Genomic DNA, 72,089 nt, shown 5'->3' with positions numbered 1-72,089 from the left:
CTGCGTTTGAATTGGCTGTATTTACAAGGAGAGGAAAAGACACACAGAGTGGCTTATCTTCTCCTTGTAAATATGGAGGAGCACCCTGCGCCACTAGTACGTCAAGAAAAGTGACGTAGTGGTGGCGCAGGTGGCTTGTAAATCTGCCCCAGAGATGTTAAGGAAATTAAGGGTAAAACAGACAAACAGAGAGTGACAGATACAGAGACAGAAAGCAAACAACTGAGAAGGAGTAAGGCAGTTAAAAAGACTAAGACATATGGATACAGAGAAAAAAACATGGATGAAAAATTAGTGATGGAGATAGTAAAGGTAGGGGAGTAGTAGAGAAGGAGTGAGGGAGTTACAAAAGAGTAGTAAAGCAGGAAGAGAGAGTGAGAAGAGAAATGAGAAAAGCAGAGTAAGGAGAGGTGAAGAAAAGGAAGCATGAAACGAAAGCAGTGACACATACAGATATGTTAAACTTACCTGACCATCAAAGTAACTTATTTAGAAATAAATGTTTTTTTTTATTTGCAAGGAAACTGAATTATATTTTCTAAATGTTCTTTCTAGTTCTGAAAAAAAGAAAAAAAGTATTAATATTCAACAATACATTTTATTAAACAGTACATGTTTTTTCATATTTAGCAAAGCAATTTTTTGCCCTTTTTTTGCTGTTTTCAGAATGTTTTGATTTTTACTGAAAATAGTGAAATCAATTGTATTCATCATTTAACAGCGGGCAAAAAAAAAAAACCAATCTGAAAGATTGTTTAAAAAAGCCCCAAATGTATCCTCACTAAAACATACCTTAATAGAAATGTCAAAAATACCTTTTAAGTACATTAACAATTTTCAAGAAATAACATCTGTAAACCTTGTTGCAAAAGAACATTTTCCAAAATAATATCTGTCAAAGAAGTCCACAATTGTTTGTTTTACCTTTCCTTGAGGCCAAATGGTAAGTTTAAAATCCTTTTTGAGTGAAATATCCAATTTTAATCCTTTAAAATTTAAATAATGCTTTCTTCCGATGCTGATTTTAGTATTTAAAATTTGGGTTTCAGAAAAATTAAGTAACAATTGGGTAAATCATAAGGCAAACGTTGCTTGAAAATCAATTGAGAATCATTACACAGTGTCCATCCTTTTTCACATTTAAGATAAACTGTGTAATGACCAGAAGTTATAGAAGGACCGTCATGAAAAATTATTGCAACTGCTACAAAAGTTTTTCCAGATATAGATAATTGATTGCCAACAAACTTCTTTAGTAAAGTTTCCAATTTTGTTCCATCAGCTCTACAACGTTGTACCATTAAAATTACATACTGTCCATATTTCCTTAAAAATAACGTTGACAACATTTCAGATTTACATTTAGAACATTCCATGTTGTGATTAGCATCTTTAACTAATTTACTAAAAGTCACTGTTTTACTTTCTGGTAATGGTAAATATATGAACCTTTCAGAATCAACATTACTACTGCTTGTGTTCATACAGTTATCACAACAATGTTCCCATTTATAAGAGACACCAAATAAATGTTCTACTTCTACTCCTTCATCTTCCAGTACCATCAGGATATACATCAAGAATTCCTGTGCATCTTGCTGGACATTTTGTGTAAACTGTGTACATCCAGAACATACATCTAAAAGATTTCTAACATCAGAAGCACTTTCTATTTTATTTTTATCATTACTCAGCTTCTCATAAAGGAGACTCAGCAAAGAACAGAATCTTTTTTCATGATTTAGTATTATCTGCTCTTGCAAACTTTCAAGATAAAATACAACATTCAGCACTACATTTGCGTAGCAGTTGACACCAGAGCTATTTTCAAAATGACAACCAACAACCTCTTCCACACTGTCCTTTTTCTTTTTGCTTGCAGTCACATCACTGTCTTTTTGTTTTCTCTTCTGTACATCCTCATTACAGATATTCTCAAATCTCCTTTTCCGACAAACAACACGTTTTTCAAACACAGGATACTGACCTAAATGAGGAGCATAGCTTCTTCTTAATCTATTATACTCCTTTACACAGTTTGCATCAGCACTTACTTTAGAGTCATCAAAGTCTATCATGAATAAACCAGATAATTTTTTCACGCGTGACAAAGCAACATATGCCATACCTTCTTTGAACACAGTAGATCCAATGTTTACAAAAGCACTATCAACAGTTAATCCTTGAGACTTGTGAATAGTTACAGCATATGCTAGAGAAATCGGAAACTGCTTCCTACGTACATATAAGTCTTTCACTAGCAAAAAACGAACTGAACAACGACTAATGACTTTAACCTCTTCAATCTGATCAAATTTTAGTTTTTAAGAATTCAATTCCATCTTTTTTCTGGTACTTTACAAAACCCACAACATTACCCATAGCTCCATTCACTAAACCTTTTTCTACATCCAAATTACGTCTTAAAATTACTCTACAGTTCATACACACATAAAGATTCTTTTCCAAACCAGCTGTTTTTGAAATGTTTTTCTCCAGAGAATCCAATTTAGTAGCCAATTTGCCTGTCAATATAATAGTTAGTCATTCATGTTGAATTTTATCCACAGCTTCCAGTTTTATGATCTCTTCATTTTCCAATTTCAAAAGTTCTTGATTGAATACAGAGCATTCATGTAGTGTTGGCATTAAGCAGATTACAGTATTTTTTTCAGCAATTTTCTTGTATATTTTCTCTGGAACTATTTCTTCTGTTGTAAACAAATTAGTCAGCAATCGACTCTGTAATACTTTTCTGCCATGTTCTGTGAGTAGTCCAATTCTTATATCTTTCAGAATACTTGCATAGTCCTCATCATTGGCTTGCCTCATATTGGTAATGAGTTCCTAATACTCAAAATATGTCCAAATATTTACATTGCCTATACTTCCTAACGACTTTTTCGTGTCTTCATGTGTAAGTGTATGGAATACCGGATGTCCTTTAACTGGAGTAAGTTGCAAAAGATCCCCAAAAACTATGACGTGTTTTCCTCCAAATAACACGTCATACTCTGTCTTCAGAATTTGCTGCATTCTTAAATGCACAAAGGCAAGCATTAAGTTTGATACCATGCTTACCTCATCAATAATGAGTACTTTCAATTTCTTCAATACTCTTGAAACTTCCAAGCATGCTTCACCTGCTAGTTTGTGGTACTGTATTTTGTTCTCATGCTCTACTGGTAACATTAGCAAACGATGTAAGGTAACTCCTTTTATGTTATACGCAGCTAACCCAGTTGGAGTAGTAACAACACAGGACAAAATGGAATCCATTTTCTTCTGTAGGTAGCTTCTAATTACATTAATTAAGAAACTTTTTCCAGTTCCTGCTTGTCCACTTACATACATTCTCATTGGTTCAAAAGATGTGCATGAGCACTCTTTATTTTCATGTAGTAATCCGTGATCAATTTTTTTCCTGACTTCTTCATAAATTTGTTTTTGTTCTTCATTCAGTTGCTGCTCCAAATATGTTAAGTCTACTAAATCTTCCTGAGCTTGATTCATAGCTGTTTCCACTTCATTCATGGCTATTGCTGCTTCATTTTCTACGTTTGGTTGTCCTAGAGGATCTTGACTGAATGTCCCAGAACTTTGACTGTCTTGAGAACTGTCTCTAGCTACTTCAGCTGCAATTGTTGCTCCTTGTTCAATTTCTTCATTTAACATTTGAACATAAGTTGTGAAAGTACTGCATTCTATGCTGTCTTTGCTAGCATTGAAGGAATCTTCATAACTCTGGAATTCTCCAAGTAGTTCGTCCTCTGAACGCCATGGTTTAAACAGCTGCAAAAGTGCCAAGTAGTAAAATTCTTTTTTGTCAGGAGTGTCGCAACTCAGCTTCCGGTGATTTATCAAACTTCCTTTTGTTTTCTTCACCAAACATCCTTCCTCACCACTGACTTTATATTTTCCATTGTTGATATCTTCTGTGGCATTCCGTTTAAAAATGAAGTTCTGCAGCACTTCATAAAGACACATGTCCTCAAGGTGATGACTTCTTTGTGGGTAATATGTATCCAACATGTTTGTTCTTAAAATGTCTGTACTTTCTGGTTCGAACTCTGCTAAATATTCAATTTCTCGAATAGATTTCAGTACCCGATTTCGCATTCCTGCAAGGCCTAAACTTACCCAAATTATTCTTCTGGATTTGGAGAACAGACTTGCAGATGATAACCTATCTGGGCATTCGTAGTATCCAATTTCTCGATGCGATAACATCTTTAAACTGAAACTGTATAGCTTCTTACTGACAGTCTTCTCGTGAGAAATCTCTTCCCACATTTCCTTCAATTCTGTTTTCTCAGATTTAGTGATGTAAGATGTGACATACCGAGCAACAGCAATAGAATTGTCAGCCACATACTGCATATCCATGTTAGCATTCCACATGGATAAAATGACTGGATTGTAGTCATTTATATATTTTGACTCTTCTTTTCTTCTTAGGTTGTAGGTATTCTTAGGCGATTTTCTTGTAATAGTATGTCGCACAGCTGACATAAAACTGTTTACTCTCACTTTTGAAAGAACAGGTCGTGGAAATCCAAATCGACATTTTGTGTAGAATTTATCTTTACTCTTGTACTTTCGTCGACAGTATTTTCCACATCGATGACTTTGGAAACGTAAAACTTTCTCTTTTAAGTTTTTCTCTTCTGTGCTTTTAGGTATAGCACATGTTGCATATCCTTCAATGAAAGATAAAACTGCTTCATCAGCATCTGTTCCAAATTTTGGGGCATCCTTGATCCACAACAGCATATGAATATGAGGAGCACCTCTTGCTTGGTACTCTTTTCTCCAAAAGAAATCCACAACTTCTTCAAGAGGTGGATTTTTTTTTATTGCAGATGAAGGACATCATAGCCTCAAATCTATGATTAAAATATCTGCAAACATTAACTGGATCCAATGAGCACAATTCTCCTGCTGTCTTGTATTGTATGTTTTTAATGTTTGAATTTGCCTCTCGCAGAAAATCCAGTAAATCATCCCAAGCGTACTCAGCACAGCTCAGGGTAAGGAACCATGTAGGAGTTCCTAAATTCCGTAACATACACTTCAATTCTCCATGGCGTCGGTACCAATATTCATTAGTTCCACGCTGACAAGCCATCAAATTGATCAATTGAGATTCCAAATGATCATCTTGCTGTTGCACTTTGTTGAGAAAGTCCTTTGCTGACACATTATGTAGATGTACTCCAGTTTTCAAAATGTGATTTACTGCATAAGATAGTGCAGACAAGTCACTTTCAAATAAAATATGGAACAAATAAGGAATACTTTGACGAAATCTGGGATTTACTGCATATAATCTTGTAGTCCGATACTCCGAAGCAGGAATCTGTACTGGACGTTCATCATATCGTCCACCTTCTCCTGTAGGAAACAGTTGGGGAAAACAACGATGTTCCAAGCTCTCCTCCCATACACTCACAGGAGTTCCTTTTGCTTTCTTCATCTGAACCAGATCAATAGCGTTTCCCATAACTTCTTTAGAATGAAGAGGATGTATGCTGAAATGTTCATAAATTTCAACTTCTTTTGACTTATCCACTTTTTCAATTTGCCCAGTTGGTATTCCTGTGTCTTCTAGTATTTCTTCTTCATCTTCATCCATATAAATGGCTTCATACCATTTATTATTTTTTTTCAAATACAAATTTTCTCTTTGTACTTTCGTACATCCACCAGCTCCTGCCAAATGTTCTTATTCTTTGTAGGTACACCATTAACCAGAATAACTAATGGTTCAGTTTCCAAAGTATCTGCATCAATTGTTTCCATATTTTTTTTCAAATCCAATGGCAAATAGACAACTCTTCCTTTTAAACCTCTTTGTAAATCCGAAGGAGGTAATTTACCTGTTTTTGGCTCCATACGCACTATGGTCTGAAACGGATGGACACATTGAATGAGTATAGACTCATATGTATTTAAATCAGAAAGTTCTGGAGGAATATCAGCCAATTCTAATTTATTATGTACAGCTCTTGCTGGCATTCTATTTTCTTCTAACTTGTTATAACAGTATTTACAAATACGCTGATCTTCACCCAATTCAAAACAATTTTCCAGAAATATATATGTTGCAAAATCTTTCCACTTATAATTATCTTCATTTTCACTTTTTTTATAGAGATCGACATTCCTTGTTTGACTTTTATAATGGCTTCTCCAGCAACAAATACAAGTAATATTTGGTCTTTCATTAGTGATGATAGTAAATTTTGTCATGTCATCTTCAAAATTTTTACTAACAGTAAGTTCTACATTCTCTTCCACATTTTCATCAATAACTGTGTCATTTTCTGCACTTTCTTGTTCTGGACCAAAGTAACAAAACTGAATCTCATCAGTAACCTTCACTACATCTGATACAGATCCATGGAACAGAGCATTATTCAACTCATTTAACTTTAATGCTGGACTTTTAGCAAAATACAATGTTCTCACAAACTTTCTCATTTCAGTATGATGAACAGCCAGCATCCTAAAATGGTGAAAAACACTTTGACACACTTTCCTAGATAGACAAGCCAGAGAATGTCCTTGCAAACCAGTATTCTCTCTCACTCTGCATGGATCTAGTCTTTGAAGCACCTTAAATTTCTGTTTAACACTCTTTTTACTATATTCTCTTAGAAAGTCACGTAATTTATCAATAGATTCCTGAGGCACAGTACAAATACTACTACAATTCCAAGTGTACACTGGGGCTTTAGGACGTCTCCCCATAACCTCATCAGCCATCACTTCTTCCTCATTTCTTGGAACCATTTTCTCCTTTTCCATTACACAACCATCCTTAACTTCATATGCTCTACCATTGGTGTCAACTGCATGCAACAAACTATTACTTTGAAGATAACTCTCTTCATTAAAAAATGGTTCAGTACTTGAACTATGCTTCCATTCTCCTAAGAACACTTTACAAAAGTTATTTTTTTTTACTTCTCTTTTCCTTTTGCTTTGTGACTTCATTGCATTGACTAATTTATCTAATCTACGCATCCTGTTCAAAATTAAAATGAATAGCTTTTTTTTATTTCTAATGCCTTGGTAACAATACTTTCAATTCATTTCTTTTTCTTATAAAATGTGGTTTTCTTCTTATATTTTTTCACATCCTTTAGCAAATTTAACATCACTCTTCTCTGAAACATTTTTCGACGAATGTTTTTAAAATCTATTTTCTGTGTTAAGTCACTCTTTCTTACTTCTGAGTCTACATTAGCATTTTGTTTTTGCTGCCAACTCTGTTGTTGTTTTGTACTTGAAACACTGTTTGAATTTATCTTTCGATCATTTTTTTTTTTGAAGATATTTTTTAAAAATTCTTTAGTCTGCTTACCAGAAGACTTTTTCTGTTTTCCAACACGAGCTTCTCCTCCAATTTTTTTTTTACCAGTTGTCTTCAAATATAGTTGTTGTTGCTTTTCTTTTCTCTTTCTTGACGTTATAGGCATCTTTAAATTGTTTCACTGTTGCTCAGCAATACCTGCAAAAAACTAAAAAAAAATACCTTTATGTAATTTTAATTCATTACAATTTTTTTTCAGCTTTTCAAATCCTATCACATGAGCTGATCCTTTCCTACGAGTCCAAGTCTTACAAAACAAGAGAAACATTAATTAAATCTCTGACAACAATTCCTGTGTGAACACAGACTCATGGTGTGATTCTAGGCAGAAAACGATATTTGATTGGCAATTTGAAAGCACATTTACTACTGTTGAGGAGCAAATGATAATTACTGTGACAGCCTGACACATTTTTCTTATATTTTAGAGAAGCAGAAAAGAGCACATGTCCTTACACCTATTTGAGACCATGACCAGACATGTTACAGGGTGAGTGATTAGACTAGAGCAAAGGAAATGAGCCTTAGTGACATTGAATCTGTTTGCATTACACACTGCTATCTGAAACACCACATACAGCTGAGTAGTACGCACGGGAGTGTTCGAGAAGCTGCTGCGTGTGTGCAAAAAGTGTTTTTCTGGAGACTGTGTATTGTCAGTTGCAAGAGAGATCTGCATGGAAACTTGCACAACTGCATGAAGAGTGCAGACATGCGTATAAGAGTAGATGTGTGGTAAGGGTTAATTTGAGTTTTGAACATGTAGGAACTACCTCCGCCATTGCAAGATTTGATGGTAAATCTACCTTGTTGATTTGAAATGTGTTAGCATTTACCTCCTATTTTTGAGATAGTGATTTCTGCTCAGTGCTAACCAACACATTTCAAGAAAACAAGCTGGCACTTTCCTGAAAGTGCAAGTTTTACAGAACAACAGCAACACAAATTAAATCTCTGACAACAATTCCTGTGTCCACACAGACTCATGCTGTGATTCTAGGCAGAAAACGATATTTCCTTTGGCAATTTGAAAGCACATTTAGTACTGTGGATGGAGCAAGTGATAATTACTGAGACAGCCTCACACATTTCCCTTATATTTTAGAGAGGCAAAAAAGAGCACATGTCCTAACAGCTACTTGAGACCATCAGCATGTGTTACAGGGTGAGTGATTAGAGTAGATCAAAGGAAATGAGCCTTGGTGACGTTGAATGTGTTTGCATTATACACTGCTATCTGAAACACAACACAGAGCTGAGTATTATGCATGGGAGTGTAGGAGAAGCTGCTGCATGTGTGCAAAGAGTGTGTTTCTGGAGACTGTGTATTGTCAGTTGCAAGAGAGATCTGCATGGAGACTTTTTCAACTGCATGCAGACTGTAGATATGTGTGTAAGAGTACATGTTTGGTAACGGTTAATTGGAGTTTTGTACATGTAGGAACTACCTCACCCATTACAAGATTTGATGGAAAATCTACCTAGTTAATTTGAAATGTGTTACCATTTGCCTCTCATTTTCCTGATAGTGATTTCTGCTGAGTGCTAACCAACACATTGGAAGAAAACAAGCTGGCCCTTTCCTGAAAGTGCAAGTTTTACAGAACAACAACAACACAAATTAAATCTCTGACAACATTTCCTGTATGCACACAGACTCATGGTGTGATTCTAGGCAGAAAACAATATTTCCTTTGGCAATTTGAAAGCACATTTAGTACAGTGGATGGAGCAAGTGATAATTACTGTGACAGCCTCACACATTTCCCTTATATTTTAGAGAGGCAAAAAAGAGCACATGTCCTAACAGCTACTTGAGACCATCAGCATGTGTTACAGGGTGAGTGATTAGAGTAGAGCAAAGGAAATGAGCCTTGGTGACGTTGAATGTGTTTGCATTATACACTGCTATCTGAAACACAACACAGAGCTGAATATTATGCATGGGAGTGTAGGAGAAGCTGATGCATGTGTGCAAAGAGTGTGTTTCTGGAGACTGTGTGTTGTCAGTTGCAAGAGAGATCTGCATGGAGACTTTTACAAGTGCATAAAGACTGCAGATATGTGTGTAAGAGTACATGTTTGGTAAAGGTTAATTGGAGTTTTGTACATGTAGGAACTACCTCACCCATTACACGATTGAAAGGAAAATCTACCCTGTTGATTGAAATGTGTTACCATTTGCCTCTAATTTGTGAGATAGTGATTTCTGCTGAGTGCTAACCATCACAGTTGAAGAAAACAAGCTGCCCTTTTCCTGCGAGTGCAAGTTTTACAGAACAACAGCAACACAAATTAAATCTCTGACAACAATTCCTGTGTGCACACTGTCTCATGGTGTGATTCTAGGCACAAAACAGTATTCCTGGGTGATACCAGGCCCTTTCCTGAAAGTGCAAGTTTTACAGAACAACAGGAACACAAATTAAATCTCTGACAACAATTCCTGTGTCCACACAGACTCATGCTGTGATTCTAGGCAGAAAACGATATTTCCTTTGGCAATTTGAAAGCACATTTAGTACTGTGGATGGAGCAAGTGATAATTACTGAGACAGCCTCACACATTTCCCTTATATTTTAGAGAGGCAAAAAAGAGCACATGTCCTAACAGCTACTTGAGACCATTAGCATGTGTTACAGGGTGAGTGATTAGAGTAGAGCAAAGGAAATGAGCCTTGGTGACGTTGAATGTGTTTGCATTATACACTGCTATCTGAAACACAACACAGAGCTGAGTATTATGCATGGGAGTGTAGGAGAAGCTGCTGCATGTGTGAAAAGAGTGTGTTTCTGGAGACTGTGTATTGTCAGTTGCAAGAGAGATCTGCATGGAGACTTTTTCAACTGCATGAAGACTGCAGATATGTGTGTAAGAGTACATGTTTGGTAAAGGTTAATTGGAGTTTTGAACATGTAGGAACTACCTCACCCATTGCAGGAGTGGAAGGAAAATCTACCCTGTGGTTTTCAAATGTGTTAGCATTTGCCTCTCATTTGTGAGATAGTGATTTCTGCTGAGTGCTAACCATCACAGTTGAAGAAAACAAGCTGCCCTTTTCCTGCGAGTGCAAGTTTTACAGAACAACAGCAACACAAAATAAATCTCTGACAACAATTCCTGTGTGCACACTGTCTCGTGGTTTGATTCTAGGCACAAAACAGTATTCCTGGGTGATACCAGGCCCTTTCCTGAAAGTGCAAGTTTTACAGAACAACAGGAACACAAATTAAATCTCTGACAACAATTCCTGTGTGCATGTTGTCTCATGGTGTGATTCTAGGCAGAAAACAGTATTCCTGGGTCATACCAGTACACCTTAACTTATGGTGAAGACATACTCCATAATATCTTTCAAGTTCAAGGCACTTAAATATCTTCCTTAACATAAAATGTAAAACACAACTTTTAAAGTGGTAAGAAAATGTACCATGCTATTTTCAAATGTGTTTGCATTTGCCTCTCATTTTTGAGATAGTGATTTCTGATGAGTGCTAACCAACACAGTTGAAGAAAAGAAACTGCCCTTTCTTAAAAGTGCAAGTTTTACAAAACAACAGCAACATAAATTAAATCTCTGACAACAATTCCTGTGTGCACACAGACTCATGGTGTGATTCTAACCACAAAGCGATATTTTGTTTGGCAATTTGAAAGCACATTTAGTACTGTGGTGGAGTAATTCATAATTACTGTGACAGCCTGACACTTTTTTCTTATATTTTAGACAAGCAGAAAAGAGCACATGTCCTAACAGCTTCTTGACACCATGACCATGTGTTACAAAAAACAAGCTGCCCCTTTCCTGCGAGTGCAAGGGTAATAGAGCAAGACCAACACAAATTAAATCTCTGATAACAATTCCTGTGTGTACACTGTCTCATGGTGTGATTCTAGGCAGAAAACAGTATTCCTGGGTGATACCAGTACACCTTAACTTATAGTGAAGACATACTCCATAATATCTAACATGTTCAAGGCACTTAAATATCTTCCTTAACATAAATGTAAAACACAACTTTTAAAGTGGTAGGAAAATGTACCATGCTATTTTCAAATGTGTTTGCATTTGCCTCTCATTTGTGAGTAACTGATTTCTGCTGAATGCTAACCATCACACTTTAAGAAAACAAACTGCCCCTTTTCTGCGAGTGCAAGGCTAACAGAACAAGAGCAACACAAATTAAATCTCTGACAACAAATCCTGTGTGCAGACAGACTCATGATGTGATTCTAGACACAAAACAGTATTCCTCAGTGATACCACTACACCTTAACTTACAGTGAAGACATACTCCATAATATCTTACAAGTTCAACACAGTTAAATATCTCCTAAAACACAAAATGTAAAACACAACTTTAAAAGAAGAATGACAATTCTAATATTTATATCAAAAATCACCACATACGTCCCCTCTCAAACTCATAACTCACCTTTAAAATTAGTTAGTTGAGAAAGAAATGTGGCACTCAAACAGCAGATTATCAGAGCCAGAATCTCAGAGCTGTACACCTCTCTCCTCTCACCACAACCAGTAAATGGCAATGTTTCCCTCTCTTTTTTCACACATATACATGTTAATGTAAAATCACAGTCCTTCCCACATTTTTTCAAATGGAATCACACATTTCTCTTGGTTGCAACTTTCAACCCCTTTCCAAATCATCCCTTTCCCCAACATGACTTCTGCCTGCTACCATAGCAACAGGTCATGGAACACTGGTGTGAGCAGAGAGGTCAGAAGTTCAGCACACAATGTTTCAAATCCAAAGAGCAAGAGTGCTTGACTTTTCAAACCTAACAGCAAATCCAAAGTAATGTTCAGTGGGAACACATTTTTCTGTACCAATCCAAAACATGCTTTTAAAAATGTAAACATACAGCCTAGTTTTAACTGTAAAATGGTTTGAATCAGCCAATGAGTTCTTTTTATTAAAAAAAGTATGTATGCCTCCATTTTTCAACTGTCTTTCTTTTCATATTGCCATTCTACTGAAAGACACCTCCTGAGTGCATCCTGTTCTCCTTGAAAGATGTTCACAGTGTGGATTGTAGGTCATAGCTATGTCTTCTGGAGTGAACAATTTGCAGAAAAACGAGGTATTGTAAAAGACCTTGCTTTGCCAAATGTAGACATTAAATGGATTGGTCAGAGAGGATTAAAGTGGCACCAATTAATGCCTTTGGTGAAAACCTTTCTACATCTCCCACAGCCTGACCTTATAATTGTGCACTGTGGTGGAAATGACCTAGGCACTTTAACTGGGGTGGGTCTGGAAATGCTTATTAAGGACACCTTTCTGCAATTGATGTCACTTTTTCCACAAACTGCCTTTGTATATTCTAATATATGCCAAAGGCAAAAGTGGAACAGGTCCAACCAATTTTGTCCGCAGATTGACAAAGCAAGAAAGCACGTCAATAAGTCTGTTTCTGCTTTCCTCAGAGACTATGGTATGGGTTCTATATACCACAACAACTTGCGTTACAACATGCAAGACATTTATAGAGGAGACGGTGTACATTTCAATGATGAAGGGAACAGAGTCTTCCTCTTGAACTTTAGACTCTGCATCGGTACTTACTTGTAGGTACCGAAAAACACTCAATGAACACAAGGGCTCTTTTTAGAGCCACCTAATGACTAAACACTTAAACTTGATTTTTATTTGTATTTTTTTTAATGTTTTTTTTCGGGTGCGCGCAGAGTGCCCGCACCTCGCGATGTTTTTAAAAAAAATTAAAATCATTTTTTTTGCCCTTCGTGGTCCTACTGTGACCCCCTGACAATGGCTTGGGGGTCAAGAACTCCCTACTATGCCCCCTATTCACGTTCTCCACCTTTCCTTTTCACTGCTACAGACAAAATGGCGACAGACACTTCCTGATTTCGACCGATTCGAATGTTTACTGACATCTAACAACCAATCAGAATTACGCTCGCGCACGGCAGGGTGCCCAGGGTTTGCACAGTGCGCGCACCCTGCGCGCGTATAGATATTGATATGCTTTTAAATGCTATTTTCTCAGGAAATACTGAACAGATTTACACCAGACCTGCAAAAGGCACTTCCTTGACCTTATGGCTACCTCTCTGCCAAATTTCAAGTAATTCTGTTCAGCCATTCGGGCTGTAGCTGCGACTAAAGGTCCTATGGAAAAATGCATGGGGAAAACGTGTTTTGGGACCCCCTTTTTTCTCGGCCCCCACTTGAGAAATCACCCCGAGACTTTTAGGGTAGGAGCTGAGCGGAGCGCCCCATTAATTCTGAAAATTTCGCGAGGATTCGTCAACCGGCACCAAAGTTATTCAAAATAGAATTTTGAGATTTCCTATGGAAACACGGTCCTAACTATAACTATCTACTGGCGTCCGCCAGTAGATAATATATCTATATATATCTATATATATCTATATATATATATATATATATATATATATATATATATATATCACGCTCCAGTTTCCGTCTTTTCCCCTTCACTCACGGTCAGGTGCTTTCATACGCGGTGACGGACACCGCGTATAACAAACAGGCTCGCGGTAACTTAAAGATACCAGCACTCACGGGAACAGTTGTCCTTGGTCTTTATTAGGACAAACACACGACAAAACGCGTTTCGGCTGCCGTCTTTTTCAATTGTGGTCGGCACCGACTTGAGGTAAACATAAATACAATACAAGCAACATCAACATAGGACTTACTCCAGTCCTTCAATGGCAGCCATTACTAAACATGCAATTTTCTCCTCGATTTGCTATTTACATTTTGTATGCCAGATATTCATATCACGCCCTGAATGGGCAATCTTCCCACAATAATTATATCTTAACATAATACATATTACTTGATATCTGTATTATCAGAATTGCAAGTAGGGCGCTGTTGCTAAATATCTGAATATATATATATAAAACCGCCAAAGGAAAAAGGATAAGATGGAAACAAAGCAAAAGAAAAATCCGGAGGGGTGGAGGAGGAAAAGGAAACAGAGAAGCCGTGTTGGCAAGAAGTTCAGCAGAGCAAGAGAAACAAGTAATTGGTGAGGAAACTTTTTCAGTTATCAACCTATCCCCTCATATTCTTGCTCCTGATGAACAATCTTTTTCGGAACTAAGCCTCTCTTTCTGCCCTACTAGTAACCTTGATTTGTCATGCACCCGCATACACATGTTTCTTTTTTCCAGGAAACATAAACTCTTGAAAGTTCACACACTGAAAGGGGTCAGAGGGACACCTGAGGTGGAGGGGGTGGATCATAACCCCACACAATCTGACATGCCCTCTAATCTCCTGTCCATAGGAGACATTGCCTGGTTTGGCTTCCCTGAGGGAATTGGAACTTGGCAATAGGGATTGGACTTCTGTTCGGGAACTCCTATGCAATCTGGATCTTGCAATTAATAGAAGGAATCACAGTGATTTTAATCCCAATTCCCGGTTTAATCCTACTACCCCCCATGATAACATTGATTCCTTCCATGAGGCGTTTGTAAGTGACATATTTTATAACTAGGAGCCAGTAAAATTAATTGTAATGTGGGAAATCTTACTAAAGGCCAACAAGGAGCACTGGAATCCCTGGAAGATGCGACATCCTTTGTTATTAAGCCTTCTGATAAATGGGGAAATGTGGTGTTGTGGGATGTCAAGAAATACATGGCTGAAGCTAAGAGACAACTGGACTTTTCAGGCAGCTATGGCAAAATCAATGCTGGCCAATATGGTTTAACAATTGACTGTTTTCACAATATGCTTTCTAAATGGCACACACAGGGGCTTTTGAGTCAGGATGAATTATTGTTTTTACCAGTTATGAAAACTGTGACCCCCTGCTTCTATGCATTGCCTAATGTCCATAAGCACAGCACCAACTCGCTAGGCAGACCCATCATATAAGCCAATGACAGTCTCCTAGAGAATGCTTCAGTCTATTTCAACCATTTTCTATTCCCATATGTGTGTAACATACCATCTTACTGCCATGACAGTATGGATTTCATTTCCAAGGTCTCTGGTAACCCCTGGGGATCCAGCTACATTTTTGCAACAGTGGATGTTGTCTCACTGTACACATGCATCCAGCACGACCTGGGTTTGAAGGCATGAAGGCATTTCTTTAGGGACAGACCCATAGCTTCATATGACCACACTATGATCCTACTGGAGATGCTCCAGTTCTGTCTGGAGTATAAGTATTTCATGTTTGGGAATCAGTGGTATAGGCAACTCACCGGGACTGCCATGGGAAGCTGCTTTGCACCTGGTTATGCCTGCATGTTTATGGGCTAGTGGGAATCAGATTGTATTTGGTCCGAGAGGTTTGACATACACACACAACATCTGTTCCTTTGGACCAGATATATAGATGACATTTTCCTTATTTGGGATGGCCCCAAAGAAAACCTAGATGAGTTTTTGGGTGCTATATATATCAACAACTTGAACCTGAAGTTCACCAGCAAAACAAGTGCCAGCAGAATGGACTTCTTGGATGTGGTAGTAGAAGTGTAGAACGACCATATATACAAGCCTGCATAAAAAGGCAACTGCAGGTTACAGTATCCTGCATGCCAATAGTCACCACCCTCAGAAACTGAAATGGTGTATCCCCTATGGGGAACTCCTTAGGGCCAATATAAATTACAGTACAGTGGAGGTATATAGGCAGGAGGAGGGGAGGAAGGTGGGGAGATTCTACCAGAGAGGTTACACACGGAAGGTGGTGGAAGAGACCAGACTCAAAGTCAGTAAGATCAGTAGAGAGACTTTGCTCAAACCTAAATCCCAGAGGGGTACCAAACCAGAAATCAGGATTATCACAACTTACAACTATAACTATGCAGCAGTACATGACGTAGTTAGGAAACACTGGCACCTGGTTAGGATAGACCCTACAATTGGTAAACTGGTCAGCCCACGCCCTCACATCACATATCGTAGGAGCAACTCCCTAAGAGAAATGCCGGTACACACTATCAATGAGCCAGGCCGGAGGCAAGGGGGTACTTGGTTGAGGGAACTCCCTGGCTTCTACAAATGTGGCAAGTGTAAAGCATGCACCCACAGCACCAATGTCAAAGTGGTATCCTTGCCATATGGTAAACAACATAAAATCAAACCATTCATCAATTGCAACACTAATTTTGTAGTGTATATTCTAATTTGTGTGTGTGGTCTGAGGTATGTGGGGAGCACTATTTTTCCTGTCAAAAACAGAGTTCTTGAACATCTTAGGGTGATCAGGAACAATGATGTGACATATCCGATGGCCAGACACTGTAACACCTTGCATAGTCCCACTGATACTGAGAGTCTCAAAATCTCCTTTTTTGGAACTGGCAGGCTACCGGAAAAGGCATGAAGTGGTGATAGAGAACGTGCACTTAGAAGATTGAATTGCCGATACATCATCATACTCAACAGCAAACTACCGGGGGGCCTCAACCAGGATGAGGAGCTTGATATCCATCTAGGATGGCATTCCATTCCTCTCACCAGGGTTCACCCGTGGATATCGCAGATAGGCTTGCTCTGTATTATTAATCTAATTTTCCTTCTTCTGTCTCTCTCTTTATACTCGCCATTCCTCTCTCTCCAATTTCTACAGACTCCCTTGTTCTCTTTCCTCTTTCTGTGGTTACCCTGTCCAGCTGTCTCCTCTCCCCCACAGTTTTTCCTCCCTGAGCATCCCTCATCCTTTCGATGAGGACGCCTTTTTATTCATTCCTCTTCGGCCAGGTCTAGGGAGCAGACACCCAGTGTGTCCCAGCCCACTTGTTTTGTTTTTCTTTCTGGGCACCTCTTTCTAATCACTTTTTCCCGACACTAGTTGGTGGAGCAGTTCTCAGACACTACAGTACCTGACACGCATGCATGGTTTTCTTGCCTGGTTTTGTCACCCCTCCTGTTTTCTCCAGTAAGTCCCACACAGCAGGATTGCTAAGGGGTCTTCGGAGGTCACGCCCCTGTTCTCCACCACTCTGCAAACACGGCTCTTGGTGCACTACTTGTTGGGGAATGAAGTCTACTCTGGAGGGGACTTGGGGGCCAAGAAGCCCTCCTGGTAACTCCTGTAAGTCCTGCACAAGGGGATTCCTGAGAGCAGGTTGGAGCCCAAGCCTCCTTTCTCCACCACTCTGCAAATGCAACAATTAGTTAAAAAAAACATAGAAATTCACTGAAAAGAAACAAAGGTTACAGGGACATTAAAGTTAGGAATTAGCATTTTAAAAAAACCTTAGAAATTCACTGACAAAACCACAGGTCACAGGGACTTTATAGTTGGGGTCAGAATTCACTCGTACAAAACCAAAAACAATATGGCAGATATAGTTACCTGAGCAACCTATAACTTATACCCCATAATTAGGGCTCCCGGTTTTCCGTTTAAACGGATTTTTACATATAAATACAGACGGAAAACAAGTTTTCCTTTATCTGTATTTATATATAAAAACGGGAAAATACTACTATATTTTGTCATTGACATTAATAGAATCACACCCCCAACCATCTGGTGTCCCCCCCTCCTTAGAGGATTAAGAGGTGTAACCCGGGGCTGAGACAGATTCCAGGGCGCACACATAGCCACCGCACCCGAGTACTTCACAGGTCTTTGAAAGACCGTTTACTTCTTAATGAGGCTTTGTTGTTCTTTGACCCCTTAGCCCCTGCCTCTTCACTCTGCCGATTGCACCAGCACCCGTCTTTTCCCGCAGACTGGGTTTTACAGTTTTACAGTTCTGCTTATGGGGCTGCTGTGAAGGGGCTGCGGTTTCAAATCAATGTTAGAAGCTACATTTTTCTCAACCTTTGTTCAAAAGAAATGCCATTTTAAAATAATACTCAGCCTCACAATTTGGCGGCCCACAACTCCCTCGGTGTTTACGTAAAAGTGTTCTAAGCGGCCACAAGCACATCTCTGTGTGCAGACCGCTGCCGTCTCCAGTAATCTTCCCCACTGCCTTCTTTCAAGTAGAGCTCACACCAGTAGTGTCCAGACCTCCATGGGGTGGGGATGACTGTGCAGGGTCCCAAACTCTGATTATTCATCTAGCATCCACAGGGGGTAGGGCTTGCAGGCTCCCTCCCGGAGGGCTCTACTTCAAAACTTTCAGTAGTTCTTGGTACTTCTGGAGCTGTGGTTTCCGGTGTGTTTGTGCTTCTAGTGAAGTGTGTGGGGAGTGTTCCTCCTGTGCCCTGAGAGGGCACTCGTTTGCCCATTTGTTGCTGATCGCTCAGTTTGACGTCACCAGCTGTGAGACAGGGCTCTCTCTTCTCAGCGCAGCTAAAGATACTACTGGATGAGGCTTACCTGTAAGACTGAGAAGAAAAAGGGTTTGCAGAGCACAATAGCTATATAAATATATATATATTTTGGGGTAAAAGTAAAACTTTCAAATATATGACGTTTGACCATTTGAGCGCGTGTTGTGGCATGAGCTGAGCACAACACAAATGCTATGCAAAAGGCCGAATATGCACAACTTTGTTTTCAGAAACGCTTATTTGTTTGACATTTCGTCATTTGTCACTAGTGCATTTTTCTTTCATTGTAGTTAACGAAGCACGGCTTCTAGGCGTTATATGGAGCCAAAGTAAAGTGGTGAAAATATTTTCTTGCTAGGATCCTAACCTGCAGAACGATTGGGAACCTCTACTCACCCTGTCTGTGGGCAGGTTACCCGGGCTTTTTATTGGCTTTATAATATTTAGGGCTCCCTGAATGTGTGGCTAGAAATGTGGCATGTGTGGCTCGTAGTGTGGTTACCCTGTATGTATCACATGCTGGTCTTTTGCGGCCCCACCTCGTCCTTTCTTTTAATGCTGGTATACTGGCTAGCAAAGGCCACCCAAACCATTGTAGGCTACCTTAGTGGGTTAATGTACTTGCTGCAGAGCGCTGTGTGTAGTCTGCTGGTTCACCAGTATGGAATATCACAACATAATTTAAATGGTTCTGGCACCTGCAATGAAACTGCAGGTTCAGGAGTTAATGGAGCTGCTGCAGACATCCTGGTACAACAAGTTCTAGTCATTGTAAGGCAGGTCAGTGGGTTGTGCACCTGCCGCAAACATTTCAATGTCATTTGCAAGGCCCAAGCTTGACTTGTTAAAGGTTTTAAATCAGTATTTGTTTCTCTTATTTATTTTTTAATGGTGTACTAATTAGGTAAATAACACTCATATGCAGTGAGGTATTCAAAGCCCTGCCCAGGTGTGGGGTAAATGAGTTTCCGGATCCCCACGCGCCCCTCTACCACGGCACAGAGCGCCCCCTGCCGACATGTGTGAGTGGCTGCACACGGCACCTGGACACAGAGGGATGGGTCGTGGTGGGATATGAAAAGCTGGCACATTCCAGCAGACTGACGCCCACTCTACAACAAAGACACGGAAATACAAGAAGTCCTTAAAGGGCTCGTGCTAACACGGGGTCTTGTTAGTGCATAATTTGAATTGAATTGCTTCCAGGTGTTTATAGCGGGGCACAATTGGGTTGCAGCTGAAGGCAGTGTGAGTTTCTCAGTGGGGCAGTATGGTGTTAAGTGGGGGAGAGGATGTGGCACTCTGCCGATGACAGAAACTGGAAGGATCTGAGACAAATGGCTTGTGATAGCACTTTTAAGCATATTTGGGATATTCTGCAAATGGCAACGTTTTCAGATGAATGTATAGTGTTGACCAATAACAACCGAGCGCATGTGTGCATTGTCAATTTAAATAAATGTGGAAAAATACTAGCAGAAGCGTCGTCTTTTGCTTGTGACAAAAATAAATGTGGATAAATACAGAAAAAATGGCCAAAAAATAAATATGGATAAATACAGACGGAAACGGCAAAAAATAAATACCATAAAACCGGGAGCCCTACCCATAATGCACTGGTTATGACCTCACATATTACATCACTCATGACATGGCTAGTGACATCACTAATGACATCATTCACAGAACCTACTCACCTACTCACACCCCCATACAACCTCTTTTATACCCACTCACATACCCGTACAACCACTGACATACCCATTCACAGACCTTTACTAGTACTCACACACCCACTCACTCCTCCGTAGAGCCACTCACAAACCCACTCACTCACTCATACAGCAACTCACACAACCATTCACTCACCCACTGTGAGAAGTTGGCCTGGTATATGATGTTCACTAGTTAAAGTGACCACCTTGTACCATGCCAAGCAACCCTTATGGTGTGGTTGTAAGTCAACCTTTTCGGACTAGCTGCCCTAGTGGTAGCGTAGGCTAAGCAGTCTTTGAGGCTAAACTCGTTAAAGCATGTTAAGCAGGCTGTTTTACCAAATGTAACCCCCCTTTATACCAATGAAAGGACACCACACAGATATATATTCAAAATATATATGTATTTATTTCTCAAAGTATCCCCTAGACTCTTTATGAGCACAGGAGCACAAATCGTTAAACAAGACAACGTTATAATATACAGAAGTTGCACTTTATATGGATGGGCCCTGGTGGCCACTCAAACCATATACTAAAATAGTGGTATAAGTACCATGAACAGGAAAGGGAAAAGGCCTAGGGCCTCTAGAATTGCTGAGCCTACAAGGAGCTAACTTCAGTTAGTGACCAGGAGGTCCACGGGTCGCGTGTGCAGTGCGGAAAGTCACACACGTGCTCCCATAGGTTTTCAATGGGTGCGTAAAAGTTAAAAAGTTACTGCAGAAAGGGTCTTCTGGATGGACTACGATCTCAAGATTCTAAACACAGACACTAGAGATGTTTCTCTACACTTGGGCACCGGAGTGCCAGCTTTACCTCACCCACAGGAAGCGGGTGCATAGGTCTCAAAGTGCGTCGGGTTTCTTCTATCGATTCAATGGAGCCTGAGGACAAAGATGCTGCAGGCGGTCGGTCCAGAAGAGCTGCGTTGGATCCAAGGGTGGATCGGAATTGTAGAAGACCTGAAAGCAGAGGGGACAGTGTTCACAGTCACTAGCCAGTGACCGGCGTGGCACCAGGTAGGTACCAGGCGATGTCGGGTGTAAACAGGTGGTTAGGTGTAGCTTGTCTCCGCAGCCACGTGGTCCCTGAAGGTCGACGACGTCCAGGAGTCGAGTTACGAGCTGTCCCACGCAGGCTCTCGCTGTCGGCGGTGTCGGCGACTCGAAGGAAGCAAACAAGCCTTGGCAAAGGCAGGAGTCGTGGAAGTTCAAGAAAGCTGATTGTTTTGACCAGCAAGGTCAGAGGGGCTGCTCTTTTGGAGAGCAGCTAGGGCCAGTCTGGAGCAACCAGACCAGCATCGTTGATTTTAAAATAGGTCGCCAAAATGGCCACTAGCCAACGGGCCAGGGACCGGGCAGGCGCGTCGAGATGCAAAGTGCAGAGGGGCCCCGCGCAGGTCGTGGAGATGCTGGACGGCTCGCCTTTGGTGCAGATGCTTCTCGGGTGTTGGGCTTCTCAGGACCCAAAGCACAACTTAGAGGGAGCCCCAGTAGTTGCGCTTGCAGCTTGTCGACGGTCTTCCAAGATGGCTGGCTCCACGTGTCTCGGTGCCTCCACGGGTTCCTTCTTCTCAGGGACTGTGGATCGGGCTTTGAGAGGTCTGGAGGTCCAGGTCTTATCGGGCTCTGGGCTCGGGCTCCGGCTGGAGGCAGCGGCAAAGCAGACGTTCAATAGCTGGTTGGTGCTTGCATTAGCAAGATGGTCACTCCCTGACCATAGGGGAGATTTCCTTCAGTCCTCTATGGAACAGAGCGTCGAAGTTCCCGTCTTCTTCTTGTGGTTAAGTTGATTCCAGGATGTCTGAAGTCTTAGGACACAGCTCCTACCTTTAAGCGGATTCTAGCGGCCGGACTACCTGCTAGGTCCCTCCCTAAGGATGGGACCAGGAAGGGGGGTGGTTACACCCCCAATCCTTTGTCCAGCTCGCCCCAGGTCCGGGGCTGGTGTGCCCCAGGACCGGTTTGAACTGGCATATGCACCGAGGCTCCTTGTGAGCCTCAGGCATGTCTGATTCTATTCAAGCCCTACCTGACCAATACACAAAATCCTGTCTGGGGTGGTGCACGCACCTCCCCTGGCAGGAAACCCTTTGTCCACGTCTCCCAAGCTGGAAGGACTCCCAGCAGCAGGAGGGCAGACTTGTGTCTGTGGTGGCAGCATCCATTTTGTGGAGCTGAGGGTATGTCTGATTTTACCCGGGTTTCAGGTACTGTACATGTCGTGTCCCTCTAGAAGGGTGGAATGCTAACCCCGTCGCCAGAATTGGCGAGGGGTTAGTATTCCAATTCGTATGACACCTTACTTGACATGTTTTGATAAAGCCAAACCAAAGATAGCATTTAACCGCGAGGTTCATAATGCACTCAAGAGTATATGGTATGATGATATCTGGAAACGGTAGAAGGAAGTTGTTCTGACCACTGCAGACAGGCTCAGCTCATGCCAGAGCACCATCTCACATGGAACCAAGCACTCTGCCTTCAGGATTGTTAAGGCCTGCCATAGGAGTGACTTATAGGTTAACATGTGTCCCATTTAAGGTTAGGTATAGGTATACTACACCTAAGTAAGAGGTGGTTACACCAACTTACCCTAGCTGAGAGATCAGCCAGTTGTGTCAAATTTGTTAGGCCAAGCCTGGGGTGGCATAATACATGCTTCAGCCCCTGGCAGGCCTTAGATACACCAATGCCCTGGGTACCTAGTGTACACTGGTACAGGGGCTCACAGGGTGATCCACTTCCAATTGGTTATGCACCTAGGGTGCATAGTGTCAATTTAGTTAGAGAGAACAGCAGGCTGGGGGTCTGGTTAGCAGGCCCACAGCCTCAATATGTCAAAAACCAGTGAAGCAAAAAGCAAAAATTTGGGGTGACCATAGGATAGCAGACCCTACTCTCCTACACAACCCCCCCCCCAAACGCAGGGACATTAAACTAGCCTTGACCAGTCTCGTCTTCATGTCCTAAGTGGAAGTACCTGGAGAGACCATCTGCCTTCCCATGGTCTGTACCTGGCCGGTGCTCCACTGTAAAGTCCATCCCCTGTAGGGAAATGGACCATCTAAGCAGTTTGGGGTTTTCACCCTTCATCTGATTTAGCCACAAGAGGGGCTTATGGTCGGTCTGAATCTTGAAGTGAGTGCCAAACAAGTATGGCCTCAGCTTCTTCAGGGCCCACACCACAGCAAAGGCCTCCCTCTCAATAGCTGACCAATTCTTCTCTCTGGGGGTCAACCTTCTGCTAATAAAAGCAATGGGTTGGTCTTGACCATCTACATTACGTTGTGACAGCACAGCTCCCACACCCAACTCAGAAGCATCTGTTTAGACAATAAACTCTTTGGAGTAGTCAGGACTTTTCAGGATAGGTGCAGAGCACATGGCCTTCTTCAGGTCTTCAAATGCCTTTTGACAGCTTACTGTCCACTGAACCGTTTTGGGCATCTTCTTGGATGTCAGATCATTAAGAGGAGTCACAATGGACCCATAGTTCTTAACAAACTTCCTGTAGTACCCAGTCAAGCCCAAGAAAGCTCGAACTTGAGTCTGGGTGGTTGGAGGAGACCAGTCCTTGATGGATTGTATCTTACTCTCCAATGGTTGAACTTGGCCTCCACCTACAAGGTGGCCCAAATACACAACCTTACTTTGCCCTATCTGGCACTTAGTAGCCTTGATAGTGAGGCCTGCCTCTTGCAGAGCCTCAAGTACCTTCTTCAGGTGGATCAGGTGATCCTCCCAGGTGGAGCTAAAGACAGCAATGTCATCAAGATATGCTGCACAAAAGTCATCCAACCCAGTAAGGACTTGATTCATCAACCTTTGGAAGGTGGCAGGTGCATTCCTCAGACCAAAGGGCATCACCAAAAATTGATAATGCCCCCCTGGGGTTGAGAATGCTGTTTTGGCCTTAGACTCCTCAGCTAATCTGATTTGCCAATAGCCAGCTGTCAAGTCAAATGTGCTCAAAAACTTAGCAGAAGCTAGTTTGTCTATGAGCTCATCTGCCCTTGGAATAGGATGTGCATCTGTCCTAGTGACAGCATTGAGTCCTCTTTAGTCCAAACAGAACCTCATCTCTCTCTTGCCATCTTTGGTGTGAGGTTTGGGGACCAGAACCACTGGGCTAGCCCACGGGTTCTCTGAAGGTTCAATGACACCCAATTCCAGCATTTTGTGTACCTCAGCCTTTATACAGTCCCTGACGTGGTCAGGCTGTCTGTAAAGTTTGTTCTTCACAGGCAGACTGTCACCAGTGTCCACCACATGGGTACACCAGTCAGTTTGACTAGGTATCAAGGAAAACATGTGTTGAAATGATTGTAGAACTTGTCTACATTGAATCTGCTGATGCTCAGTGAGGTTGCCTCCAAGGGTCACTTCTTCAACTGAACCATCTTCAGGGTTCTGAGACAACAGATCTGGGAGAGGGTCACTCTCTTCCTCCTGTCCCTCATCTGTAGCCATGAGCAAGCCCATGTCTGCCCTGTCAACATATGCTTTTAACCTGTTAACATGGAGTACCATGTGGGGACTCCTGGGAGTTCCTAGGTCCACCAAGTAGGTGACCTCTCCCTTCTTTTCCAGGATTGTATGGGGTCCAGACCATTTGTCTTGGAGTGCTGCTGGGGCCACTGGCTCCAACACCCATACCTTCTGTCCTGGCTGAAACTCAACCAAGACAGCCTTTTGGTCATGCCAAGCTTTCTGTAAGGCCTGGCTTGCCTCAAGGTTTTTGGATGCCTTCTCCATATACTCAGCCATCCTGGAGCGGAGACCAAGTACATAGTCCACTATGTCTTGTTTAGGATTTTTGAGAGGTAACTCCCATCCTTCCTTCACTAAACACAGTGGGCCTCTCACAGGGTGCCCAAACAACAATTCAAAGGGGCTGTAGCCAACTCCTTTTTGTGGGTCCTCTCTGTAAGCAAACAGAAGGCAGGGTAGAAGGATGTCCCATCTTCCCCTGAGCTTTTCAGGTAATCCTTTGATCATACCCTTTAGGGTCTTGTTGAATCTCTCAACAAGCCCATTGCATTGTGGGTGATAAGGAGTGGTGAACTTGTAGTTGACACCACATTCCTTCCACATAGCTGTCAAGTATCCTGACATGAAGTTGATTCCTCTGTCAGAAACCACCTCCTTAGGAAACCCCACTCTGGAGAATACTCCTAGCAGGGCCCTGGCCACAACAGAAGCTGTAGTGGTCCTAAGGGGAATTGCCTCTGGATACCTGGTGGCATGATCCACTACCACCAGTATAAATCTGTGCCCAGATGCAGTGGGAGGATCCATGGGACCCACTATATCTATTCCCACTCTTTCAAAGGGGACCCCCACCACAGGTAGTGGTATTAGGGGGGCCTTTGTTGTGCCACCTGATTTGCCACTGGCTTGGCAGGTCACACAGGAGCGACAAAACTCCTTGGTATCTTCATTCATGTGAGGCCAGTGAAAGTGAGGGACAAGCCTGTCCCAAGTCTTGTTCTGGCCTAAGTGTCCTGCTAGAGGAATATCATGGGCCAAGGTAAGAAGGAAGCCCCTAAATTGCAGAGGTATAACCAACCTCCTGGTTGCACCAGATTTTGGGTCTCTAGCCTCTGAATAAAGGAGCCCATCATCCCAATACACTTTATGGGTACCTTGAGCATTCCCAGCTGCCTCAGCAGCAGCCAGCTGTCTGAGGGGTTCAAGAGATGGACAGGTTAACTGAGCCTGCCCCAAGTCAGCCCTGGAAGGTCCCCCTGTCCCCAGAAACTCAACCTGATCAGGTTCAAGCTCTTCAGGGACAGTTCCTTCAGGGTCCTCTAGATCATCTTCCTGGGAAGGCTGATCATCACCTTGAGGCAGGGGGGAAGGCACAGCCTTTACCCTCCTGTTCTTCTTCTTGGTAGGTGCTTGGTCCATTGTTCCAGGATCCAAGACCTGTTGTTCAGTAAGGCACTTTTTGGCCTGTGACCTGGTCACAGCAAGGACATGTGGTGATATACCTAACATCTCTGCATGTGTCCTGTACTCCACTTCTGACCATAGAGAACTCTCTAGGTCATTGCCCAACAAACATTCTACTGGGAGGTCTGCACTAACCACAACCCTTTTGAGGCCAGTTACCCCTCCCCATGAGAAGTTAACAACTGCCACACTATGTGAAGTAGTGGCATTGCTGGCATTGGTCACCAGGTAATTCTCACCTGGTATGTACTGTCCAGGGTCCACAAAGCCTGGTGTCACCATAGTGACACTGGCACATGTGTCCCTGTAGGCTTGAGCCACTTTTTCATTTATTAAAGGAGTCTGTCTGTACTTGCCCAGGTTACTGGGGCTCACAGTCAGGGACAAATCCATGTCCCCATCACAGATCAAGACTGACTGTGTCAGGGTTCTGTCTAAGTCAGAATCTCCTTCAGTTCCCATAGTGATTCCCACTACACCCTTTGTCTGGGGACCAACACTGCTAACAGTAGTACTGGGAGCAGGTGCCTTAGGGGCAACAGTGTTGGGGGCTCCACCCTTTTTACAATCACTAGTCCAGTGAGTTGTATTCTTGCAAGATTTGCACCAGGGTTTCTTTGGACCTTCTTTCTTCTTCCCTTTAGGCTGGGACCCACCCTCGTTAGTACTAGTTTGGGGCCCTGTTGAAGACTTCTGGTCTTTAGATTTCTGGTCTCCACCCTTTTGGTCTGTTTTCTTCTGATCACCCCCTTGGCCCTGGTTCTGGTTCTTTTGCTTAACCCTGGTTCTGACCCATTTGTCTGCCTTCTTTCCCAATTCTTGGGGAGAGGTCAGATCTGAGTCAACCAAGTGTTGATGCAGTTGCTGGTTCTGACAGTTATTTAAAATCTGTTCTCTCATCATCAAATTGTACAATCCTGTATAATCAGATACCTTACTTCCCAGCAACCAACCCTCCAAAGCCTTAGTGGCACATTCAATGTATTCAGACCAGTCCTGAGTCTGTGTCTTCTGGGTGTCTCTGAACATTAACCTGTACTGTTCAGTAGTTAAGCCTAACCCATCAACTAGGACACTCTTCAGGGCTCTGTAATTTCTGACATCCTCCTCCCTAACAGTGAGGAGTCTATCTCTGCCTCTTCCTTCAAAGGAGAGCCATAAGATTGCTGCCCACTGGTCTTCAGGAACCTGCTGCACTTTGCAGGCTCTCTCAAGAGCAGTCATCCATTTGTGGATGTCATCCCCACTTTTGTAGGGGGGCACAACCTTGGACAGGTTCCTATTGTCAATGACCCTATCTTTGTCCTTAGGGACAATGCTGCCACCAGTGGGTATGGACCCACTCTCTCTAGGTTGCCTAGCCTTACTCAGTTTTCCATCAGAGCTACTTCTAGCTCCTGTCTCCTGATTCTCAGCTGAGCTTCCTTCATTCTGGCCTCATGTTCCCTCCTCTGAGGGGTGGCCTAATGCAAGAATCCCAGATTCCTGGAAAAAATCTATTATTATTCCTGTCTTTAAAAAGGGTAACAGGCAAGATCCTTCCTGTTACAGACCTATTTCTCTGATTGATACTTCGGTGAAAATATTGGGCCGGGTTATTTTAACAAAATTGAATGAGTGGCTCACAGAGAAAGGGGTTCTGTCAAATGTTCAGTATGGTTTTAGACCAAAAAGAAGTACAATAGACCAAAGGCTCAATTTGCATTTATTAGTTGAAAAATATACAAGGGCTAAAGAGGGTTCTATGTACCTGGGGTTCATGGACCTCTCGTCAGCTTTTGATCTGGTAAATCGCTCTAAATTATGGGAAATTTTGCTAGACATTGGCCTAGATAGGGCCCTTGTCAATCTATTAGTAGACCTACATACTGATTTAACAGCCTCGATTAGAGTAACTTCAGAAGGGCGCTGCACGAGTCACTTTAAGTCGGAAAGGGGCGTGCGGCAGGGGTGCATTTTGGCTCCCCTACTATTCACCATTTATATAAACGCCTTGGACCCTATTCTTAAAGATGCAACCCTAGACATCCCACGCGTAGGAGAACTTGGTATTCCAGTCCTCTTATACGCCGATGATGCCGTCCTGCTCTCACGCACTGGGGTCGGTCTACAAAGATTATTGGACGCATTTGAGAATTTTATGGGATCATTGGACCTAAAGATTAATGCTAAAAAGTCTCAAATCATGATAATGGGCAAGAGTAAAAATAGTAAGATCTCAAAGACATTTATTTGTGGGAAGCAAGAGCTGTGTAGCATAGCTACTTTTCCTTATCTGGGGATCACATTTGATGAAAGAGGCACTTGGGGCCCCCAGATAAAAAATAGAAACATTGCCCTAGCTAGATCATCTTCAGCTATTCATGGATTTGGTAAAAAACTAGGAGCTAGGCCAATAGCATCGCTACTAAAAATCTATAAGGCAAAATGTCTTGCTGTTGCCACATATGGAAGTGCGATATGGGGCAACTGCAACACAGAGAGTATACAGATTACTGAAAATAAATTTTTGAGATCGGTACTCTCCGTACCGCAGTCCTCTCCCACACATATTGTCCATACAGAACTTGGAGTAGGTTACATCGCAGACCTGATTAGAGTAGCTCCTGTTGTGGCCTGGCTAAAGACCTGGCTGAATCAAGAAATTCCCCTTAACCACATCATTTTAAAAGACTGTTTGCAGTTGGATAGAGCTATAAATATACCGTGGCTAGCTTACATTAAAAATTGTTTTGTTAAGTTAGGGAGATTGGAACTTTTTTCTTCTCCGGAACGGATTACTGCTAAAGATATTGGTCTTATTAAGGGGATGATGGGCGAGTTATTAAGCTCAGAAAGGGAACGAGTTGAATTGGAGAAACCCTCGGTCCGGATTAGCATTATTTTGAGTACTCACACAGGCCCCGAACCTTATCTAACCACAGTAAACCTACCTTTTCACCGGTTCCTTTTAACCCGTTTCAGGTTTAATATGATCCACCTAATACTTGGACATTTTCCAACCTGGTGTATCCCAGAAAACGCCAGCCCGTGTAAATGTGATAATTTTTCGATACAGGACACTACGCATTTTTTGATGTTCTGTGACTATTACACAGCTCCAAGAAAGAGATACTTGATTCCAATTTTAAGGGAGGCAGGGTTTATTCAGGTTAAGCCTGCAATCCTGTTTTTACAGCTTTTACAGACACCCAGGATTATGTATCATGTGGCTAGTTTCCTGGTGGGGGCTGTTAGGATCAAGAAAAGCAAGTCGCCCAATAATCAGACAAATATCAATTTATAAAGGTGAAATGACTAATATTGTTATTAGGATCTGGCCTCTTTGGGGATTGTTGTATATAAATGTAATTTTTAAGTGAATGCAAATAGATGGTTTTATTTGACTGACCTCTTTTTAAACATTTTTATGATGGAGTTGTTTTAATGAAATAATGTTTCTTTATGAATTTGTATTGTATTGTTCCTATGTCTTTTTATGATATTTATTTATCGAAATAAAAGTACTTTGACTGACTGACTGACAATCACTAGTCCAGTGAGTTGTATTCTTGCAAGATTTGCACCAGGGTTTCTTTGGACCTTCTTTCTTCTTCCCTTTAGGCTGGGACCCACCCTCGTTAGTACTAGTTTGGGGCCCTGTTGAAGACTTCTGGTCTTTAGATTTCTGATCTCCACCCTTTTGGTCTGTTTTCTTCTGATCACCCCCTTGGCCCTGGTTCTGGTTCTTTTGCTTAACCCTGGTTCTGACCCATTTGTCTGCCTTCTTTCCCAATTCTTGGGGAGAGGTCAGATCTGAGTCAACCAAGTGTTGATGCAGTTGCTGGTTCTGACAGTTATTTAAAATCTGTTCTCTCATCATCAAATTGTACAATCCTGTATAATCAGATACCTTACTTCCCAGCAACCAACCCTCCAAAGCCTTAGTGGCACATTCAATGTATTCAGACCAGTCCTGAGTCTGTGTCTTCTGGGTGTCTCTGAACATTAACCTGTACTGTTCAGTAGTTAAGCCTAACCCATCAACTAGGACACTCTTCAGGGCTCTGTAATTTCTGACATCCTCCTCCCTAACAGTGAGGAGTCTATCTCTGCCTCTTCCTTCAAAGGAGAGCCATAAGATTGCTGCCCACTGGTCTTCAGGAACCTGCTGCACTTTGCAGGCTCTCTCAAGAGCAGTCATCCATTTGTGGATGTCATCCCCACTTTTGTAGGGGGGCACAACCTTGGACAGGTTCCTATTGTCAAAGACCCTATCTTTGTGCTTAGGGACAATGCTGCCACCAGTGGGTATGGACCCACTCTCTCTAGGTTGCCTAGCCTTACTCAGTTTTCCATCAGAGCTACTTCTAGCTCCTGTCTCCTGATTCTCAGCTGAGCTTCCTTCATTCTGGCCTCATGTTCCCTCCTCTGAGGGGTGGTCATCCTTCTTCTGGAGTGACCTTGAGAGCCTCTAGAGGTATGAGAAGCATTAGATTCACCTACCTGAGTGATTCCTTTTCCTCCCAAGCCCCTGGTTAAGTCCACTGGTGAGATCCAATGGGATGATCCCATTGTCAGTCCCCAATAGCCTTAGGTTAGCTGGGCCATGTATAACACTTGGCACTGGGCTAGTTCTCCCTTCATCCTCACTACCTTCTGTATCAGTACCCTTATCACTTTCATCCTCTGTAGTATGATTCTCATCTAAGGGGTGACTATTGGAAAGGGGTACCTCAGTAGCATCTTCAGAAGGGGGGCCTCCTGTTCCAGTCCCTAAGGGGCCTAACTGGGAGGCTTTCTTGAGAGCTTTCTGATCTTCATCAGCTTGTAAAAGCTCTCTGAGTTCAGCAGAAGTAGGGTTCTTGGGCTGTTTAAGGCCCCTGATATTTGCCAACTGCCTGAGCTCATTTTGATTTAGGGTAGCAAAGATGGATGGTGCCCTCTGGGGGTCACTCTCAACAGAGATGGGTACATTGGACCCCTCTGTCCCAGCCATTGCTCTTAAGTGTGGGTGGATGTGTTGCAATCTACCTACACTTGGGTTTACCTACTAAACCTATCTAGTAGTTGTAGTCAGGGTGTGCTACTCCCTTTGCTCTACAACAACTAAGTTCAGTAGAACTTAAGTATATCTATCTTGTTTTATATGTACCTAAAGGTACCTATGTGATCTTTCAATTGGTAACCAAGAGATTACAATGGTAAAACACAGCAAGCTCAAATCCAACCGCTGCTCACCAATGTGAGAAGTTGGCCTGGTATATGATGTTCACTAGTTAAAGTGACCACCTTGTACCATGCCAAGCAACCCTTATGGTGTGGTTGTAAGTCAACCTTTTCGGACTAGCTGCCCTAGTGGTAGCGAAGGCTAAGCAGTCTTTGAGGCTAAACTCGTTAAAGCGCATTAAGCAGGCTGTTTTACCAAATGTAACCCCCCTTTATACCAATGAAAGGACACCACACAGATATATATTCAAAATATATATGTATTTATTTCTCAAAGTATCCCCTAGACTCTTTATGAGCACAGGAGCACAAATCGTTAAACAAGACAACGTTATAATATACAGAAGTTGCACTTTATATGGATGGGCCCTGGTGGCCACTCAAACCATATACTAAAATAGTGGTATAAGTACCACGAACAGGAAAGGGAAAAGGCCTAGGGCCTCTAGAATCGCTGGGCCTACAAGGAGCTAACTTCAGTTAGTGACCAGGAGGTCCACGGGTCGCGTGTGCAGTGCGGAAAGTCACACGCGTGCTCCCATAGGTTTTCAATGGGTGCGTAAAAGTTAAAAAGTTACTGCAGAAAGGGTCTTCTGGATGGACTACGATCTCAAGATTCAAAACACAGACACTAGAGATGTTTCTCTACACTTGGGCACCGGAGTGCCAGCTTTACCTCACCCACAGGAAGCGGGTGCATAGGTCTCAAAGTGCGTTGGGTTTCTTCTATCGATTCAATGGAGCCTGAGGACAAAGATGCTGCAGGCGGTCGGTCCAGAAGAGCTGCGTTGGATCCAAGGGTGGATCGGAGTTGTAGAAGACCTGAAAGCAGAGGGGACAGTGTTCACAGTCACTAGCCAGTGACCGGCGTGGCACCAGGTAGGTACCAGGCGATGTCGGGTGCAAACAGATGGTTAGGTGTAGCTTGTCACCGCAGCCACGTAGTCCCTGAAGGTCGACGACGTCCAGGAGTCAAGTCACGAGCTGTCCCACGCAGGCTCTCGCTGTCGGCGGTGTCGGCGACTCGAAGGAAGCAAACAAGCCTTGGCAAAGGCAGGAGTCGTGGAAGTTCAAGAAAGCTGATTGTTCTGACCAGCAAGGTCAGAGGGGCTGCTCTTTTGGAGAGCAGCTAGGGCCAGTCTGGAGCAACCAGACCAGCATCGTTGATTTTAAAATAGGTCGCCAAAATGGCCACTAGCCAACGGGCCAGGGACCGGGCAGGCGCGTCAAGATGCAAAGTGCAGAGGGGCCCCACGCAGGTCGTGGAGATGCTGGAGGGCTCACCTTTGGAGCAGATGCTGCTCAGGTGTTGGGCTTCTCAGGACCCAAAGCACAACTTGGAGGGAGCCTCAGTCGTTGCGCTTGCAGCTTTTCGTCGGTCTTCCAAGATGGCTGGCTCCACGTGTCTCGGTGCCTCCACGGGTTCCGCCTTCTCAGGGACTGTGGATCGGGCGGTGAGAGGTCTGGAGGTCCAGGTCTTGTCGGGCTCTGGGCTCGGGCTCCGGCTGGAGGCGGCGGCAAAGCAGACGTTCAATAGCTGGTTGGTGCTTGCGTTAGCAAGATGGTCACTCCCTGACCATAGGGGAGATTTCCTTCAGTCCTCTGTGCAGCAGAGCGTCGAAGTTCCCGTCTTCTTCTTGTGGTTAAGTTGATTCCAGGATGTCTGAAGTCTTAGGACACAGCTCCTACCTTTAAGCGGATTCTAGGGGCCGGACTACCTGCTAGGTCCCTCCCTAAGGGTGGGACCAGGAAGGGTTGTGGTTACACCCCCAATCCTTTGTCCAGCTCGCCCCAGGTCCGGGGCTGGTGTGCCCCAGGACCGGTTTGAACTGGCATATGCACCGAGGCTCCTTGTGAGCCTCAGGCATGTCTGATTCTATTCAAGCCCTACCTGACCAATACACAAAATCCTGTCTGGGGTGGTGCACGCACCTCCCCTGGCAGGAAACCCTTTGTCCACGTCTCCCAAGCTGGAAGGACTCCCAGCAGCAGGAGGGCAGACTTGTGTCTGTGGTGGCAGCATCCATTTTGTGGAGCTGAGGCTATGTCTGATTTTACCCGGGTTTCAGGTACTGTACATGTCGTGTCCCTCTAGAAGGGTGGAATGCTAACCCCGTCGCCAGAATTGGCGAGGGGTTAGTATTCCAATTTGTATGACACCTTACTCGACATGTTTTGATAAAGCCAAACCAAAGATAGCATTCTCTGCCTTCAGGATTGTTAAGGCCTGCCATAGGAGTGACATATAGGTTAACATGTGTCCCATTTAAGGTTAGGTATAGGTATACTACACCTAAGTAAGAGGTGGTTACACCAACTTACCCCAGCTGAGAGATCAGCCAGTTGTGTCAAATTTGTTAGGCCAAGCCTGGGGTGGCATAATACATCCTTCAGCCCCTGGCAGGCCTTAGATACACCAATGCCCTGGGTACCTAGTGTACACTGGTACAGGGGCTCACAGGGTGATCCACTTCCAATTGGTTATGCACCTAGGGTGCATAGTGTCAATTTAGTTAGAGAGAACAGCAGGCTGGGGGTCTGGTTAGCAGGCCCACAGCCTCAATATGTCAAAAACCAGTGAAGCAAAAAGCAAAAATTTGGGGTGACCATAGGATAGCAGACCCTACTCTCCTACACCCACACAGCCACTCATACAACCAGTTACTTACCTATACATCCAGTCACATAACCACACACTCACCCATACAGTTACTCACACACCCACCCATTTATTTACCTACAAAGTCACAAACCCACTCACTCACCCAATCAGCCTCTCAACACAGCTACTCACTCACTTTAGTTGTATTGTATTGTACTGGCACTTGTATAGCGCATGGCTACTCGGAGGCATCCCAGCGCTGCATGAAGCTTGGAGGGGAACTGCTCTCTTTATGTGAACAGCCAGGTCTTTAATTGTTTTTGGAACTTCAGCTCGCTCCTTAGATGTAGTGGGAGGGCATTCTAGAGTCTGGAGGCATTGAATGAGAAAAGCCTGCCACCACTTCTGGCCTTATTGATCTTGGGGACTACAGCAAGATAGAGTTCATTTGATCGAAGTGTCCTGCTTGCCCTGAAGGGTTGAAGCATGGCTTTTGTGATTATGGGTCTGCTTCCATTCAGTGCCTTGTGGGCTATACAGAGAGCCTTGAAGTTTATTCTCTCCTGTACTGGGAGCCAGTGGAGAGAGTGGAGAGCCGGTCTTGCTGAGCAGTGGTTAGGGGTGTCAGTGAGCAGCCTCGCTGCACAATTCTGTATGACCTGCAATTTTAAAATCACTTCATTTGAGGCACCTAAATGAAGAGCGTTACCATAATCCAATCTGGACAGAATCAGGGCCTGGGTCACTAGTCTTTTTGCTAGCGGGGGTAGGAGAGGGAGGATTTTGCAAATAATTCTTAATAGGCCATAGCATGAAGCGGCCGTCTTCCGCGCCTGTGTTATGAAGGTGAGGTTCTGGTCAAGCCAGATTCCAAGGCTTTTGATCTCTGCTTTTGGGGTTGGAACCAAGCCCATGGAAGAAAGCCACAGGGTTTTTGGAAAGGAACTTGGTGAGTTGCCCAGGATCCTGAGCTCTGTCTTCTCACCGTTGAGTTTCAAGTGGGAGAGACTCATCCATTTTGCGACATCCTCTAGGCAAGGGAGGAGGCCATTGGCCTGTTAGCTAAGATGGCTCAGAGATTCAACCAGCTGTGTGTCATCAGCATATGTCACCATGTGGATCCCAAAGGGGGACACCACTTCTGCCAATGGGGCCATGTAGGCATTAAAAAGAGTGGGACTTAGTGAGGAGCCCTGTGGGACTCTGCACTTTAAGGGCATGGGCCGTGAATTGGTATTGCCCTTGAAGACCTGAAAAGATCTCCCCTCTAAGAAGGACTGCAGCCATGATAAGGCTGTTCCCGTCACTCCAGCTCTCCTGAGGCGGTGAATCAGGACATGGTGGTTAACCGTGTCAAAAGCCGGGCTTAGGTCGAGGAGGATTATTGCTGCTGCTCCTCCTGCATCTCGTTTCTTCCACCACTGATAATATGGCGGTTTCCGTTCCTTGACCGGGGCGGAAGCCCGTTTGGGAGGGGTGGAGAGCACCATTGGTTTCAAGAAAAGCGGATAGAATGTGATTGGCATGTTTCTCCGCTATCTTGCTGATTCCAGGCAGGAGCGAGATGGGGCGGTTGTTACCTAGATCAGTTGGGCCTAGGTTAGACTTTTTTAACAGTGCACGCACCATGCCCTTTTCCATTCAGGAGGTACCACACCCGTATTAAATGAAGCATTGATCAGACAGGTGGCCTTGGGGGCGATGGTTGGTCCGACCAGTGACAGGATGTTGGGAGGTGCCGGATCTAATGGGGATCCGCTTTTTACAGATGTCAATATGGTGAGGAAAAGTTCCAGAGTTAATAAAGGGAAGGTCGTCAGCTTCTGTTTTTCTGACTGCCTACCATCATTCGTGTGTACAATTAGGATATTCATGTCTTCTTGGGGAAGGTGTTTGAGAATGTTCTGGACTTAAGTAGAGAAAAAATTGGCCAGTTCAGTGCAGTGGTGGGTTGAGGTGTCCGGTGGGGCTGCCGGCCCGGGGGATTTCATTAGCTTTGTGGCAATGTGGAAAATGTCTCTGGAGGAGTTGCCAGCCGCTATGATCTTTCCCTCATAGTAGGAGGCCTGAGCAGTTTTTATTTCTGCTTTGTATCGGCGTATGGCTATCTTGTATTCTATTTTTTTTCGAGTGAGAAGTCTTTCCTCCATCTTCTCTCTGCTTTTTTGCACTGTTGCCGTACATTGCGTAGTTTGGGAGTGTACCACTGGGCTCTGTTTGGGCCTGTTTTCTTCTGAGTTAAAACTTTCGGGAGCACCAGATTGAGTGAGCCCTCAAACCACTTGCAGAAATTTGTATTGGCTGTCGTGGGGTCAATGACGGTGCTTGGTAAAGTCCTTTCCACCTCCACTATCCACCTCTCTAGAGGTCTTCATCCATAGAAGCCCTCATACACTCACACACAACCACTTACATACCCAATCACACATCCATAAAAGCTCTCACACATCCCTGTACTCATCCATACAGCCACCTACACATCTAGTCACTCACTTATATAGCCATTCAGATACCCACTCACTCTCCTATATAGTCACTACACACCCACCTACCCACTTATAGAGCCACTTTCACCATCATTCACCCAACCATAAAGCCACCGACACACCCACTCACTCACTCACCAATACAGCCACTCACACAGCATCTCAGTCACCCACACAGCTATTCACCCAACCACTTATACACCCATACAGACACTCACATACTCATAGGCAAAAGGATGCACACAGTCACACAGCCATTCATATGATATATATTAGAAGTAATAGCACTCATTAGTAGTACACCTAATATAATACTTTAACTTCTATTTGTTAACTATAATGTCCCTGTAACTGTTGTTTTTTCAGTGAATATATATCTACCCTTAAGCAGGCACAGGACAAGGTCAGAACGAAATCTAGGACTGATCTGCTATTTCCTGCACATTCAACTCCCAGGTAGAGAAGGCAGGTAGATCCATAGCAGAAACAGCTAGTAAACAGATTGAGCCCTGCAGATTTATTACTACTTTTAGCAAGGCACACAATCAAATAAGGAAGATTTTACAAGCACACTGGCACCTGCTGAGAAAAGATCCTATAATCGGAGCAGAAATGGATATTAGAACACAAATAACCTATAGGAGAATGACATCTATCCGAAACAAAATAGTAAAGAATCAGATGCCAGAGAAAACCATCTGGCTTAAACCAGCCAGGGGCTTCAAGAAATGCAACCAGTGTAAATGCTACTAATGTCTACACATATCAGGGAAAAAAGATTTCCATCACTAAATCCCTTAATTGAAGATCTGAATTTGTAGTATATGCTTTAAAATGTCCCTGCAAAAAAAGTACGTTGGTAACACTATACTATAAGTGCTCAAAAGGGTTTTGCAACACCCAAGGGCCATCAAGAATGTCGATGAAATGTACCCTGTAGCGAGGCATTTTAAACAACACCACAACTGCAATCCTATACATTTATGGTACACAGTGATTGACCAAAAAGAGACAGCTAAAAGAGGCGATGACAGAGAGAGGGCACTCAGACTGTTGGAGTGAAGGTATATCCTCATGTTGAATACAAAAGAACCAGTGGGTCTCAATGTTGATGAAGAGATTTATACCTACCTGTAAGGACAACAATATTGTTCCTCGTTTTCTATTTTTCTATGATTTTAATTCTTTTTAATTCACTATAGTTACTGGGGCATACAGTGATTGTAATATATATACTGTAACAGGTTTACAGGTGGCTTGATTCCTAAGTATTTATTTTGCTTCTATTTTTATTTTTCAGGGTCAGGCCAGATGTTCCTGTTATATGGGTATCTGGGTTTCAGTCCATTACGGGGAAAGCAAAAGAGCTGAAAGTATCTATCTTTTCCATTTGATTTGTTTAGTAACTTTTAATTAGATTTCATAAGTAATGTATATGTCTTATTTATCTGTTGCCATACTGTGGTGTATTTCTTTTTGGTAAATCTGTTAATTACATCTTAGGCAGTTTATATGCCCATGTTATGCCTGATTATATGTTAATGGAACTATCAGGACTAGTATATACGATACTGGGGGACTTTGCCCAATGGGCTCAGTTATGATTCTTTGCCCAATGGGGCATTCCATGGCCAATGGGCCTCAGATATATGCATTTTTCACCAAATGGGGCACTATTTTGAATGTGCAATATAGCCAGTAACATAAACCACCCAGTTGTATTATGTCATTAGAAATTTGTGATAATATGTTCCTGTATGAAGTGTACAATACTACATGTAAAAAATTCATCTATTTAACACCAGCATGACAATGGCAATATTGAAGGAAGATTCCATCAAATGCACTAGCATTATTTTGTATTTCACTCTACTTGATGTTATGTAGAATTGCTAAAAGATAATCATTGTGATTGGTGACATCCTGATACATTTTTTGTTCATGCTGCGTGTGATGCAGTTTGATTATGTAATTTTTTACACTATAAGATAGCTGCCATTGAAGGTACACTTATGGATACATCCATACAGTCACCCAGTCCTTCAAACCACTTTATTCGGTTTCTGAAAACCATAAAAGTACCATTCATTAGATCACAATACATTACATAAAACACATACTGTACACAGTAAAAACACATACATTACACAATAAAATGTCATAACCGATTCTTCAATAATAGGGCGATTTAAGAAAATTAGGGTGGGAATAAAACAAAATTCATGAATACATAAAATCTTCAGTATGGTTAAAACAATAGGGGCAATACACCATTACAATAAAAATAATTTAGTGATACAAAGGAAAGTATTAAAAAAGAAGTAACATGGACTTTACAGTATTCTTATACTAGCATGGGGTGCCGGATTTTTCTAAGTCTCGCTGCTGCGACAAGAAAGCTCACAATATTAAAAATCTCTAATTGATCATTAAGCTTTTGTAAGTACAATAGAGCGGGTTTAACCCGAATAAAGCCTCTCCCATTTAAGATTGGGACTAAAAACCTCCTGCGGATAGCGCAATAATGATCACAAAACATAATAAAGTGCATTGTGTCCTATATCAAAAAATTATCACAGGTACAGGGACCTAAATCACACGTCCTGCTCCAGCCTTGTGAATTTCCCAGATAAAAATGAATTAAGTTAAAAGGGAATTTCGTTAAAAGCAGGCGATTAAATGGTTTAGTAACAATCCTCAGATAGGGTTCAATCTCAGGGATAGTTTTTAACAGGAAATGGATTTTAACCGTAGGTTTCATTTGTTCAGTCTCCTCCCTCTCTACCTTCATCCGATCCAATAAGTGTATTTTTACCCATACTAAATCATCTTTAGTTATTTATCCGGAGAATTGAATAAGTCAGGATGTCCACCTGTTTTCTATGTTTAGTAACATTGTGTATATTAGTTGCCCAGTAACTAAGTTCTAGTGTCGTGACAAAGGCTCTGTGCCGAAAGTCGTAGCAGCATTTTACCGATTTATTTTGATGGAATAAAATACATCTTGTAAATTGCAAGCCCTGCTGAGTGCCGTTCTTTCCCAGTGGATTTCTTTGGGAGAAGAAGTCTTTGTATATATATATCACCTACTGGCGGTCGCCAGTAGGTAGTTATAGTTAGAACCTAGTTTGAATAGGAAAAGCATTTTTTGATTTGCTAATAACTTTGGCGTCGTTTGACAAATCTTCATGAAGTTCTCCCAAAAAAGTCTATCCAGGTCAGCTCCTATCCCTAAAGTTTGGGGATGATTCGTCAAGCGGGGGCTGAGAAAAAAGGTGGGTCCCAAAACGTGTTTTCTCCATGTTAATGTCCATGAGAAATTTTGAGACGGGCTACAGCCCGAACTGCTGAACGGAATTACCCCAAATTTGGCAAAAAGATAGAGCTTGGTTCAGAAAGTGATGTTTTTTCAAAATGGGGCAAAACCGTTCAGTAGTTGCTAAGAAATTCAAAAAATAAGAGTGGAAAATCAATTTTCCATAGGAAACTTTGGGCAAGGCTGCAGCCTAAACTATTGAACGGAATTAACCCAAATTTGGCAAAAAGTTAGTGCTTGGATCAGATAGTGACCTTTTTTTTTAAATGGTGTAAATCCATAAAGTAGTTGCTGAGAAATTAAAAAAATATAAGTTTTGATATCTAGGGCAGCGGTGGAGTTGCGACCCCTCCCGACCACGAGCTTCATTCTAATTGGCTGCCACGACCACGAGCTTCATTGTAATTGGCTGTCAAACTCCAAACCAGGAAGTGTTGGCAGCCATCTTGTGACTCGGTAGAAGCGAGCAGGGTAGAAACACCCTGACCCCCTAGGCCTGCTCAGGGGGTCCTAGAAGGACACCAGGGCCAAAAAAACCTTCTTTTAAAAAGAAATTTGGCGCAATTTGTGCTGGGGTCGGGAATTCCACCGAAATGAAAAAAAATCAATGAAGCGCGGGTTCCCACGTATTATTTTAATGAGGCCCCCGGATGGGCTAGGTCCCGGGGGCATTTCTTAACAAATAATAGAGAAACTAGGGACGGGGTGGAGTCGCGACCCCTCCTGACCACGATCTTCATTCTAATTGGCTGCCATGACCACTAGCTTCATTCTAATTGGCTGTCAACACTCCGAACCAGGAAGTGGTGGCAGCCATCCTGTGACTCGTTAAAAGCGAGGCACCAGACAACAGAGAAACAAAGATATAAAACAAGAGAAAGGGGCAGGGTAGAAACACCCTGACCCCCTTGGCCTGTTCAGGGGGTCCCAGAAGGACCCCCAGGGCAAAAAAAGCTTCTTTTTAAAATAAAATTATGGCTCAATTCGCGCTGTGGTCGCGAATTCCGCTGAAATGAAAAAAAACCATGAAGTTCCCGTGTTTTATTTTAATTGGAGAATTTCTTAAAAAATGTTAGTGGGGCCCGCTGGGGCCCCCACAGCCCCGGGGACCACCACCTCCCCGGGGCTTAACTCATGTTGGGAGGGGGGCCACGTGACCGCCCTCCTGGAGCTCGTGTTGGCCCTGGGGACTGCCACCCCCCAGGGCCGGCTCCTGCAGTGTCCTGGGGTGCCCACTGTGGACACTGCTGTTTGCTATGACAGGGCGGGAGCCGCGCGGCTCCCGCTCTGTCATAGCAAACTTGCTTTGGATTTTGGAAGCTAGAGCAGGGAAACCTGCTCTTGCTTCCAAAACCCAAAGCTGATTGCTTTTCCACACGGGGAGCTGCAGCGACTCTAGCACGGTTCTCAGGGCGGACCCCGTGTGAAAGCGATGGCTGCATGGCTCTCAGCTTGGCCCCCATGTGAACGCGCTGGGTGCACGGCTCCAAGCAAGAAAAAAAAAAAAAATTAAAAAACTAAATTATATGTTGGGTTATTAGGTGGCTCTAAAAAGAGCCCTTGTGTTTATTGGAAGATTTTTGTAGCTACATGTAATTGCCGATGCAGAATCTTAGGTTGTTGAGAAGGACTCTGTTTCCCTTATCTGTGAATTGTACACCATCACTCCTGTAGATGTCATCCATATCGAAACGCAGATTGTTGTTGTTGTGTATGGATCCCATACTATGGTCTCTGAGGTAAGCAGAAACAGCTTTATTGACATTTTTTCTAGCTTTCTCAATCTGTGGACACAATTGATTGGACCACTTCCATTTCTGTCTTTGGCATATGTTAGAGTATACAAAGGCAGTTTGTGGGAAAAGCAACATCAATTCTGCAAAGGTGTCCTTCATTAGCATTTTCAGAACTACCCAGTCATTGTGCAACGGTGCACAATCATGAGGTCAGGGTGTGGGAGATGTAAGAAGGTTTAAACCAAAGGCATTGATTGGTGTCACTTTAATCCTCTTTGTCCAATCCATTTGATGTCCACATTTTGCTAAGCTAGATCTTTGTCAATTCCTCTGTGTTCAGCATACCTTTTGCACCGGAAAACATAGCTGTATCCCACAATCCACACTCTAAGCATCTTAACGGGAAGTCTGGATGCACTGAAAAGATGTGTGCAGTCGAAGTAGACAGTTGGTAGAATGAGAGGTATCTAAAATGGTGGACAAGATGCCGTTTTTAAAAATGAAGAGAAATGATTGGCTGTTTAAGAACATTATATAGTCAAAAATAGGGTGCGTGTTTCTGTCTTTAAAAAGCATGTTTCTTATTGGTTAGTAAAAAATCTTTGAAAGGTACATTACATAGGATAAGCTCATATTTTGGAAAGTCAAGCACACTTGCTGTTTGTATTTGCAACATTGTGTGCTAAACTTGTGACCTGTCAGTTCAGTTGAGTGTTCCATGAACTGTGACTATGGAAACAGGCATTAAGGAGAATGGGGGTAGGTTAGAAAGTCAACTGTGACATTAAAATGTGAATTTGTTATAAATATTAAAGTAATATGTTATTACAGTAAGATTTCCCAAGTCTGTGCTATCTTTAGAAGTAGTGTATTATTAAAAAAGTAGTAACATTATTTGTAATATATTTTTAAACTCCCGTATGGATTCGCAGTGCCATCGCTTACGGAAACGGTGCAGGCGCATGTCAAGAAAATACCAGAAGCATTTTAGGGTCAGTTAGAAGTCAGTTGGCAAGGGTTTATATGTGTAATCAATAGAAATGTGTTTTAGAATTTGAAATAGTCTGGGAAGCAATGTGATTTGTTATTTTCATCTATATGTGTAGAGAAAGAGAGGGAAAGTTTGCCATTATTGTTTTTTCAGTGCAGTGCCTTTTATTGATTGTGTGCATAAGAAAATCTGGTGTGAGATTCTGATACTTCATAATCTACAAATCAATTTGAAAGGTGAGTTCTCAATTTATGAGGTGTACTATGTGGTGCATTTGTTTTTAAAGATAAAATATAAATCAGGAAATTTGAAGTTTGAGATATATTTTGTAATGAAGAAATGTTTATTTCAGTTTTTTGAAATGTATTTAAATATTGTTTAATAAAAATTCTATATAATATTAGAACATTGGAATGTTGGGATTCCATGGCGTTTCATGCTTCTACGGGACAGTAAAGGCCTGCAGAGCAATATTCCAATGTTTTTCAAAGGCCTTTCTGAGCTCAAGGGGATTACTCCGAGAAGCCTTTGTTCTATTTGTTAGAACATTCTGCCCTCTAGTGGCAGAATGTTCTAATAGCCTTATAGTCCTTCGTAGCAGGGCTATACCGGCTATTAAAGTCCTGTGCCTTGTTAAAGTCCTTCTCCTTTTGCTCGGGCCTTTAACGCGGAAACGGGCCTTAAATAACCGGCATAGCCCACTACGGCGGGCTATAACGCTATATTATGTGTGTTTTGGAATGGTGATTGTTGATTATGGCAGTTTGGTAATGCATATGTTGAGTTAAGATATTAGTGATGAGACTAGTTTTCATAAGTCTCTAAAGAGGTACAGTTGAAATATGCCACATAATTTTTGCTGCTTGGTTTAAAATTGAAGTTTATTCTGTGGATTTATGAGGTGTAGATAGTGTTGTGGTAGAGAGACATCTATTTATGTTTTTGAGTAATATGGTGAGACTTATGGCAGAGAAATGTGAATGGTTCCTGTTTTGTATTTGGCTTGGTGTAACATTAAAAGTAGTTGTAAAAAGGTAAAGTAGCAGCAGAGATTCATGCATTATTTAAATCCCATAAGCACTGTCCTTGCAGAGCATGCATTGCCCTGTCAGCACTCATACACTACTCCAATCAGCCATCCAGCATCATTCAGTGCGCTAATACCTAAGCACTTATAAATTCACTATGCACTCTGTTTGCAGCACTGTAATCATTCCAGTTACTAGTGATGTACTTATGGAATGGCCTAGCCACTAACACAGTTACAGCTACAATGCTTCTATGGGCTGGTAAAGGGGCGCAGAGCAACATTCCAGTGTTTTTCAAAGGCCTTTCATAGCGCCGAGCTTCGAGAAGCCTTTGTTTTATTTGTTAGAACATTCAGCCCTCTAGTGGCAGAATGTTCTAATAGCCTTATAGCCCTTCGTAGCTGGGCTATACCGGCTATTAAAGTCCTGTGCCTTGTTAAAGTCCCTTGCCTTCGGCTTGGGCCTTTAACGCAGAAGCGGGCTTTAAATAACCGGTGTATCCTGCTACAGTGGGCTATAAAGCTATATTATTTGTGTTTTGGAATAGGGAATGTTGATTATGGCAGTTTTTTTCAGTGTATGGATATGTACATTAGTAGTATACCGCATTATTTTAGGTGTTGATTTGAAATTGGTAATGCATATGTTGAGTTAAGGTTTAAGTGATGAGACTAGTTTTGATAAATCTCTAAAGAGGTACAGTTGAAATATGCCACATATTTTTTTCTGCTTTGCTTTAAAATTGAAGTTTGTTCTGTGGATTTATGAGGTGTAGATAGTGTTGTGGTAGAGAGACATTTATTTATGTTTTTGAGTAATATGGTGAGACGTATAGCAGAGAAATGTGAATGGTTCCTTCTTTGTATTTGGCTAGGTGTAATATTAAAAGTAGTTGTAAAAAGGTAAAGTAGCAGCAGAGATTCATGCATTACTTAAATCCTATAAGCACTGTCCTCGCAGAACAGGCATTGCCCTGTCAGTACTCATATACTCCTCCAATCACCCATCCAGCACCATGCACTTATCCATTCAGTGGGCTAATACCTAACCACTTATAAATTCACCATGCACTCTGTTTGCAGCACTGTAATCATTCCAGTTACTGGTCATGTACTTATGGAATGGCCTAGCCACTAACACAAGTACAGCTACAATATTCTGTGCACTATCTATGCAGACCTCTAACCAGCTACATACTATTTATACACTCTTTTAAATACCCAGTTAGTACCTATGCAGTCTCGGAATCCTCCTGTCTGTCCCATACACTTCTCCAATCACCCACCCAGCACTATATACTTATGCAATCACTCCAACAATACCTAAGCACTTGCAAATTCACCATGCACTCTGTTTGCAGCACTGTAATTATTCGAGTTACTATTCATGTACTTATGGAATGGCCTAGCCACTAACACAAGTACAGCTACAATATTCTGTGCACTATCTATGAAGACCTCTAGCCAGCTACATACTATTGATACACTCTTCTAAATACCCAGTTAGTACCTTTGCAGTCTTGGAATTCTCCTGTTTGTCCCATGCACTTCTCAAATTACCTATCCAGTACTATATATTTATCCTATTACTCTGCCATACCTAAGCACATATAAATTCACCATGCACTCTGTTTGCAGCACTGTAATCATTCAAGTCACTAGTCATGTACTTATGGAATGGCCTAGCCACTAACACAAGTACAGCTACAATATTCTGTGCACTATGCATGCAGACCTCTAACCAGCTACATACTATTGATTCACTCTTTTAAATACCCAGTTAATACCCATTCAGTCTAGGAATCCTCCTGTCAGTCCTATGCATTTCTCCAATCACCCATCCCGCACTATCTACTTATCCTATCACTCCGCCAATACTTAAGCACTTATAAATTCACCATGCACTCTGTTTTCAGCACTGTAATAATGCCAGTTACTAGTCATGTACTTATGGAATTGCATAGCCACTAAGACAAGTACAGCTACAATATCCTATGCACTATCCATGCAGGCCTCTTACCAGCTACATTCTATTGGTACACTTCTCTAAATACACAGTTAGTACGCATGCAGTCTAGTAATCCTGCTGTCAGTCCCATCCACTTTTCCCAACACCCATCAAGCAAAATCTACTTATCCTATTACTCCCCTAATACTAAAGCACTTATAAATTCACCATGCACTCTGTTTGCAGCACTGTAATCATTCCAGTTACTAGTCATGTACTTATGGAATGGCCTAGCCACTAAGACATGTACAGCTATAATATTCTGTGCACTTTCCATGCAGACCTCTAACTAGCTACATACTATTGGTACACTCCTCTAATTTCCAAAGTTAGTACCCATGCAGTCTAGGAATCTTCCTTTCAGTCCTATGCAGTTCTCCAATCACCTATCCAGCATGATCTACTTATCCTATCACTCTGCCAATATCTAAGTACTTACAAATTCACCATGCACTCTGTTTGAAGCACTGTAATCCTTCCAGTTACTAGTCATGTACTTATGGAATGGCCTAGCCACTAACTCAAGTACAGCTACAATATTCTGTGCACTATCCATGCAGACCTCTAACCAGCTACATACTATTGATACACTCCTGTGATTACCCAGTTAGTACTTATGCAGTTTAGGTATCCTTCTGTCACTCCCATGCACTTCTCCAATCACCCATACAGCACTATCTACTTATCCAATCATTCCACCAATACCTAAGCACTTATAAATGCACTCAGGCACTCTCCTTGTAGTATTGAAATCTTTTATTCACTAGCCATGTATTCATGGAATGATACAGGTTCTAACCATGCAGTTCCACAATCACATGTGTTCTACTAATGCTGTACTCTAGTATGTTTCACACTACTCATACACTACTACAATTATGCAGGTAGCACTGTTCCATTGCTAAAATCATTAATGTAGTTTCTTTGTATGTATTTATATAGTTATATATGTGAATATGTATATATAATTATTTTAAATATATTAAATTGTTTTCAAAACTTTCCTTTTTTTACAGATATTTTGCATACTTTTTAAGAAAGAGTTACAATGAAAAGAAAACAGCAAAGAAAAAGAGAACGAAGAAAAGATGCCTAAGTAAAAAAAAAAAGGAAAAGAGCAATTAGATCAAGTACAACATGGATCCTTAAAGAAAAAGCCTTCTGGTATGAGAAGTAAAGATTTTTTTTAAAACTTGTAAAGAGTGTTTCAAATTCTAAAAATAAAGAAGAGAGAGATAGAACAAGAACAGTGAAACTAAAGGAAAAGAAAAATTTAAAAAAATATGGAAAATTGGATTATCGAAAAAAGAATTATGTTGGAAGCAGGAAGAAGCAATTTTCAGAAATTCGAAAAAGATTTTATGAAAGTAGAGTACTCCAAAATGTACTAAAAAAAATTAAAATATATAAAAGGAGATCAGCATTTTACAGACGAAAAAAGGAGATTCTAAGTGTAATAGAAAAAGCATTTGATTTGAAAAGAAAATTGTTTATCTTAATTTTAAAAAGATTGAAGACTTTAAATACAATAATGCAGTGTATGAAGGACAAATGTAAAAGAATAAGAATTGTAAATAGAACACATTTTTGTAAAATATTTTCCGGGGAATGGAAGCATACTAGTACGGAACCTTTTTTTAATGAAGAAAGCTATTTTCGACAAAATACATTAGTGCATGCAGTTGATACCTGTGGTTGTTGTTACGACCTGAAAAATGGTTGTCCAATTGAAAAAAGAAAAGATAGTTCCTATAAATGTTGAAGCAGTAATAGCTGAGGAAGTTCAAGGGAGATGTACCCAGGCTCCAGTCTTTACATGTGATTGTAGTAGAATTTGTAGTATACGTCAAGAATCTATTGATATTTTACTAAATTTCTTAAGAGAATGTGGGAGAAAAACTGTGAAACAGAAGATTAAAATATTACAAGGACTGGATCCCTGCAAAGTGAGAAAAAATACAGGGTTGCAAGGTCATTCTCTGGCTTGTCTTTCTAGGAAAGTGTGTCAAAGTTGTTTTCATCATTTAAGAATGTTAGCAGTACATCATTCTGAAATGCGGAAGTTAGTTAGAAGATTATACTACATGAAAAGTCCTGCATTATGTCTAAATGAAATTAATGCAGTTCTTTTGCATGGTTCAGTGTTGGATGTAAAAAAAAATTGTGATGATATAGAGTTACGTTTCTTTGCTGGTCAAGAGGAGTGTTGAGATAGTGAGAGTTTGATAAGTGCAGGTGTTGAAGAAGAGATGGAAGATACTACTGATGTGAAGTTTGAAAAACAAATAACAAAGTTTAAAGTAGTTTCTGGTGAAAATCCCAACTATGTTTGTATTTGTTGCCGATGTACTCACTATGAAATTCAAACTAGGAATGTAGATGTGTTTTTAAAAAAGTGAAAAGGAAAACAATGATAAATGGAGAGAATTTGCTGCTTATCTGTTTATGGAAGGTCGTTTTGAGTTAGGTACTGGACAATGTATTTGTAAATATTGTTACAATAAGCTAGAAGAGAACAAAATGCCAACTAGAGCTGTCCATAATGACTTAGAATTAGTAGCTATACCTCCAGAACGTAAAGATGTAAATACATATGAGGCCATCCTTATTCAATCTGTGCACCTGTTTCAGGCTATAATTCGTATGGAGCCTAAAACAGGTAAGCTGCCTCCAACAGATCTACAAAGAGGTTTAAAATGAAGAGTTCTGTATTTACCTTCTAGATTTTAAGAAATTTTGAAACTGTTGGTGTAGAAAGAGAGGATACTGAACCTGTAGTCATTCTTGTTAATGGTGTACCCACAACGAGTCGGAAAATATGGCAAGAGTTAGTAGATGTCACAAAAGTCCAAAAGGCAACATTATATCTGGTGCAAAACAATATCTACTTTAAAAATGTAAATGTAGAAGAAGAAGAAATGAGTTTAGAAGATTAAACACACATTTCAAGTGGACAAATAGAAAAAGTGGAGAACTCAAGAAAAGAAGAAATTTATGAACATTATACTATACACTCTCTACATTCAAAAGAATTGATAGGAGATACTATTGAATTGTTCCAGAAGAAAAAAGCAAAAGGAACTCCCATGAGTGCGTGGGAAAAAAGTTTGGAAGCTCGTTGTTTTCCACAGCTGTTCCCTACTGGAAAAGGTGGACGATATGATGAACGATCAGTTCAGATTCCAGATATCGTACTTTACGACTATACTCAGAAGAACCAAGATTTCGCCAGTGTATTCCGTATTTGTTTCATCCTTTATTTGAGAGTGTTCTGTCTGCACTTTCATATGCAGTCAACCATATATTGAAAACAGGAACACATCTTTCACATGTTTCTGCAAAGGAATTTATGGACAAAGTTGAAGAAAGAGACGAACATTTGATGGCATGTCAACATGGCACTAATGAATATTGGTATCCACATCATGGGGAATTAAAATGTATGTTAAGAAACTTAGGAACCCCTATTTGGTTTGTTACACTTAGGGGCCGATTCCGATCTGGGTCGGAAAGCACTCCGACTGAGCCGGATCCGGGGTGTTTTCCGACCAATCGGGACTCCTGCAGTCCGACCGAGCCAGTACGATGCGGCCGTATGCTGTCGGACTCGGTTCGGACGGACTCCCATAGAAGTCAATAGGAGCCGGTCGTACGACGCGCACATGGGCTCCCATTGACTGAATGGGTATTTTGTGGACAAGGGCGCCCCCTACAGTGGGTATGCATCAGTGCCATCCACACTGTACATGCCTGTGTTGGGGAGACCCATGGGTCTCCCCCTGTGTCCGAGTCATAAGGCTGCAGGTGACGGGGGTCAGACGCGGACACCCAAAGTCCGACTCCAGGAGCTTTTGCGACGCGGATGCTACGACTCGATGCGGCTGTTTGAATCGAGCATCGTACTAGCTCGGTCTTGAAACGTCTCCATTGCGCGCCACGGTTTGCTTGTGACCGAGTCCTACGGAACGGTTCAGAGCCGGAAACGAATCGGACGGAGATTTTGCGCTTGTTTGCATCGTACTTCGACGTCCGGACCCGTGTATGACTCGGACGGAAAATCAGCCTCCGAATCGGATCCGCTAATGCCGAATCTGATTCGGTGCCCTTCTGACCGAGATCGTAATTGGCCCCTTAGCTGTAATGAATACGCATGGGATGATTTACTGGATTTTCTAGAAGCAAATTCAATTATAGAAAATATTGAACTGAAGACAGCTGAAGAACTGTGTTATCTGGATCCTGTAAATGTGTGCAGATATTTTAATCATAGGTTTGAAGCTATGATGTCTTTCATCTGTAATAAAAAAAAATCCACCTATTGGCAAAGCTTTTGATTTTTTTTGAGAAAGGAATACCAAGCTCGATGTGCTCCTCATATACATATGCTTTTATGGATCAAGGATGCACCCAAATTTGGAACTGATTCGGATGAGACGGTTTTATCTTTTATTGCAGACTATGTTACCTGTGCGATTCTGAAAACAGGAGGAGAAAATATCTTAAGACAGCAAGTTTTATGGTTTCGAAGTCATTGATGTGGAAAATATTGCCGATGGAATTATAAGTCAAAGGATACATTTTAAACAAAATGTCGATTTGGCTTTCCATGTCCAGTAATTTCCAGAGGAAGAGTGAACAGTGTTACTTCGGCAGTGAGGCATACTATCACTTAAAAATCACCAAAAAATACTTATAATATAAAAGAACAGAAGAATCAAAGTGCATTAATGATTACAATCCGGTGATTTTGAAGATGTGGAATGCAAATATGGACATACAATATGTTGCAGATAACTCAATTGCTGTTGCTCACTATGTCACGTCATATATTACCAAATCTGAGAAGACAGAATTGAAAGAAATGTGGGAGGAAATTTCACAGGAGAAGATACTTAGCAAAAAATTGTACAGCTTCAGCTTGAAGATGCTTTCACATCGAGAAATTGGATCCTACGAATGTTCAGATCGATTGACATCTGCAAGTTTATATTCAAAGTCAAGAGAAATGATCTAGATAAGTCTAGGTCTTGCTGCAACACGAAATTGAGTTTTGAAATCTGTACAAGAAATTGAATACTTGGCACTGAATGAACCGGAAAGTACAGATATTCTGAAAACAAATATGTTGGATACGTACTATCCAAATAGAGGTCCATACCGGGAAAACATATTTCTATATGAAATACTGCCACATTATAGTTTAAAAAGAAATGTTACGGAAAATATAAATGAAGAAAAATACGCTGTAATTGGATCTGAAGGATGTTTGGTAAAACATGCCAAAGGAAATCTGATTAATCACAGGAAACTGAGTTGTGCTACTCCAGATAAAAGGGAGTTTTTCTATTTATCTCTTCAGCAACTCTTCAAACCTTGGCGGAATGAAATGGAATTACTTGGAGATTGTGACTGCTATGAAGATTCTTTCAATGCATGTAAAGATAGTATTGAATGTACAATTTTTCCAAATTATCTCCAAATGTTGAAAGAAGAGATTAATCAAGAAAGAACTATTGCAGCTGAAATAGCTAGAGATAGTTCTCAAGATAGTCAGAGTTCCGCTCCACAAAGTCAAGATCCACTAGGAGAAGCTATACTTGAAAATGAAGCGGCAATAGCAATGAGTGAAGCGGAAACAGTGATGCAGCAAGCACAACAGGAGAATAATGATTTGAAATATTGCATGAAAAGAATGATTGCCAATGTACATCATTTAGATTTATTCTTATGTACATCAGTGGACAAGCTGGAACAGGGAAAAGTTTCTTTATTAAATGTTTGTCAAGTTATCTACATAAAACTGATTCACATTTGTCTTGTGTTGTAACTGCTCCAACTGGGTTAGCAGCACACAACATTATAGGGATTACATTACATTGTCTACTTATGTTACCAGTAGAACATGAAAATAAGTTGGAATATCACAAGGTATCTGGAGAAGCTTGTTTCGAAGTTTCACGAGTACTGAAGAAAATGAAACTTCTGGTAATGGATAAAGTAAGCATGGTCTCAAACTTAATGCTTGTGTTTGTACATTTGAGGATGCAGCAGATTTTAAAAACAAATTACGATGTTTTATTCGGAGGAAAACATGTAATTGTATTTGGTGATCTATCCCAACTCACACATGTGAAAGGCCAACCGGCTTTTAAAACCCTTCTTCGTGAAGACACTAAAATATCTTTGGGAAGTATTGGAAATGTGAACATTTGGACTTATTTTGAATATAAGGGAACTTATTAGGACATGCAACAAGCAAATGATGAAGATTATGGAAACATTCTTCAAAATATTAGAATTAGTGTCTTAACAAAGGATGGGAAAATGCTTGAGGAAGTCAGCTACTAAGAAACGTGTTTCCAAAAGAAAATATTGCACCTGAAACAATCTACCGAAGAATTGCAGAAAATAAATCTATAATTTGCCTTATGCCAACACTGAAAGAATGCTCTACATTCAATGACGAACTGTTGAAGTTGGAGAATGAACCAATATTGAAAATGGTAGCTATTGATAAAATAGAACATGAAGGAGTACTATTCTTTTGTCAGAGAAATTACAGTTAAAATTAGACTCTCTGGAAAAATCAATATCTAAGACTGCTGGTTTGGAAATGACCTCATATGTATCTGTAAACTGTCGGGTAATCTTACGGCGTAATTCAGATGTTGAGAAAGGTTTAGTAAATGGAGCAATGAGGAAAGTAGTTGACTTTGTTAGTTATCAAAATAGAGATGGAATTGAATTTTTGAAGATTAAATTTGATCGGATTGAAGAGGTGAAACAGATTGGACGTTGTTCTGTTCGTTTCTTGCTTGTAAAAGATTTGTATGTTCGTAGAAAACAGTTTCCTGTTTGGATAGCATATGCAGTGACCATTCATAAATCTCAAGGTTTAAGTGTAGACAGTGCTTTGGTAAATATTGGAAGTTCTGTGTTTAAAGAGGGTATGGCATATGTTGCATTGTCTCGAGTAAGAACGTTATCAGGATTGTATTTGATTGATTTTGATGAGCAAAAGGTTAGTGCAGATGTAAATTGTGTAAAAGAGTACAATAGGTTAAGAAGACTCTATGCTCCTAGCTTAGGTGAATGTCCTATTTATGAAAAACATTTAAAACGTCCAAAACGAAAATCTGATAAACATTTTAGTGAGGTTGCAAAAAAAAAAGAATTGAAAAGAATGATGAGTCTGGAAAGAAAATTGAAGGGAACATGGTTGCTAATATTGTAGGATATCAGTTAGAAAATAGTTCAGGTATCAACTGCTATGATAATGTGATCGTGAACATTGTCTTTCTTTTAGTAAATCTACAGCATGCAATTATGGAAAATCGAGAAAAAAGATTTTGTTCTTTGTTACATTATTTTTTTGAAAAGTTGAAAACTGATAAAACGAAAATCCAAACTGCTTGTGAAGTGCGGAATCTTCTGGATATATGTTCTGGGGCCATATGTAGGTAAAAGTGAAATACTGAATTCTTAATACCAAATTTTAACGAATCGGTATTAAGAATTCGTTATTTCTGATGTAGGTAAAAAAATCGGTATTTTTTACCGAATTGGTAACATTTGGAAAAAACAATACTGAATCTTTAATACCGATCGGTATTACCGATTCGGTAAATACCGAATCGGTATTTCAAAATAGCAGCAAATGAGGAATCAGCCAATCCTGTGCATCCATCCCACCTCCCAACCATCAAGTGGCCACACCCATGCAGGTGTATTGAATCTGAACCTTCTGGAGAGGCAGGGAGTGCATAGGAGAACACAGGAGCAACAGTGAGAACTTTCCCTTAAAAACACTGCATGATGGCCAACAAGGAGACAGAAAATGAAGCTGCAGAAAGGAAAAGAAAGCTAACATTTAGCGAAAGGGAGCTGCAGATCCTGATTGAGGAGGTGGTTAAACATCACACAAAGCTGTTTGGAAAACAGTCCTTGCAAGTGCCAGAATCAGAGAAGCGGAAAATATGGCTTGGAATCCATGCACAGGTGAATGCGGTAGGAGTGACCCCCCATGAAATTGAAGAACTAAAAAAAAGGTGGTACAATGTCAGGCGTCTCACAAAGAAGAAGATGGCTGCTATCAAAAAACAAGCCAGCCTGACAGGAGGAGGAAGAAACAGGGCATCTGCACTGACTGCACTGGAGCAGCTGGTGGAGTGCCTGACAGCGTCAGCGGAATCGGGGATGCAGACAGCTCAGCCAGAGCTGCCAACAAACAAGGTAAGAAGCATGCACACCAAGCTGCGCCCCCCACTCCCTAACCCCATTCCCCAATGAGGCAGTGTGCATAGCACTCCAGTACAGGTTTTACTTAGCACCAGCAATGCATGATGGGATATGTAGTCAGTGTAACACCTATCATGACAGTCATCCCACTGAACACAAAGGCATGTGACACGCAGTAGTGATAAGCAAGCCGAGGACAGAAAGATAGACTGGCAGAAATGAAAATGTATTATTGGTACATAGTCCTGCCAGACTAGTGAGCTAATGTACTATTTGTGTCCACAGGCGAGACATCACGCAGGTCTGCACATGACAAGGCAGGAAGGGCACCCTGGAGTGAGAGATCAGAGGAGGCCATTGCAACTGCAGGGCACACCACACAACCACCACCGGCATCACCACCACTGCCAGCATCACCACCACTGCCAGCATCACCACCACTGCCAGCAACTACACCACTGCCAGCAACAACACCACAGCTAGCATCACCACCACTGCTATCAGCACCACCACTGCCATCAGCAGCAGCAGCATCACCGTCGGCAGTAACAAGACCCAGGAGGAATGCAGTTGCCAGACTCCAAGAGATGGAGTTGTCCTTGGAAGACAGCAGAGGTGGTGGACAGTCAACAGTGCCAGTGGATGCAGGATCGCAGTCCCCCACAGTGCGGTCACACACAGGTGCCAGACGCCGCAGGGCTAGGGAACCCAGTCCACATTTGCAGGGTGAGGACCATGGTGTGTTTGCAGGGCTGGAGGCGAGCATGGTAAATGTTCAGCACCTGCAAGGGAAAGCAATACTATCAGTACAATGGCAGGTGAGACAGGTGAATGCAAACATGCAGAACATCGAGAAGGGCATCTGCTCAATGAACAAGACGCTGGCTGAGGGCATGAAGGAAATGGAAGAGGGCATGAGGGACATGTCCCGGTCAGTGATGCTGCTGTGCAGCAAGCTTGATGAGGACAGGATTCCCCTTATCTCATCTCGGCGTTCAGAGGTGTGGAATGAGATAGTCCAAGAGCGCATTGCACGCTCACTTTTCTGCAGCATATTCAGGTCGCTGCATCGACATACACGGAGATTGGTCCGTCTTTAACTCCATTCATTGTGAGACTATCTCATTCCACACCCCTGAACGCCGAGATGAGATAAGGGGAATCCAATTGCTACGGCTGTAGCAATACATCTGAGGAGCCGTTTCAGCCCTGGTTTTCCTATCTAAAGAGACGGCCGCCGATCACGTGGGAACCCGGCTGGGTCCTCACGTGAGTTCTTTATTTCACTTTTCACGAAGGCACTTCACTTAGGCTGCGCCTTTCACATCCTGATGTCCCAGCATCTTTAGTCCTGAAGAGACCCCGCATTCACAGGAGGGTCGAAACGCCATCGACAAGCATATAGAACAGACCACAATTCAGCCTGTATCATTGCATACGTAGACTGTTAAAAAAGTGTATTGACATGGTCGTTCTGTCTTTTCTTATTTATGGAAACCCACTTTTCTAAAAAGCATTATTGTTTTGTACAGTCACTTTTTGGTTCCAATTTTCACTTGGGGACACTATGCACAAAAAAATGTTTTACGTTTGTGATTTGTAAGAAGTGTATATATTATTTACTGCTTTGTATAAAATACAGAATTGATTCAACTGTGTAGAGATTTCATTTTGTCCTCTGACATTACAAAGTCCTTTTCAATTCTATTTCCATTGTGCGTATATATTGCTTAAATCACTCTTTTTATTATCCACTGGAACCACAGTGATTTACCTAGCAGGTATCCTTCTCCAAATTCTCCCGCAGCCAGGCGTGTGTAGATCCCACTGTTCTGGAAAATGTATGAGTCGTGGGTGCTCCCAGGAAATTTGGCCACAATGTCGGTGATTAAGGTGGCTGCATCGCAGATTCCCTGCACATTGATGGAGTGGGTTGATTTTCTGTTTTGGTAGATGTACTCAGTGGCTGCAGGTGGGCAGATTGGAATGTGTGTCGCATCAATGCACCCTGTCACATGCGGGAACTGTGCCTTTTGGTAAAAGTCTGTCTTGGTTTTAAGCAGTTCCGGCCGTGTGGTTGGGAAGCTTATGTAGTGATGCATTCTCTGCATCATGGCATCCAGAAATTTGTTAAAGAAACGGAACAGGCAACTATGTGACACCCCACCTACCGCAGCTATCACCCCCTGATAACTGCCAGATGCCAGTAGGTGTAGGCAACAGAGCACCTGCACATGTGGTGGTATAGCGTGCCATCTTGGTGTTGGATGCTTCAGGAGTGGGTGCAGGTCCCTTATCAGGTCCAGGATGGTTTGGGGGTGTAGCCTGTACCTTTCATGGATCTCTGCCTCAGTCAGTTGGAAGAGTGTGATGCGCTGTCTGTAAACGCGCTCCTCCCGTCTCCAGATCCTCACTCCTGCTGCCTGTAGCCGTAGCCGCCTTGCTATTACAGGAGAGACGCCATAGTCATCAAACTGTTGCATTTTGGGACTGTTTAAATACACTGCAGCTGATTACCACCTGCTTGCAGTCAGTGGTAATTACCGACTCTTAAATACCGAATTGTAGGGAAATCGGTATTACCGAATTTCTCTACATCTCTTTTATCATTTTTACCGTTTCTTATTTACCGATTCGGTATTTGGGTGTTCAATAAATCTGATTCGGTAAATTAGAAATTGGTAATAAGGAATCAGTATTTACCGATTCATTATTACCAATTCCTTTCCTACATTGGGGATTGCTATATACCGGTCGGTAAGGCAGAAATCTACAGATTTTCGGTATTACCGACCGGTATTTGGGACACCTACATCGGGTGCCCTGGTTCTTCACAATTTACACAGAATGTACAGCAAGATGCTCAGGAATTTCTTATGTTTATGCTTGCAATATTAGTTAGAAGATGAAGGTATACAAATTGAAAATCTGTTTGGACTACGTTACAGATGGGATCATAGATGTGACAGCTGTTCATTTTCATCTACCACTAGAATAGACACAGAACAATTCATATATTTGACAATACCAGATTTGAAAACAGTGTCTTTCAACGATCTAGTGAAATCAGCTAATCAAGATATGGAATGTACTCAGTGCAAATCGGAAATGTTGTCAACATTATTTATAGAAAGATGTGGACAATATATTATTTTAATGCTGCAACGTTGAAGAGCAGATGGAACAAAATTGGAAACCAAAATAAAAAATGTTGTGGCAGGTCAAGTGTCAATATCAGGAAGAACTTTTAAAACAGTGGCTATTGTTTTCCACGATGGACCTACTTCATCATCTGGACACTATACTGTGTATTTAAAATGCAATAAAGGATGGACACTATGTAATGATGCACATTTACAGTTCAAATTTCGGTTGCCTAATGAATTACCAAATTCATATTTAATATTTTTGATGCCAAAATTCTGAGAGGATATCAACATGAATTACTGAGTATATTTTGGATATTTCCACTACAAATGTTTTATTTACATCATTCGCCCTTTTGGAAACATGTGAATATGATTTTAGAAGTGTATCTTGGATACCCTCATTGCAAATGTTTTCAGAAACATCATTCGGCCTATTGGGAAGGTGTGAATATGAATTCAAAAGTTTATTTTGCATATACTCAATGGAAATATTTTCAAAAACATCATTCGGCCAATTGGGAAGATGTTAATTATTACAGTTTCAATTATTGATTCTGTTCTTTAATATTGCATTTGGAAAATTGTGTTCGAAAGAAGGTGGTCATATATTTGATCTTTGTATGATATACTATGTTACTAAGGATGTTCATTTGTGAAAATGCAAATACAGTTGAGTTTTTTGCCCGCTGTCATGTGATGATCAACATTGAAATCACTGTGTATGGTGAAATTCAATAGAATCTGAAGACAGCAAAAAAAGGCAAGTTGAATATGTGATGTAATTGTAAACTTATGTTGTGTTGCAAAAGCTATAAAATTGTATGTAATAACAGAATTTCTTTCTTCTCTTTTACAGACCCTACTACTAAAGTTTAAAATAGTTTAAATTTACATTACAAAAAAGAAGTGAAAAAATGTTACTATTAATTTTATTTCTACTTGAAAACAGGTAAGATTAATTCACCCAGGTACTACTCATGCAGTCTATCAAAGACACTGTCACTACCCGTGCACAACTGCAGTCACCCAGCTAGTACCATATACTAATCCAATCACTCCGCTAATACCCAAGCACTTATAAATTCACCGTACACTCTCCTTGCAGTACTGTAATCATCCAGTCACTGCTCACGTACTATTACAATGGCTCAAGCACTAACACAAGCACTGCCATAATGCTCTGTGCACTAGCCATACAGACCTCTAACCAGCTACATACTACTGATTCATTCCTCTAAATACCCTGGTAGTACCCATGCACTCTAGCAATCACCCTGTCAGTGCCCATGCACTTCTCCAATCAACTATCTAGCATGATGTACTTATCCAATCCTTTTGCCAATACCGAAGCACTTATAAATACACCATGCACTCTCTTTACAGCACTGTAATCATCCAGATACTAGTCACATACTTACTTATGCTATGGTGCAGACACTAACAAGCAGTGCTACAAAATTCTCTGTGCAGTATCCATGCAGACCTCTAACCAGCTACATACTACTGATTCACTGGTAGTACCCATGCAGTCTAACAATTCTCCTGTCACTCACCATGCAGTTCTCCAATCAACCATGCACTTCTCCAATCACCCAATTGAGCACTATATACTTATCGAATCACTCCGCCAATACTCAAGCACTTATTAATACACCCTGCACTCTCTTTACAGCACTTTAGTCATCCAGTCACTGGTTACATACTCATACAATGGCCCAGGCACTAACACAAGCACTGCTACAATCCTCTATGCACTATCCATGCAGACCTCTTACCAGGTGCATACTATTAATACACTCCTGTAATTACTCAATTAGTACCCATGCTGTCTAGCAATCCCCCTGTCAGTCCCCATGCACTTCTCCAATCACCCATCTAGCATTATGTACTTATATATTCACTGCCAATACACACTCTCCTGGCAGTACTCTAATCATCTACTCAGTACCTCATGCAAAGACCCAGTCACAAACACATGCACTGCTGTAATCATCTATTCACTACTCATACAGTCCTCTAACCACTTACACACTTCTCATTCGATTCTTCAAATCTCCTAGTATTACTCTTACAGATCAGCAATCACCCTCTCACTTCCCAAGCACTCCTCCACTCACCCAGCCACTACCATGTAGTAATCTAAATTCTCTGCCAATACCCAAACACTTACAAATTCACCACGCAGTCTCCTTGCTGTACTCTAATCATCTACTCAGTACCCATGTACTCATGCAAAGACCCAGTCAGAAACACATGCACTGCTGCAATCGTCTATGTACTACTCATGCAGTATTCTAACCACTTACACACTTCTTATTCGCTCCTTCAAATCCCCTGGTACTACCCATGTACATATGAAATCCCGTAGGCACTAATTATACACTACTCTATTCACCCATGCACTACTGATACACTCCTAGAATTATCCATACAATACGTATATACTATGCTTTTACTACTTTCATTATCTAGGCACTACCCATACAGTCCTTCAATCACCCAGGTACTATTCTTGCATAAATACAAGCACCCACACATGCATAAAGCACTTAGAAAATCACTTAAATTCAATCCATCTACTCCTTCAATCAATCACGGATCGATTCATACAAAACTCAGAATATTTTTCTTCTTTAAACCAAATAGGCGGTTCTATAAAGAGCCATTTTTTTTCTTCTTTTGTTGCTTTCTTCTTTTTTTGTATTTTTTTAACAATTTTTTTACATTTTTTTGCTGTTTATTTTATTCAAAAACTGAAAAAACAGAGCCAACAACAAAAACATGGCAAAAAATATGCAATTTAACAGCACTGCATGAAAGAAAATTAAAAAAAATACCAATGGTGAGTCTGGATTGCAATCAGGATTGCATCCATTGACTGCTCTCCAACGCAAAGTGCCTTTCTGCATTAAATGCAGACCTGCTCTACACAAGCTAAATCTCGATGAATGGTGGCAGGTGTTGTGCCACTTGAAGAAGTACTGGGCCCATCAAGACTTTCTTTCTCCTGTTGCCGTCTTAGTTGTTCTCGGGCAAGTCGTTTTGGATGAATTGTTTGAAGATGTTTTAACATCGACGATGGGCCACATGAATATTTTTTTTTTGTGATCCACGTGAAATCACTTGTCACAAATTGAGAACGTGACTTTCGTTGAATTAACCTTCTTTTGTCCTGGTGGAAAAGTAAAAAAAGCCCATACCACACTCTCATATTTCTTTTTCTGATCTTCTTCTAAATCTTGTTCTTCCTCTGGTGGAAGCTGCTCAGGTGGAGATGCAGCAGCCATTTTAGGATGAAGAAAAATAAACACCAAAAAGATGTAAACACACCTACTAGAGAAGAGGTCTATCTCTAAAGATGGTCCTGGAAGAATGAAAGAAAAAAAGGTGGGGTCCTACAACTTCTAGAATAAGAAGCCAGTAAACCAATCATAAACTTTCTTTTCAAGTCACATGGGCTTCGCGAAGGAACATTCCCGCACCCAACCCGGTTCTGCAAAAATACATTTAAAAATAATATATCTTTGAAGCGGTTACAAATATATAACTTATATAATTCTCTTAAAAAACATCTCTTGATGTAATATATATATATATATATAATAAACTTGTATAAACATGCTTTTAAAGGTTAAAAATGTACGATCGATTGGCGCACCCAGAGGGACATCGCAACGCACGTACGTGACGTAGCGCGGGGCCGAAACCGCGCATTACTCGCTAATGTAACGCAGAACGTGCACGACTTAACCAATATGTCAGTGAATTACTTGAATTAGCGCAGTGACCGAGACAGGTGCACGATAGGTGCGCAAATGTTTTTACTTTTTTTTTTAAGTTTAATTTAATTTTACAAGGAAAAGATTTTTTTAATTAACATGTGCCTCGGAAATGCAAAAAAAAGAAAAGGGGGCAGGGTAGAAACACCCTGACCGCCTACGCCTGCTCAGGGGGCCCCACAAGGACCCCTAGGTCACCAAAACGCTTTTTCTTTTTTTTTTTTTTAATCGGCAAGATTCGCGCACCCAGCGCGAATTTTGGCTAAAAGTGTTTTAAAAAACAAAGCGCTGGCTCCCGCGCTTCATTATTCTTTAGTCCCTGGGTGAGCCAAGTCCTGGGGGTATTCACAAAAGTAATTGCGGGGGCCCAGGGAGGCCCCTGCAGCCCCAGGGACTGCCACCCTTGGGGTTTTCCATAAATATTTGCGGGGGGCACACAGCCCCCCCACAGCCCCAGGGACGGCCCCCCCCCTGGGCTTCTTATTTTTAATGTGTGGGGGGCCGCCAACTCTGGGGCTTTTATTAATTATAATTGCGGGGGGCACAAGGACCCCCAATCCCCGGGGACCGCCAACTCTGGGGCTTTTATTAAATATAATTGCGGGGGGCACATGGACCCCCACATGCCCCGGGGACCACCACCTCCCCAGGGCACTAATACTCAAAATAAGGGGTCTGTAACAGACTCTTGAGCCCGGGGGACCACCACCCCCAGGTCTGTGCAATAGGTGGGAGGGGGCCGCGAGGCCCCCCTCCTGGAGTCATTGAAGGCCCTGGAGACCACCACCCCCCATTGCTGGCTCCTGCAGTGTCCCGGGGTGCCCACCCCGGGACACTGCTGTTTGCAATGACAGGGCGGGAGCCTTGTGGCTCCCGCCCTGTCATTGCAAACTGCTTTGCTTCATTGAAGCGAGAGCAGGGAAACCTACTCTCGATTCAATGGAGCAAAGCAGAATGCTTTTCTACACGGGGAGCTGCATGTTAGCAGCTCCCCATGTGAAAAAGCAATGCCAGCTCCCACAGGATGCGGGGAGCTGGCAGGACCATGGGGGCATTGGGGCTCCCCCCATGGTCCCCAACGGAGAGGGCCAGCCCCAGGGGATGGGGTCTCCGGGGCTAGAAGTAGCCTACCTCCCCCAAAAATTTAAATAAAGGCCGGCCCCGGGGGATGGGGTCCCTGGGGCAATAGAGGCCTTAGGAGGGGGGCCACGCAGCCCCCCTCCATAATTAAAAAATCATATTTATGTGGCCATGCCTCCCGGGGCTGGAATTGGCCACGGGAGGGGTGCCCACGCGGCCTCCTTCCTGTTCAATTTTTTTATTTAAATGGGGGTAAGGTCCTGGAGCATGGGGTCCCCAGGGCCCAAAAAATGTAAAATGAAGGGGGGCCACGCAGCACCCCTTTTAAATGAAAAAAGTAAATAAATAAAAAAACACGGAGATTGTGCCGAGGCGGCCCCGCCCCCTCCCAGTAACACACTGCAAATGCGCCCTGTGGCACGTTTTACAATGGGGAATTAATTCCCCTTCCCCTTCAATACTGGGGGTCCCTGGGGGCCAACTAGCCCACAGGTACCTGCAGTAAGCGCCACAGGGCTGCGTTGCAGAGAGGTGGCCCAGGCGACGCCCCTTTTTACACCTCTCTGCAACGCAGCTCTGTGGCGCTTACTGAAGGTACCTGGTGGGCTAGTTTGACCCCCGGGGACCCTCAGGATTGAAGGGGACTTAATCCCCCAACTCAAAACGCGACACGGGGTACGTTTGAACAGTGATGAAGGAAGGGGGCGGGGCTTGAGGTGCATGTGTGCAACCACACCCTGTGGTGTGTTTTAAGTTGGGGAATTAATTCCCCTTCAATACTGGGGGTCCCTGGGGGCTAACTAGCCCACCAGGTACCTCCAGTAAGCCCCACAGCGCTGCGTTGCAGAGAGGTGGTCCAGGCCAAGCCCCTTTTTACACCTCTCTGCAGCGCAGCTCTGTGGTGCTTACTGGAGGTACATGGTGGGCTAGTTGGACCCCAGGGACTCTCAGGATTCAAGAGGCCTTAATCCCCCAGCTTAAAACGTGCCAAGGGGCGTGTTTGCACAGTAGTAAAGAGAGGGGCGGGGCCTGAGGTGATGTGTACAAACATGCCCTGTGGCGCGTTTTAAATTGGGGAATTAAGTCCCCTTCAATCCTGAGGGCCCCTGGGGGCCAACTAGGCCACCAGGTATCTCCAGTAAGCGCCCCAGGCCTGCGTTGCAGAGAGGAGGTCCAGGCCACTCCCCTTTTTGCACCTTTCTGCAAGGCAGCACTGTGGCGCTTACTGGAGGTACCTCGGGGGCTACTTGGACCCCAGGGACCCTCAGGATTCAAGAGAACTCAATCTCCCAACTTAAAACGTGCCACGGGGCGCGTTTGCACAGTGGTGAAGGGAGGGGGCAAGGCCTGAGGTGACATGTGTGCAAACACGCCCTGTGGCGCGATTAAAGTTAGGGAATTAATTCCCTTTCAATCCTGAGGGCCCCTGGGGACCAACTAGCCCACCAGGTGCTTCCATTAAGTGCCACTGTGCTGCATTGCAGAGAGGTGGTCCATGCCATGCCTCTTTTTACACCTCTCTGCCACGCAGGTCTGTGGCGCATCCTGGAAGTACCTGGTAGACTAGTTGGCCCCCAGGAGCCCTCAGGATTGAAGGGGACTTTATCCCCAAACTTAAAGCACGCCACAGGGCATGTTTTCACAGTGGTGAAGGGAGGGGGTAGGGCCTGAGGAGCCATGTGTGCAAACACGCCCTGTGGCACGTTTAAAGTTGGGGAATTAATTCCCTTTCAATCCTGGGGACCAACTAGCCCACCAGGTGTTCCCAGTAAGCGCCACTGCGCTGTGTTGCAGAAATGTGGTCCAGGTCATACCCCTTTTTACACCTCTCTGCAACGCAGATGTGTGGCGCTTACTGGAGATACCTGGTGGGCTAGTTGGACCCCAGGGACCCTCAGGATTCAAGGGGACTTAATCCGCCAAACATATTTAATTTTCAGAAAAACACACATTCACTGGATGATGTCATCAGTGATTTCATGAGTGATGTCATTTGAGATGTCATGAGTGATGTCATGAGTGATGTAATATGTGACGTCATCAGCACTGCATTGCGGGCGCGCGAGTTATAGTTAGCTGAACTAACTATAACCGGGGAATTTCAATGGTTTTATACGAGTGAAATGTCCAGCTAACTATAACGCCCCTGAAACCTATGTTTTTTTCAGTGAATTTCCAAGGTTTTTTAAATGCTAATTCCTAACTATAACGTGCCTGAAACCTATGGTTTTTTCAGTGAATATATATATATACACAAAACAAAATTGCATGGCCCAGATCCGTTTAACACCATTTATTCAGTACTGCCGGCTGCATGCGTCCAAATCCCTGACGTGTTTCGACTGAGATGTCTTAATCATAGGGAGAAGCTGACTTTACACAGCACAGGTGTTGACTTTATGCTGCTCCTAGTTCTATGACTAGTAGTAATACTACATTTCCCATAAGGCTCTATAACTGCACAGCAATGTTCGTCATACCTAATGGTGTTTCCAATTTGCGGTGACACATAAGTAAAGTCACGGGCATAATAAGATTTCATTTTTAATAAAGTCAGGTCGATATTTCATTCCACTGCTGTCCAAAATACAAAATAATGCAGTAACTCCGGTTCTTGACACGAGGAAGCCGTTGCTCCTCTAGTCTCCCTTTCTTCACCACCAGGGTGGTTAGTCACTCGGAAAATCCATTTTCCATCCAAGGTAAGGTGAGTCATGTCCCCCAAATAAAATCCACAAACCCAGTCCATCGGCGGAGTCCCCCACCCTGCAGGGCGGCCACAGGCTAAAGGGGATGGAGAATCCCGTTAATTTAATCCACACAAAACAAAATTGCCAGGCCCAGATCCAGTTAAAACCATTTCTTCAGTACTGCCGGCTGCATGCCTCCAAATCCCTGACGCGTTTCGACTGAAATGTCTTAACCTAGGGAGACGCTGACTTTACACAGCACAGGTGTTGTTTTTATACTGCTCCCAGTCCTCTGACTAGTAGTAATACTTCATTTCCCATAAGGCTCTATAACTCAAAAGCAATGTTCGTCATACCTAATGGTGTTTCCAATTTGCAGTTACACTTAAGTAAAGTCACAGGCATAATAAGATTTTTCTTTTAATAGAGTCAGGTTGATATTTCATTGAGCTGCTGTCCGAAATACAAAATAACACAGTAACTCCGGTTCTTGACATGAGGAAGCTGTTGCTCCTCTAGTCTTCCGTTCCTCACCTCGTGCGGGATCTGGGCCTGGCAATATTTAAATTCAGAGCTAGCTTTTCCTCACACATGCATATGATTAAAACCGAGTGTGGTTGAAACGCGTCATGCTTTTGCTACGGAGCTGCCTGCTTGAAAAAAATCAACTTGACTCTCTCAAATGGATGGGGTTGAATTTGTGCTGTGAAGGCAGCATGATTCCTCATATGGTATATATATATATATATATATATTATATATATTTATTCACTGAAAAAACAATAGGTTTTAGGGGTGTTATAGGTAGCTGGACATTTCACTTGAACAAAGCTATTGAAATTCCTCTGATATAGTTAGTTGTACTAACTACATCTCGCGCGCCCGCAATCCACTGCTGATGATGTCACATATTACATCATTCATGACATGGTCAGTGACATCACTGATGACATCTCAAATGACATCACTGATGACATCACTGATGACATCATCCAGTGAATGTGGTTTGGTTCGTTTGTTTAAATATGTATTATATATATAGCAATTTTCATTGAAGAATGAGTGGATATATAAATATAAATATCTGGATGGAGGATTTAGTAGCAGTGTGATTGACTATTTACTTTACTAATTTATAGTGTCTCACTAAATATATTGCATAGTGACTAAACTGTGTGAATATCTGTATCACTTTGTAAGTTGTTGTGTAAACTGCCACACCAGTTGGTTACTAGCTACGTGAAAGTCTATATTAGTTATTGATTAGTTAACTGAGTATTTTTTATGGGAGAGTGAATGTGTGTGTGGTTCGTTGGGGGGTGCACCTGCCCAAAGATGTGTGAATAGTTGATTCAGTAGGTATATGAAGTTAAAACTACATGTTATATCAGTTGTTTGGGTGAGTGAATATCTTTATGGGTGTGGTGATGTCTCAATGGTACATGTCCAACAAACTAGTGTATGTGTCAGTTGTTGTATATAAACAAGTATATATATGACTCAGTGATTGTATGAGTGACTGTATGGATAACTGTATACTTGTAATAGTGTTTTTATAACACACTAAGTATGATTTATTATCTGATTAGATGAAGTGGTGTTTTTATAAGTGTATAGGTAAGCAAAAGTAAGGCTGATCCATTGTTTGCATAAGTGAGTAGGATGACTTCATAAGTGATTAGGATGTGTGCTGGTATGTAATGTCGATATAGGTGTATAAGTGATAGTGTTCTATTGATCATTGACAGCATGTATGAGTGAATCTATAGGTAAGTGATTAGATGTGTGTATAGATCTAGGAATCACTGAGTGGGTGTTTAGAAACTTGTATTGGTGTGTCAATGGTTTTAAATCTGGCACTCTGTATTTTACAGTGAGTGATAAAAGGTTATACTAGTGTATGATGAGGTGTATCTGATTGTCACGTGGATGATGCCATCAGTGATGTCATTTGAGATGTCATCAGTGATGTCACTGACCATGTCATGAATGATGTAATATGTGACATCATCACATCATCAGCAGTGGATTGCGGGCGCGCGAGATGTAGTTAGTACAACTAACTACATCAGAGGAATTTCAATGGTTTTTTTCGAGTGAAATGTCCAGCTAACTATAACACCCCTAAAACCTATTGTTTTTTCAGTGAATTTCTAAGGTTTTTTAAATGCTAATTCCTAACTTATCAGGCCTGAAACCTATGGCTTTTTCATTGAATTTCAAAGGATTTTTAAATGCTAATTCCTAACTATATCAGGCCTGAAACCTATGGTTTTTTCAGTGAATTTCAAAGGTTTTGTAAATGACAATTTTTAATGTATTAATTGTTATACTGATTTATTTTATACTGATTTACTACAATTTTAAAACTATTTATTTAGATATATTTTTTTTAATTCATTATAATTACATTATACATTACAATACAAAATATACTTTCTCAGAATGAATTACTTTAGTTTAAATACTTGGCAAATGGGAAACAGACTTTTAAGCACAGTAGTTACAGTTGTTTCAATGGGCAACACAATTTCAAACACAAAGCAACATTGAGCTCAATGTGAATTTCTAGTTAAATGCAATTAGTTACTTTATGGATTACTTTTCTAACCACAGGACTGGATCCTAGATTCAGTCCTTGGACATCTCCTGTAAACAGTTGAGTAAAAGCGTTTTGGTTGCAGTAGTTATTTTTAAGGAATAGTATTGTATTTTAAAAGTTGACATAGAATCACCAATGTTATCCTATGGCAGAAGATTCACTTAGGTAAGTAGTGTTATCGTTACTTTCTCTTACTCAGTGGTGGATCCTGGATCCAGCACTGGCCAACCTCCTGTAAACAGTTGAAAGAATGTGTTTAAGTCATACAGACGATTTTTTAGGAATATTTTTAGTTTGTAAAAATAGACACTTAGAAAGTTTTCTGGTGAAAACCACACAATGGATTCCTATGGAAGGAAATACAATGTACTGGTAAGTACGCTTAGAATTACTTTTCAGAGTCAGTGCTGGGCTAAAACATTCAGCACTGGGTTCTCTCCTGATAACAGGTGAGTAAATCGGAATTCGTAGTTCGGCTGATTTTAGAGGAATATTTGTACGTTTCAAAATTGGACACTTTGAAAATTTTCTGGTGAAAGCCACACAATGGATTCCTATGGAAGGAAATACAAGTTACTGGTAAGTACACTTAGAATTACTTTTCAGGGTCAGTGCTGGGCTAAAAGATGCAGCACTGGGTTCTCTCCTGATAACAGGTGAGGTAATCGGAATTCGTAGTTCGGCTGATTTTAGAGGAATATATGTACGTTTCAAAATTGGACACTTAGAAACTTTTCTGCTGAAACCACACAATGGATTCCTATGGAAGGAAATACAAGTTACTGGTAAGTATGCTTAAAATTGCTTTTCAGGTTCAGTGCTGGGCTAAAAGATGCAGCCCTGGGTTCTCTCCTGATTATAGGTGAGTAAATCGGAATTCGCATTTCGGCTGATTTTAGAGGAATATTTGTACAATGGTGAAGGAAGGGGGCGGGTCCTGAGGTGACGTGTGCAAACACGCCCTGTGGCGCGTTTTAAGTTGGGGAATTAATTCCTCTTCAATCCTGAGGTCCCCTGGGGGCAAACTAGCCCACCAGGTACCTCCAGTATGCGTCAGGGAGCTGCATTGCAGAGAGGTGTTCAGAGGCCCCTTTTTACAACACTTTGCAAAGCAGCTCCGTGGCGCTTAATGGAGGTACCTGGTGGGATAGTTTGCCCCTAGGGGACCTCTGGATTGAAGAGAAATGAATTCCCCAACTTAAAATGCGCAACAGGGCGTGTTTGCATAGTATCACCTCAGGCCCCGCCCCCTACCTTCACCACTGTGCAAACGTGCCCCATGGCGCATTTTAAGTTGGGAGATTAAGTCCCCTTGAATCCTGAGGTCCCCTGGCGGCCAACTAGCCCACCAGGTACCTCCAGAAAGCGCCACGGAGCTGCCTTGCAGAGAGGTGTAAAAAGGTGCGTGGCCTCGTTACACCTCTCTGCAACGCAGCCTCCTGGCGCATACTGGAGGTTCCTGGTGGGCTAGTTGGCCCCCAGGGACCCCCAGTATTCAAGGGGAATTAGATCCCCCTCTGCAAACGTGCTAGGGGGCCAACTAGCCTATAACTACCTACTGGCCGTCGCCAGTAGGTAGTTATAGTTAGGACCTATTATCCATAGGAAATCCGCAACATTCTATTTGGAATAATATTGGTGCCGGTTGACGAATCTTCACCAAATTTTCTAAACTTTTGGCCAGCTCCGGTCTGCTCCTATCCTGAAAGTCTCGGAGTGATTTGACAAGCAGGGGCTGAGAAAAAAGGGGGGTCCCAAAACATGTTTTCCCCATGCAATTTTCCATACGAACCTTTAGTCGCAGCTACAGCCCGAACAGATGAACGGAATTACACCAAATTTGGCAAAAAGGTAGCCCTTGGTTCAGAGTCATGCCTTCTGGTTAAATGGTGTAAATCTGTTCAGTAGCTCCTGAGAAAATCAAAAGTAAAATCACATATATATCTGGGCGGAGCCTAACCACACATCTCATCGTGAGATCTGATTGGCTGTCAGCACTTCATCCAAGAAGTGTTGGCAGCCACCTTGGGACCAATATACATGATAGCACCTCATTAAAAAGCATTGCAGTTAATAGAAGGTTTTAAGACTTTAGTTACATTATAAATCATTTATTGATGGTACCATACTCATTTTAGGAATTGTGGTGTGTTCTAAGGTGATTTTACCATGTGTAAAAGCCTTCTGCTGAGATATCATGAATCATTTTTGAGAAAAAACTATTTTCTCATGCTTTGCCCCCAGAGGTTTGGAAGGTGATCTATAAGCTAAACTGAAAGCATATTTTCTGTAAATTCACATTATCTTTCTCAGTCATGTGAGAATGAAGTCTGACATTCTCAGTAAAACATGTACATCCAACAAGGCCAGAGACTGTCAGTTGATTCCTTTGTGTTCTACTGCAGCTTCCCAGAGTGTTCTAAAGAACAACTAGAGCGCTAACAGCCTTATTTATGACAAAAGTATGGCACAACTGAACCCATCTTGATTGGAATAAAGTGGTAACTCTTAAAAGATTTAATTTAAAAAGGAACAAAATGAGGGGGTTCATTTTGCCATAGAAAGTATGATTAGTGCTGCAGAAAGAAAAAATAGGGCACATTTTGAATGACTTCTCAAATCCTCTTCTATGTCATTAAAAAATTCTGACATTCAGACTGAAACATGCACATTCAATACCAGCAGCAGACGTCCCTGGTGAGCAGTAGCTTTACTACAGTGATCTAATTAGCAACTAGAGTGCTAACATTCTGAATTTATGGCAAATGTGTGACATATCTGAAAGCCTTCTTGATGAAATCAAAGTAAAAAACTGAAAGTATTTCCTTGTGAGGAGTCTGTAGTAAATGAGGAAATTAGGAAACTTCATAACAAATAAGTCTCCGAAGATGGCCACCAGAGACAAAAGAGCCCAAATGTAGCACACATATCACCCAGATATAGCCCAAGTATAGCCCAATGACAGAATGTCCCAGAGTGTTCTAAAGAACAACTAGAGCGCTAACAGTCTTACTTATGACAAAAGTATGGCACACCTATAGCCATCTTGATTGGAATAAACTGGTCACACTTTAAACATTTAATTTAAAAAGGAACACAATGAGGGGGTTTATTTTGCCATAGAAATTATGATTAGTGCTGAAGAAAGAAAAATTAGGGCACATTTTGAGTGACTTCTCAAATCCTCTTCTATTTCATTAAAAAATTCTGACATGCAGACTGAAAAATGCACTTTTAATACCAGCAGCAGACTTCTGTGGTGAGCAGTAGCTTTACTACAGTGATCAACTGAGAAACTAGAGTGCTAACATTCAGAATGTATGGCAAATGTGTGACATATCTGAATACCTTCTTGATGGAATCAAAGTACAAAACTGAAAGCATTTCCTACTGAGGAGACTGCAGTAAATGAGGAAAATAGAAAACTTCATAACAAATAAATCTCCCAAGATGGCCACCAGAGAAAAAAGACCCCAAATGCAGCACAAGTCTCACCCACATGTAGCCCACATGTAGCCCAATGACAGAAGTGTTCAAAACACTTTTTATTTCTTGTGTTTTGCAGTTTTATATAGTGAAGACTTGTCAGGTATTGGAGTGCTTTACATGAGCATTGGTTACATCACACAAGAACAAATTCATTTTGGTTGTAGACATTGGGAGATTAAGTGATTTGACCAGAATCACAGAATGTCGAGCTAAAGCAGAAACTCCAACCTGGTTCCCCAGTTGCAAAGACTGCAGCTTTGGAAATAACACCACATCCTCTCCCCTAAGTGCAACATTTAATCAAGTGGTCAACTGGATAAAAAAACATAAAGATAACAAATAATTTAAAAGTGCTTTGTCGCTATTTGAAAACTCAGAAAATAAGTCCTCGTTTTAGTTTTTTAGAGCACTAACCATCATTTTGATGCAAATAAGACCCTCTCATATATGTAATTTCTAAAGGAAATGCTCTAGGTATTAGAGTTTTGATTACATCAAGATGACGTCAGGCGTTTCACACTTTTGTAATAAATATAGAATGTTAGCAATCTAGTTGTTCATTAGGATACCGTTGAGAGGCAGAGGCCAGGGGCACGGACTCTGAAAATTGAAGGCAGAAAGGAGGGTGCAGAGGCAACAATTTGACCACACTGGGCAGGCAGGAAGGGCAGTGGCAGCACAACAGACTATGGAGGGCAGCGGAAAGGGGGGCAGGGGCAACAAACCAACAATACAGGACTGGCTAGAGAGGCTGTGGCAATATATTAGACCATTGTGGGCAGAAGGAAGAGGCAGTGGTAGTACAACCATACATGCCAACAGACCCGATTCAGCCAGGAAACGTCCAATGTTTTTAAGCTCAAATGGGCTTTATTTGATCTGTCTCCTGTCTACAATCTCCTCTTTTCAATTTAACTCAAAGGGGAAAATCAATACCCCAGTTTTTTTTTTAATCTCCCTCTTACCAAGTTCAACATGTTTGCAAGTATGGTACATTGGATCATGGAAGGCAGGAGGAATTGGGGTAGGGACATGGACTCGGATAACAGAGGACAGGCGGGACATGGAGAGGTGCACCAAACTGACGCTAAAGGGCAGGCATCAGGGTTTGCAGCAGCACAATACACCACACAGGGCATGCGGGACGGTAGTGCAGCACAACAATCCATAAAAAGCAATAGAGAGGGGAAAGGACCATGCACTTGGACAACAGAGAACAGAGGGGAAAGAGGCAATGGTAGCTAGCTGACCATAATGGACAGACAGGAGAGAAAGCTGCTGCATAACAGACCATAAAGGGCAGGAGGGATGGATCAGGGGCATTACAATGGAACAGACAAGCCAGGAGGGAGGGAATC

The sequence above is a fragment of the Triturus cristatus genome, chromosome 12 (genome assembly GCF_964204655.1).
Source record: "Triturus cristatus chromosome 12, aTriCri1.1, whole genome shotgun sequence".
NCBI classification, from domain to species: Eukaryota; Metazoa; Chordata; class Amphibia; order Caudata; family Salamandridae; genus Triturus; species Triturus cristatus.
Note: the sequence above shows the minus strand (reverse complement) of the source record.